The sequence below is a fragment of the Rhinoderma darwinii genome, chromosome 6, assembly GCF_050947455.1.
Source record: "Rhinoderma darwinii isolate aRhiDar2 chromosome 6, aRhiDar2.hap1, whole genome shotgun sequence".
NCBI classification, from domain to species: Eukaryota; Metazoa; Chordata; class Amphibia; order Anura; family Rhinodermatidae; genus Rhinoderma; species Rhinoderma darwinii.
The window spans coordinates 3,183,838-3,255,926 of NC_134692.1; the positions used below are offsets into that span (position 1 = coordinate 3,183,838).

Below are 72,089 nucleotides of genomic sequence, written 5' to 3' on the forward strand. Positions count from 1 at the left end.
TATGATAATTGTCGCGTCTTCCTAGACACTTCTCTTACTTGCGCCGCGTCATGATTGGCGAACTTTACATCAATATTTTGTGGCAACAAAAACGGAACACAAAGTTAATAAATCTGGCGCATTTTTTTACTCATAGCCACGCCTCTTTCTAGACAATTTTCAAAACCGTCGAGAAAGGTGAATAAAGTATCTAAAACACAATCAATTTGGCATCAAATAAACTATTTACGCCATGTACGCCACATTTTAGGCGCAAATTGAGCAAAAATTCTGGCGCCTCTTGCTCAGTACATCTCCCTCATTGTGAATAACTTACGATAGATCTGCGGTTCTCTAACATGCGGGACGCAGAACAACATTAACATTTTATTTGATCTGGAGGAATTGTGATAAAGCCTCGTACACAACCTGCAGTGTTCTGGGTGCTTTCTGTTGCAGAGAGGACGGCTGCAGCGGCGGCGGCATCTTCATCTCATCACTGAGTGAAAGCAAAGACCTCGGGGGCCCCAGCAATCTGTGTCTCACCAACCGCTGTGGAACTACACCTTCCAGCATGCCTTGCATCCTCCCAGCTGGAGAAGAACATATTGTCCGTGCCTGAACTATAATGTGCCCACCTCCTGACATAGACTCCTCATCCGCAGCTCAACGCAACGTTTATCAGATGATCAACGGGAAAAGTTCACAAATTATAAGTCCTAATTACTTGTTAACCCCTTAGTGACCACTAATACGCCTTTTCACATGATTCACTAATGGGCTTTAGGCTAGGCTGACGCCTTTTCACGTCAGCCTAGTCTAAGTCCTGCACGGGTCTCCCGTGCAGGCAGGAGCCGGGGCTCTGCTGTCTGATGACAGCTGAGCTCCTGCTCCAACGCCCGCGATCGAAGTTTACTTCGATCGCGGCCGTTTAACCCGTTAAATGCCGCCGTCAATAGCGACCGCGGCATTTAACTTTGTTTACAGAGGGAGTGCGCTCCCTCTGTCACCCATCGGCGGCCCGCGAATGAAATCGCGGGTCTCCGATGGGGTGTCATGGCAGCCGGGGGCCTGATAAAAGCCCCCAGGTCTGCCCTGGACATATTCCTGTAAGGACGCGCCGGAGGCACGTCCTAACAGATTGCCTGTCAGATTTACACTGACGGGCAATAATGCTCTGGTATACGAAGTATACCAGAGCATTATAGCAGCGATCGGAATATCGCACAGTAAAGTCCCCTAGTGGGACTAATAAAATAAGTCATCAAAGTGAAATAAAGATTATTAATAAAGTACAGTAAAAAAATAAATAAAACCATTTTTTTCCATAAAAAGTGGTTTTATTTAGTAAAAGTGTCAAAAAAAAAAAAGTACACATGTGGTATCGCCGCGACCGTAATGACTCCATTAATAAAGTTAATATGTAATTTAAACCGCAAAGTGAACACCGTAAAAAAAACGCAAAAAACCATGGCGAAATTGCAATTTTTTTCCATTGCCCCCCAAAAAAGTCATAATAAAAATGAATCAATAAGTCCCATGCACCCCAAAACAGTACCAATCAAAACTACGTCTTGTCCCGCAGAAAACAAGCCCAAAAAATCACTACATTGATGGAAAAATAAAAAAGTTACGGCTCTTGGAAAGCGACGAGGCAAAAACAAATAATTTTAGTTCAAAAGTGTTTTTATTGTGCAAAAGTCGTAAAACATAAAAAAAACCTCTACACATGTGGTATCGCCGTAATCGTACCGACCCATAGAATAAAGGTAACATGTTATTTACGTCGCATAGTGAACGGCGTCAATTTAAAAACGCACAGAACAATGGCGGAATTTCAGGTTTTTTTTATAATCCCCCCCAAAAAGGTTAATAAAAGTTAATATAAAAATTATATGTACCCAAAAATGGTGCCATTAAAAAGCACAACTAATCCCGCAAAAAACAAGTCCTCATACAGCTATGTAGACGAACAAATAAAAACGTTCTTTGAATGCGACTATAGAAAAACGAATAAAATAGCTTGGTCATTAAGGCCTAAAATGGGCTGGTCACTAAGGGGTTAAACAGAGAAATCAATAATAACAACCGCCATGACATTTCTACAGTAGCAATATCTATATAAAGACCTACCAGACCACTCATCTCCCAGGACAACTTCACCCAACATCCAGGTGTCACTCTCTCTATAGGCGGTGTATACCGGGTGTCACTCTCTCTCTATACGCGGTGTACACCGGGTGTCACTCTCTCTAAAGGCGGTGTATACCGGGTGACACTCCCTCTATAGGCGGTGTATACCGGGTGTCACTCTCTCTCTATAGGCGGTGTGTACCGGGTGTCACTCCCTCTATAGGAGGTGTGTACCGGGTGTCACTCCCTCTACAGGCGATGTATACCGGGTGTCACTCTCTCTACAGGCGGTGTATACCGGGTGACACTCTCTCTACAGGCGGTGTATACCGGGTGTCATTCTCTCTACAGGCGGTGTATACCGTGTGTCATTCTCTCTACAGGCGGTGTACACCGTGTGCCATTCTCTCTATAGGCGGTGTACACCGGGTGCCATTCTCTCTATACGCGGTGTACACCGAGTGTCATTCTCTCTATACGCGGTGTACACCGGGTGTCATTCTCTCTATAGGCGGTGTACACCGGGTGACACTCTCTCTATAGGCGGTGTACAGCGGGTGTCACTCTCTCTATAGGCGGTGTACAGCGGGTGTCACTCTCTCTATAGGCGGTGTACAGCGGGTGACACTCTCTCTATAGGCGGTGTATACCGGGTGACACTCTCTCTATAGGCGGTGTATACCGGGTGTCACTCTCTCTATAGGCGGTGTATACCGGGTGTCACTCTCTCTAAAGGCGGTGTATACCGGGTGTCACTCTCTCTACAGGCGGTGTATACCGGGTGTCATTCTCTCTACAGGCGGTGTATACCGGGTGTCATTCTCTCTACAGGCGGTGTATACCGGGTGTCATTCTCTCTATAGGCGGTGCACACTGGGTGCCATTCTCTCTATACGCGGTGCACACAGGGTGCCATTCTCTCTATACGCGGTGTACACCGAGTGCCATTCTCTCTATACGCGGTGTACACCGGGTGTCATTCTCTCTATAGGCATTGTATACCGGGTGTCATTCTCTCTATAGGCGGTGTATACCGGTTGTCACTCTCTCTATAGGCGGTGTATAGCGGGTGTCACTCTCTCTATAGGCGGTGTATACCGGGTGACATTCTCTCTATAGGCGGTGTATACCGGGTGTCACTCTCTCTATAGGCGGTGTATACCGGGTGTCACTCTCTCTATAGGCGGTGTATACCGGGTGTCACTCCCTCTATAGGCGGTGTATACCGGGTGTCACTCTCTCTGTAGGCGGTGTATACCGGGTGACACTCTCTCTACAGGCGGTGTATACCGGGTGTCATTCTCTCTACAGGCGGTGTATACCGGGTGTCACTCTCTCTATAGGCGGTGTATACCGGGTGTCATTCTCTCTATAGGCGGTGTACACCGGGTGCCATTCTCTCTATACGCGGTGCACACCGGGTGCCATTCTCTCTATAGGCGGTGTACAGCGGGTGTCACTCTCTCTATAAGCGGTGTACAGCGGGTGACACTCTCTCTATAGGCGGTGTATACCGGGTGACACTCTCTCTATAGGCGGTGTATACCGGGTGACACTCTCTCTATAGGCGGTGTATACCGGGTGACACTCTCTATAGGCGGTGTATACCGGGTGTCACTCTCTCTCTATAGGCGGTGTATACCGGGTGACATTCTCTCTATAGGCAGTGTATACCGGGTGTCACTCTCTCTATAGGCGGTGTATACCGGGTGTCACTCTCTCTATAGGCGGTGTATACCGGGTGTCACTCTCTCTCCATAGGCGGTGTATACCGGGTGACATTCTCTCTATAGGCGGTGTATACCGGGTGTCACTCTCTCTATAGGCGGTGTACACCGGGGGTCACTCTCTCTATAGGCGGTGTACAGCGGGTGTCATTCTCTCTATAGGCGGTGTACACCGGGTGTCATTCTCTCTATGGGCGGTGTATACCGGGTGTCACTCTCTCTATAGGCGGTGTATAGCGGGTGTCACTCTCTCTATAGGCGGTGTATACCGGGTGACATTCTCTCTATAGGCGGTGTATACCGGGTGTCACTCTCTCTATAGGCGGTGTATACCGGGTGTCACTCCCTCTATAGGCGGTGTATACCGGGTGTCACTCTCTCTATAGGCGGTGTATACCGGGTGACACTCTCTCTACAGGCGGTGTATACCGGGTGTCATTCTCTCTACAGGCGGTGTATACCGGGTGTCACTCTCTCTACAGGCGGTGTATACCGGGTGTCATTCTCTCTATAGGCAGTGTACACCGGGTGCCATTCTCTCTATACGCGGTGCACACCGGGTGCCATTCTCTCTATAGGCGGTGTACAGCGGGTGTCACTCTCTCTATAGGCGGTGTACAGCGGGTGACACTCTCTCTATAGGCGGTGTATACCGAGTGACACTCTCTCTATAGGCGGTGTATACCGGGTGACACTCTCTATAGGCGGTGTATACCGGGTGTCACTCCCTCTATAGGCGGTGTATACCGAGTGACACTCTCTCTATAGGCGGTGTATACCGGGTGACACTCTCTATAGGCGGTGTATACCGGGTGTCACTCCCTCTATAGGCGGTGTACACCGGGTGCCATTCTCTCTATACGCGGTGTACACCGGGTATCATTCTCTCTATACGCGGTGTACAGTGGGTGTCACTCTCTCTATAGGCGGTGTATACCGGGTGACACTCTCTCTATAGGCGGTGTATACCGGGTGACACTCTCTCTATAGGCGGTGTATACCGGGTGACACTCTCTCTATAGGCGGTGTATACCGGGGGTCACTCTCTCTATAGGCGGTGTACAGCGGGTGTCATTCTCTCTATAGGCGGTGTATACCGGGTGACACTCTCTCTATAGGCGGTGTATACCGGGTGACACTCTCTCTATAGGCGGTGCATACCGGGTGACACTCTCTCTATAGGCGGTGCATACCGGGTGACACTCTCTGTATAGGCGGTGTATACCGGGTGTCACTCTCTGTATAGGCGGTGTATACCGGGTGTCACTCTCTCTATAGGCGGTGTATACCGGGTGACACTCTCTCTATAGGCGGTGTATACCGGGTGACATTCTCTCTATAGGCGGTGTATACCGGGTGTCACTCTCTCTATAGGCGGTGTATACCGGGTGTCACTCTCTCTATAGGCGGTGTATACCGGGTGACACGCTCTCTATAGGCGGTGTATACCGGGTGACACTCTCTCTATTGGCGGTGTATACCGGGTGACACTCTCTCTATAGGCGGTGTATACCGGGTGACACTCTCTCTATAGGCGGTGTATACTGGGTGACATTCTCTCTATAGGCGGTGTATACCGGGTGACACTCTCTCTATTGGCGGTGTATACCGGGTGACACTCTCTCTATAGGCGGTGTATACCGGGTGACACTCTCTCTATAGGCGGTGTATACTGGGTGACATTCTCTCTATAGGCGGTGTATACCGGGTGACATTCTCTCTATAGGCGGTGTATACCGGTTGTCACTCTCTCTATAGGCGGTGTATACCGGGTGACACTCTCTCTATAGGCGGTGTACACCGGGTGCCATTCTCTCTATACGCGGTGCACACCGGGTGCCATTCTCTCTATAGGCGGTGTACAGCGGGTGTCACTCTCTCTATAGGCGGTGTACAGCGGGTGACACTCTCTCTATAGGCGGTGTATACCGAGTGACACTCTCTCTATAGGCGGTGTATACCGGGTGACACTCTCTATAGGCGGTGTACACCGGGGGTCACTCTCTCTATAGGCGGTGTACAGCGGGTGTCATTCTCTCTATAGGCGGTGTACACCGGGTGTCACTCTCTCTATAGGCGGTGTACACCGGGTGTCACTCTCTCTAAAGGCGGTGTATACCGGTGACACTCTCTCTATAGGCGGTGTATACCGGGTGTCACTCCCTCTATAGGCGGTGTGTACCGGGTGTCACTCCCTCTACAGGCGGTGTATACCGGGTGTCACTCTCTCTACAGGCGGTGTATACCGGGTGACACTCTCTCTACAGGCGGTGTATACCGGGTGTCATTCTCTCTACAGGCGGTGTATACCGTGTGTCATTCTCTCTACAGGCGGTGTACACCGTGTGCCATTCTCTCTATAGGCGGTGTACACCGGGTGCCATTCTCTCTATACGCGGTGTACACCGAGTGTCATTCTCTCTATAGGCGGTGTACACCGGGTGTCATTCTCTCTATAGGCGGTGTACACCGGGTGACACTCTCTCTATAGGCGGTGTACAGCGGGTGTCACTCTCTCTATAGGCGGTGTACAGCGGGTGTCACTCTCTCTATAGGCGGTGTACAGCCGGTGACACTCTCTCTATAGGCGGTGTATACCGGGTGACACTCTCTCTATAGGCGGTGTATACCGGGTGTCACTCTCTCTATAGGCGGTGTATACCGGGTGTCACTCTCTGTAGGCGGTGTATACCGGGTGTCACTCTCTCTGTAGGCGGTGTATACCGGGTGACACTCTCTCTACAGGCGGTGTATACCGGGTGTCATTCTCTCTACAGGCGGTGTATACCGGGTGTCACTCTCTCTATAGGCGGTGTATACCGGGTGTCATTCTCTCTATAGGCGGTGTACACCGGGTGTCATTCTCTCTATAGGCGGTGTACACCGGGTGCCATTCTCTCTATACGCGGTGCACACCGGGTGCCATTCTCTCTATAGGCGGTGTACAGCGGGTGTCACTCTCTCTATAAGCGGTGTACAGCGGGTGACACTCTCTCTATAGGCGGTGTATACCGGGTGACACTCTCTCTATAGGCGGTGTATACCGGGTGACACTCTCTCTATAGGCGGTGTATACCGGGTGACACTCTCTCTATAGGCGGTGTATACCGGGTGTCACTCTCTCTCTATAGGCGGTGTATACCGGGTGACATTCTCTCTATAGGCAGTGTATACCGGGTGTCACTCTCTCTATAGGCGGTGTATACCGGGTGTCACTCTCTCTATAGGCGGTGTATACCGGGTGTCACTCTCTCTCTATAGGCGGTGTATACCGGGTGTCACTCTCTCTCTATAGGCGGTGTATACCGGGTGACATTCTCTCTATAGGCGGTGTATACCGGGTGTCACTCTCTCTATAGGCGGTGTACACCGGGGGTCACTCTCTCTATAGGCGGTGTACAGCGGGTGTCATTCTCTCTATAGGCGGTGTACACCGGGTGTCATTCTCTCTATGGGCGGTGTATACCGGGTGTCACTCTCTCTATAGGCGGTGTATAGCGGGTGTCACTCTCTCTATAGGCGGTGTATACCGGGTGACATTCTCTCTATAGGCGGTGTATACCGGGTGTCACTCTCTCTATAGGCGGTGTATACCGGGTGTCACTCCCTCTATAGGCGGTGTATACCGGGTGTCACTCTCTCTATAGGCGGTGTATACCGGGTGACACTCTCTCTACAGGCGGTGTATACCGGGTGTCATTCTCTCTACAGGCGGTGTATACCGGGTGTCACTCTCTCTATAGGCGGTGTATACCGGGTGTCATTCTCTCTATAGGCGGTGTACACCGGGTGCCATTCTCTCTATACACGGTGCACACCGGGTGCCATTCTCTCTATAGGCGGTGTACAGCGGGTGTCACTCTCTCTATAGGCGGTGTACAGCGGGTGACACTCTCTCTATAGGCGGTGTATACCGAGTGACACTCTCTCTATAGGCGGTGTATACCGGGTGACACTCTCTATAGGCGGTGTATACCGGGTGTCACTCCCTCTATAGGCGGTGTACACCGGGTGCCATTCTCTCTATACGCGGTGTACACCGGGTATCATTCTCTCTATACGCGGTGTACAGCGGGTGTCACTCTCTCTATAGGCGGTGTATACCGGGTGACACTCTCTCTATACGCGGTGTACAGCGGGTGTCACTCTCTCTATAGGCGGTGTATACCGGGTGACACTCTCTCTATAGGCGGTGTATACCGGGTGACACTCTCTCTATAGGCGGTGTATACCGGGGGTCACTCTCTCTATAGGCGGTGTACAGCGGGTGTCATTCTCTCTATAGGCGGTGTATACCGGGTGACACTCTCTCTATAGGCGGTGTATACCGGGTGTCACTCTCTCTATAGGCGGTGTATACCGGGTGTCACTCTCTCTATAGGCGGTGTATACCGGGTGACACTCTCTCTATAGGCGGTGTATACCGGGTGTCACTCTCTCTATAGGCGGTGTACAGCGGGTGTCATTCTCTCTATAGGCGGTGTATACCGGGTGACACTCTCTCTATAGGCGGTGTATACCGGGGGTCACTCTCTGTATAGGCGGTGTATACCGGGTGTCACTCTCTCTATAGGCGGTGTATACCGGGTGACACTCTCTCTATAGGCGGTGTATACCGGGTGTCACTCTCTCTATAGGCGGTGTATACCGGGTGTCACTCTCTCTATAGGCGGTGTATACCGGGTGACACTCTCTCTATAGGCGGTGTATACCGGGTGTCACTCTCTGTATAGGCGGTGTATACCGGGTGACACTCTCTCTATAGGCGGTGTATACCGGGTGACACTCTCTCTATAGGCGGTGTATACCGGGTGACACTCTCTCTATAGGCGGTGTATACCGGGTGACACTCTCTCTATAGGCGGTGTATACCGGGTGACACTCTCTCTATAGGCGGTGTATACCGGGTGTCACTCTCTCTCTATAGGCGGTGCATACCGGGTGACACTCTCTCTATAGGCGGTGTACACCGGGTGACACTCTCTCTATAGGCGGTGTATACCGGGTGTCACTCGCTCTATAGGCGGTGCATACCGGGTGACATTCTCTCTATAGGCGGTGTATACCGGGTGACATTCTCTCTATAGGCGGTGTATACCGGGTGACACTCTCTCTATAGGAGGTGTATACCGGGTGTCACTCTCTGTATAGGCGGTGTATACTGGGTGACACTCTCTATAGTCATTATACTGTAGGAGACTCCCTGCTCCTGTGTATGACCGCTGTGTGCGGTGTAAGTCGCATATACGTCTATACATGAGTTCACATTTGCGGCAGTTATATAACAGCTCCTCTAGTCTTCCTACCATCTATATCGCGGCTCTCCCCGGTAACACAGCCGCCAGCACGGAGCTCCCGTCACTCCAATTCAGGCCTCTCTCTGCCTCATACGTGACGTGTCCATCGCGCTGCATGCCGGGAGCGGAGACGTTAGTTACCATGGAAACCGCTTCAGAGCGGCGCTTCCGGGGACTGGACACGTGATCCGTGTATTGACCATGTGCTCGGTTTTCCTATCTGCTTGTGGCGGAGCTAGAGCCGCTTTACGACAGTCGTTAATTCACCTAAACCCGACACAGAAGGGAAAGTAAAGCGTTATTCAAGGTAATTTGCTGTCAGTGAGTAGGGTAGAAGTCTCTGCGATCACGGACTCCGGCTCCGCCGCGATCACTGGCTTCGGGTCCGATTACAACAAGGTTCTTATAAAAATGGCATTTTGCATTATGGGATTGTGATTTTTTGAAACATGGAAATGGAACTATGATCAGGTACACCGTCTGTTAGGCCCTGTTCACACAGAGTTCTTTGATGAGTTTTTTTACGCGGAAACCGCGCCAAAAAACTCCTCAAACACCGCCCGAAAATGCCTCCCATTGATTTCAAGTTGAGTTGGACGAGTTTTTTTACCGCGAGTAAAAAAAACGCGTCGCGGTAAAAAGAAGTGTCATGACCCATCTTGAGGCGGTTTCCGCCTCCAAAACCCCATTTCTTTTTTTTTTTTTCAACATTGATTTTTATTGGTTTTAAACACAGATAAACATTGTTGTACATAATCATACAAACTGTACCATCAAGAAGATGATCAAAGAACAAAGTAATACCATCCAGAACAGCTGAGGAAGGCAAACTGAAAACATCATCAGGGAAGGGAAACAAGGAAAGATTTCGTAAAACATTCTTATATCCTTTATTGTGCTTCACCAATATTAACCACCTCCCCAATTATATTCACTGTAGTCAGTGTGGAAGCCCCCATTTATCTTCATCTGCCTCAACCTGGGAACATGTCAGTCCACCTTTGCCACTGAGCTTTAAACCTACTCATTCTGTTCTGACGGAGTGCAAATAATCTTTCATATACACAATGGGATGAGACCTTTTCTATTCAAAACCCCATTTCAATCAGTCAGAAAGAGGAAAAAAAAAAAAAACACCTCGACGAGTGTTTTGACGAGTTTTTGTCAAACCACTGTGCAAAAACCTTCTGGAGAAGTTTTTTCAGGAAGAATTTTCCTCCAGCAAAAAACTCAGTGCGAATACAGCCTTAGAGTCTACAGTAGGCGGAGATCCACCATAAAAATGCTGCTAGTCTAATACACACACATCTATTTCCAGCATTTATTCTTTTAATGTTGATGATTATGGGAACAGTTACTGAAAACCCAAAATTTAGTGTCTCAGAAATGAGAATATTGGGTAAAATTTGCAGATTGTCACTCTAATCAGCGAATCAAGACAGAACACCCGCACAGGTTTCCTAAGTCTTTAAAATGACGCATTGATAACCCCTCAGCAGTGCCACAGGCTGATCGCCTCCATGCCACGCTGCATTGATACCACCTCAGCAGTGCCACAGGCTGATGGCCCCCATGACACGCCGCATTGATACCACCTCAGCAGTGCCACAGGCTGATCACCTCCATGCCATGCAGCATTGATAACACCTCAGCAGTGCCACAGGCTGATCACCTCCATGCCACGCTGCATTGATAACCCCTCAGCAGTGCCACAGGCTGATCGCCTCCATGCCACGCAGCATTGATAACACCTCAGCAGTGCCACAGGCTGATCACCTCCATGCCACGCCGCATTGATAACACCTCAGCAGTGCCACAGGCTGATCACCTCCATGCCACTCCGCATTGATAACATCTCAGCAGTGCCACAGGCTGATCCCCTCCATGCCACGCCGCATTGATAACATCTCAGCAGTGCCACAGGCTGATCACCTCCATGCCACGCCGCATTGATAACACCTCAGCAGTGCCACAGGCTGATCACCTCCATGCCACGCCGCATTGATAACATCTCAGCAGTGCCACAGGCTGATCGCCTCCATGCCACGCCGCATTGATAACCCCTCAGCGGTGCCACAGGCTGATCGCCTCCATGCCACGCCGCATTGATAACACCTCAGCAGTGCCACAGGCTGATCACCTCCATACCACGCCGCATTGATAACCTCATCAGTGCCACAGACTGATCACCTCCATGCCACGCCGCATTGATCACACCTCAGCAGTGCCACAGGCTGATCGCCTCCATGCCACGTCGCATTGATGCAGTAATTCATGCAGAGTCGGAGCCCCGGCCAAGTATTGAGGGCAGATACTGGACAGACTTCTCAGTAGGACGACATTTCCGTATTAAAAATCATTTGTGAAATTGGGCTTATATAATATTCTCATTTTCGGAGATGGAATTTTGGGTTTTCAGTAACTGTTCCCATAATCATCAACATTAACAGAAAACACTGCTGGAAATAGACCCCTCTGTGTGATGAATCTATAGAATGTGAGAGGCACTTTTTTTTAATTAAATTACTGAAATAAATAAACTTTTTGATGATATTCTAATTCATTGAGAAGGACTAGTATACACAGTGGAGTCCCATTATTATGATCACCACTAATATCCAGAGTGACCGCCATGTGCAGCACAGACAGCAGTAGACGGGCGGGGAGTGATCAATAAGGTGCTGGTCTCCGGTATTGGGCGCCTCGCTGACTGCAGAACATCCCACATTTGCTGGCGGGTACGTGGGGGGATCCATAGAGCGAACAAGATGATCGAGGTCCACAGATGCTGAATTGGGTTCAGGTCTGGAGAATTAGGGGGCCGGGAAGTACTTGGAGGTCTTGGTCGGGGTCTTCCTGTCGGACAGTTCCAGCCGTGTGACACGTCGTTGTGTTGCTGGAAGATTCCACCTGCCCCAGGGAAGACAATCAGCATGTAGGGACGGGGGGGGGGACGGACGTGATCTGCAGCGATGGATTCACACCGAAATCGCTTCAGAGCTGTCCACATGGATGAGTGGCCCAGAGAACGCCATGAAAACATCCCCCGACCATAACGCTGCCGCCACCGGCTCCTGTTCTTCCAGCAATGGCTGCCGGGTGTTTGTTCTCTGATGTTTCTCTCCTGACGCGCCAACTGCCGATCATCCATCGGAGAAGACGACCTTCTGCCAATCATTGGTGGTCCAATTCCGATCCTGCCGCTCAAACTGAAGCCTTTTTCTCCGCTGCCCCTTTGTTACATAGGAGCGGTGACGTCCGTCGGCTTCGGAGCCCCATACGCAGTCGGTTTCACTGAACTGTTGTTTTAGACGCACGTCCGGTCGCCCCCTGAATGATTTTCACGGTGAGCTGCTCCATGTAGCGTGTCATTCAGCCCTCGCGCACCTTCGTAGCCGACGTTCACTTCTCACATCAATGGCGCGTGGTGCTCGGCAGTTTCCACGTCGGTTATTCCCAATGGCGCCATTTGTCCACTCACGATACCCTGTCACCACAGCAGCACGCGAACAGTTCACAAACTGCGCTGTGTGAGAAATACCGACACCCCGGACCGAGAGCCAATAATCATCCCTTATTACAACTCTGATAAATCGCCCGTTACCCATGACAACGAGTGTTATGAGATCAGACAGCCGACCGTACCCCTTATATACCCACCAAGCCCCCCACACATCACCGCCTTCATGGGCCACGCGCTGCCGACGTAGAGTAGGAGGTGGTCGTAATAATAATGGGACTCCAGCGTATGTGTGTGTAACATTATATATCTAGCCCTGATCACCAGGTCTCCGCATCCACCACCTCCCTCCCTCCCTCCCGCAGCAATTCCACCTTCAGACATTGGCGCTTCACTAATCTCCCCGTGCAGACCAGACACAAATGATTATCTGTAAAATTATTTTTTTTATTCAGAGATAAAAGAAAATCACAGATTAAACACAGATCGGGAATAATAAAACGATCAGAACATACGTGACGGTCAGAACTTTACAGAAAGAGAACCAAAATCTGCTGACAAATGAAGACGACGCGGCGTTATCCTCAGCGAGGGGGAATGTAAACAAAGTCTGCGCTCATCTTCTCTGCGTATCAAAAATATGGTGCATTTACTCATCATACAGTATGAAAACACGACGCAACACGTAGGAAACCGCGTCCAATTACACGTGAGCTCGTTACCCTCCCCCCTTGGCTTAGAGAAAATAATCTTTTTTGGCTTTTTCTTTACCTGTCCGTTTAAGTGTGAACATTCTACACAAGTCGTGAAACCGCTCGCACAATCGCTGTCGTGTGTGTATGATGGCTTGTCCCTGAGTGACGCGACCTCGGGCCTCCTCCCATCTTAACCCTTTAGAGTGAGTGGAAGCCGCGAGAAACGCTGAGTCTGAAGTACAGAAAAATCTATGAACACCAAAAAAATAAAATCTTAAACTTATCGGCTGCGCTGCGTAAAGTCTTCGGTTCGGGGCGTCTCACAGTAAATAAAAAGAATCAGATATAAAAAGTCCAGTCCCCTGGCCGCACGCTTACTCCATGGCCGGGACTACAGAAATACAGTCCGGAATGATAATTGGAGCTTGAACCCCTTAGTGACGTGAAACGCGTCTGTGGGATAAACAGATATTCGTAAAACGTGGCGTCTGTTCTCCAGGAGGCTATTACCCGAATATGGCGGCCGGTATATTCAACTAGAGCCACGGACCTTCACAGCGACGCACTGAGCTGCTCTACGGTGGCACCGGGAAGTTGATGCAGAAAAGTCGCTGGAATATCGTTACTGTAACACAATGATGGGAGCGCCACGGACTTCACGCGTTCTACAATGTGGTCATGAAGCCTCGGCACTAAAATCAGCGTCACAGCGATGTCCATGGATCCCAGCGGATAGATGGATTACACTGTAACGAATGTCAGCACAGCTACAACGTGGCCGAGTATGTGACTGCGGGGGACGCCAGTACAGAACAGAATCTCTTTTTTTTTTACATAATCATCACAGTATGGTGGGAATGTCCGAGCAGAACCCTCTAATCTCTGTAAAACATCATAATCATCTAACATTATTGGAAGAAAAATATTCTCTGCTGCTATAATGAATAGTTGTAGTCACACGCTGCAACTACACGAAAGGCGCCTCCAGACGAACACTCCAGCTCTTCCCTGTTGTGGCCCCTGCGCGCCCCCCCCCCCCCCACTGCCCTCTTGTAGACCCCCCGAGTGGAGCTGTCTGGATTGGAAAGGCTTCTAGTTCAGCTGCAGCCAACAAGGGGACAGCGGGGACCTCCAGAACCGCACCTCTCCGGTAAATTAAACTTTGGGGGGGACGTAGGGGCGGCCGTAACTCGAGGAAATCTTTTTCATTCCATCGTCCTTTCCCAGTTTTTACTTTTATATCTTATTGATGTGATCTAGAGGGCGGAGCTGAACCCACAAAATACTCCCACAGGCGGAGCTAAACCCATAAGCCTCTCCCCTGTGCACTCTCGGCCAGTCATTAGTCACATGACATTTCCCTGCAGTCTTGACAATGTGTTTGCATTAGTGGGTCTCACTTTTGGCCTGATTGAGGGGTTATTTCGTGTAATTGCTCCCGTTACTTCCATTATTACAGGAAATCGAATCCTATAAATAAGTATAGGGGGGGGGGGTATACAGGAAATGAAGTAGAAATATTATTACTTGGATGTTCGCGGTTGCTGCAAACATGCCCAATCATCCTCCGTCCCCGCCAGGGACAGGGCATGGGGTTCTATGGCAGTGGTAAGTAATCCTGGTGATCGGATTGTCAGTATCCAAATAATGGGGTGAGAACAGCGAGAGAGAAGTGGAAACCGATTCTTCTCACCTAGTTCCTTGCTGCAATGCCAGGGGCTGTGAGCGGGGCAGAGTACCCACAAAACTTAAAGGAGGTCTCCACCCAACACTCCCTGTTCCAAGCCGGTTCCTCTGTACAGAACTGATCCAGCGGAGACTCCTTTAATGCGTCACCTCAGCCCCATTCATTGCTAGAGATTCACAACCAGAAAGACAAAACATCAGGAAGACGGTGCCGGAGACTATGAACAAGCGGTGGATCCGTCTTCCTGCAGCGTTGTTACTGAGAGCTCTGAACGTCCCCTCAGCGGGGGCAGCTCAGAGCTCTGGAGGTTGTTGGATCCTAGGACAGTCCATTGGATCAGACCCACGTCTAGGTCCTGGAAGTCTGGAGAATAGTCCACCCGATAATGGTGGTCCTGGAAGCTGCGAGTACGACCAATGCGCTGCTGGACCCCGACTGGAGAACTGGGGTATGGTAGATTAAGAGAACTGAGGTCTTCATATAAAGGTTGGCGATTAGGTTAAGTAGGTCTGTGCGCTGTAGATCATATGTAAGAGGCTCTTGATGCCGTGCACTGGAGAATAGGTGTATGGGGTTTTATATAGTGCACTGCGGGATATGTAAGGGATATGGTGCACTAGAGATCAGGCCTACCTTATACAATGCACTGGGGACTTGGTGTGGGGTGATCTTCATAGAGATTTAGGTGGATACACAGTGCACTGCAGGATAGGGGCGAGGGGTGCAGGGCCGCCATCCAGTGCACCGGAGGTTAGGGGGGCAGGGCCGCCATCCAGTGCACCGGAGGTTAGGGGGGCAGGGCCGCCATCCAGTGCACCGGAGGTTAGGGGGGCAGGGCCGCCATTCAGTGCACCGGAGGTTAGGGGGGCAGGGCCGCCATCCAGTGCACCGGAGGTTAGGGGGTGCAGGGCCGCCATCCAGTGCACTGGAGATTAGGGGTACAGGGCCGCCATCCAGTGCACTGGAGATTAGGGGTACAGGGCCGCCATCCAGTGCACTGGAGATTAGGGTGCACAGGAGACTATGGGCACAGGGCCGTCATCCAGTGCTCCGGAGGTTAGGGGTGCGGGGCCGTCACCCAGTGCACCGGAGGTTAGGGGGAGGGTGATTCTATAGTGCACTGGGACAGATCCTCCTTGGCCCTGGAGGCTGGGAGCCATGCTGCAGGGCACTGGAGGGATTAGGATTACAGTTCTTCCTTCTTCTTCCCGAGTTTCACGTGGTCCTTTTCTCGCAGCGATCGTATGAACGAAATAAACGCAGACTCCTGATTGACAGATAAATAAACAGGCAATTAGTACGGCGTCCTCCCTGCCCCCAACACAGCCCCCCCCCCCCATCCCCGAAGAGAAAGACACTGACCGAGCGTTCCCCGTTGTATTTCTCTGCGAATTTCCCATAATTGTAGTAGACGTAGGTCGGGAATCCCTCCACTCCTTCCTGTTTACACAGATCCTGGTTCTTCTCTTTGGTGCAGTCAACAGCAGCATATCCAATCTAAAAACAAAGTAACGTGTCAGGGTCATGTGACTGCGGGAACCCCCCCCCCCCCCCCGACGTAGTAGCCAGAGGAGGGGATGATCTGCACATTCTCGCACTATAAACCAGGCAAATACCGGACACTCGGAGGGATTTCTCGGCCATAATGTGGTTGCATTTTAACGTTTGTATTAGGGCTGCAAGTCCTGCCCTGAGCGCGAGCACCGACCACAACGAGCAGCATTATAAATCCCTTTGTTGCCGTTAGTTCGGATCATTAGTCTCACGGCTTGGCCAGGACTTGCCGCCATAATAGAGACGCTAAAATACAAAACCGCATTACCGCTGCCTGCATGAAGTCTAAATCCCTCTAAATCTGCAAATCTTTCTGCATTACAATCACTACAAAAGACTGTACGTGTGAACCCGACCCTAAGATTCCTCCTGGACCTAGAGCATGTTCATCCTGAGCCTCCTGGTCCATGTATAGAATGACAGGATAACAGGTGTGACACCGGCAGAGAAGCGGGGGGACTCCGGCTCCGTGCACAGGTCACCGCTCTGAACGCTGGATCCCGTGGTTTGGCTTTTTCTGGCCCGTGCTGTAGCCTCCATGGGGGTCGGGGAGACGTGATATCATCTTTCACCTGCAGCTCCGGCCGTGGCACCGTGTGATGGCACCGAGATGCCCGGCAGAATCCTCCCATTGTTATTTTTGTTGCAGTGACCCATAGACATGACTATGGCCGCCGGAGCATCAGCTACGGACCAGGACGCGATGTCATGTGCCGCACGTTGCCGTGTAGCGCCGGACTAATCAGAGATATTCATACCGGTGTTTATTATTGGGGCAGATCTCAAAATTAATTTGTGGTTTAAAATGTAAGAAGTTGGAAATAAACAATTCCTGTAAGAACGTCGGCGGTTATATGGAGGCGGCCGAACGCGGGACACGTCGCAGGATAATTCTGCCTCGTAAAACAAAACCTGATCTCATTAAGGCGACTATCTGGGAAAGCGATATTCCCATCCGGTTATTTACTGAGGGAAATGAATTGTGAGATCAGAGGCGAGTCCCGTTTAGTCAGCGGAGAACAGACGCCGATATGAACACGTCTATAAATAATGGGATGTTTGCGTTTTATTTCCATTCGGTTCTTGTCAGACGAGGAAAATTGAAAAGTAAATTATTTCTGACTAATCTCCAAATACCAGAGACAAGCGGCGACATCACCGCCTGAACAAATGATTGTAAAATTATCTCGTCTGATGTGACTGGTAACGAATATTGAGAAGAAACATCGAAGCGTCACAGCAAAAATACCAGATCTAGTCCAGACCAGCGGCTCCGTGAAACCACAACTCCCAGCATGCCCTGAGCCGCAGGCTATTGTACGGTTCACCGCTGGGTCCACGGCCGCTTAGGGGGTTTCTGGTTTTACAAATATCATGAAATGAAAAGTTTTCTTATATCGTAGGAGACTCTGTGGGCAGGTTTTAGCATCAGGGGGCATGGCCATACTCTGACAAATGGGAGACGGCTAGAATACTGTGAATCGCCGCTAAGTGTGCCAGCGTTTTCCGGTATGGAGCAGTGACAGGAATAAAAGCAAAGCAGCGATGGCACAAGAGTCGCGGCTCCTTCAAACAGCCGTTCACCGGGCGCACTGAGAGTAAGACCCCTACCGATCAGATACTGATGGCCCATCGGGAGGACAGGCCATCAGGTTCTCTCTCTCCAGATAACTCCTATAAACAGTCATCTCTATACAGGAGCTCATGATGCAAGAGGTGAAGCAGCAGCAGCAGCCACCGTAACAGAGGTCAGGGGTACACTAAGCTACATCTACGATGCTGGGGGAGGGGAGCCCTGTCTGTGAAGTTTTTCTCCGACTGTGAGAGCGATCTCTGTGATGCTGATTGGAGGAGGCGGCAGAGAAACTGGGATATCCTACTGCGCCGCACCGCCGTCCAACTCAGCTAAGTGACTGCAGAGGAATAGAGAAACCCTGGCGTCTGGGACGGGCTATCCGCTCTAGGCGACCCGGTCTTAGGATGAGTAGCGCTGTCCTACGATGGGCATCTCACCCAATGAGTTGCTCCCGGTCCTATGATGGGTGCCCTGAATGTTGGGTACACATTGCGAGTGCTCATTGGAAACCAAGGGGGCAACATGGAGTCTTTACAAAGGAAAACAAAAGGCGAAGTGTCAGATTTACTGCCGTACGATCTCATGTTTGTGCCGAAACTTTACATAAAACACATTAAGGGTACTTTCAGAGTGTTTTGGTGATGTTTTTGACGCGGAAACCACGCCAAAAAACAACCGAGCAGGAAAAAAAAAAAGCGTCCTGCCCATTAAGGCGTTGGTCTCTGCCCTCCCAGTGACATCAATGGGAGGCAGAGAAAACGTTTTTCGGGGTCGAAAAACGCCGCAATAAAAGTGGGAAATAGAGTGCAGACAGGTCAAAATTTGCCTCAAAATTCCTGAAGGTATTGAGGCAGATTTTTCCGCCTGCAAAAAAACTGTGTGAACAGGGCCTAAGGCCTCATGCACACAAACGTGTTTTTGCAGCCGCAATTCACCTGCAAATCTGCTGTCCCATTCATTTCTATGATTTCTATATGGTTTCCACGGTCCGTGCATTGGCCGGGAGCCTGGACCGCAAAAAGATAGGACATGTTTTATTACGAGCTGCATTTTGTGGTCCGGGCTCATTGAAATGAATGCGTGCACTATCCGTGATTTGCAGGCGGCCAGCGGATGACACTCCGCAGCCGCACGAGCCGCAAATCACGAGCTGTGCACACCATTCCGGTCTTATGCACGAGGCCTAGGACGATCTATGATGGACTCCGCACTCACCTTCCGATCTTCTTTGAATTCTTCCGCTGCCGTAGTAAAATCAGGAATGGAGTTTTTGCAGTGAGGGCACCCTGAAAGGAGAGGAGACGGTTACACCGCAGAACACATAAGCCGCTTATAAAGTAAGATCAACCTGGTTTCTGTTTGCAGCATTTTCTAATTCTCGGGGTGCAGCCTGCAGTGTAAAGAATGGAGGTTTTTTTTTTTATACCAAATATTCTAATATAAAGATACACTATAATACATGGGTGTCAGTCAGCAGTGTTTACAATTACTGTAGAAATGTATACAGGACGTAGCTATGAGAACTAGAATTAAATCCTCTATTCTTTACACTGCAGGCCACATTCATAGAACGGGAGAATAGAGCAAAAAAGGATCAAGGTTTATATTACAAAGTGATTTATTTGTTTGGTTATATCTGACTTAAAGTGTAGCTAAACGTGACATGTCAGAAGTTTGGATTGGTGGGGGTCCGAGCGCCGAGACCCCCACCAATCGCTATATTGAAGCAGCTGAAGCGCTAGTGTGAGCGCTCAGCCGCTTTGTGTGGCTTTTTCCAGAAATAAATGTATCGGTGTACGGACTCTATGAAAGCCTGGGACATGTCAGACGTTTAGCTACACTTTACAGGGGGCGTCTCACCAAAGACAGCCCTGTTTTATAAGGACGGAGGCATCTCTACCCCCCCGGCGATCAGCTGTGCTCACAAGTGGAACCTGCGACTGGTCAATCATTTCCCCTGCAGCGGCCTCTGCAGGCGAGATGTTGCATTGCAGGGCAGTCATTTAAATGAATAATACAATGCAAGGATGAGCTGGGTCCGCCAGAGCGGGAGTCGATCCCACATAGAGGGCGACATATGGACATGTGGATAAGGGCGGCCTATATTATAAGCCATATATTAAAACGGTTAATGATATAAACAATATAAAACACAAACAACATACTTACATTCACTTCTTACATTTACTCAGCATGTCCAGTAAAATTCTGATAACCCAGCAGATTTGGGAGCACCGAGGAAATTGAACGACTGGAAGTTTGGATACATGAACATACTTGCCTCCATTGCTGCTGTTTAAGGCAGTCGCGTCATCATCCGCAGACCAGCGCCAGCGTCCTCATGCTGTGGATCTGTACTGGCCTGCAGCCGCGTCACTTACCCCCCACATGGGGACATCAGAGCAGGGTCTGGGGTCTTCAGGGCTGCAGCGCCGGACTATCAGGAAATTCTCGGGTAATCTATTATAGGACTATTCTTTGCCACATTCCGGATTAAAGGAAACTCCCTGCAATATGACAAGCTGCCCTGCAGTCGGGTCCTGTACCAATAACCCATCGCTTCAGGCGTCTTCCCTCCCTCCACAATCCACCTTCTCTCCGTCTCCCATAATCAGGTTTGCTTCATTGATCTGACGGCCGCGTTCCTGATCGCCTCTGACTGCTTATAAAACAAATTGTCCCGTCCCACAGACCGTGCGACGAGGGTAAGAGACATCCAGACGCTTCCAGGACTGTGGGACGTCACACGCCGGCCTGGGCCGCTCCACGAGCCGGTATACAGAAGCATCACGACAAATTAGGAGCTGCCACAATGAATCGCCAGCGCTGCAGCTTTCATGTCACAAACACTTAGTGTAATTACTCCGCTGAACAGCCACACGGTGGACGGACGGCGCGGACGCTAATTGGAGAGATATCAGGGAACAAAAGGAAAATCGGAGCCACGCAGTTATTTTAAATGAGGTTTAAGGAATGACATTGTTCAATAGAAGGCGGGCGATGCGAAGTTAATTAACTATTGTATGTGCAAGAAAGAAAGGACATGAATTAGTGGAGGAAAAACTCAGCAGTGAAAACAAATGAGATGAAACGCCACCGCTGACTAATGGAGAAGAGGCCGCCGCTCTGCCGACTATACGACAACGCGCCCTCCTCCACAAATCAGGGCGAGTCTCCTTCCTATAACAGCCGCCAACATCAACGTCCGGATATAAGGCGCACCACCGCATACTACCAATCATTAAGGCCCCACCTCCGTTCCGGCCAGGTACGCCCACAAAACCTGAAATGGGCCATATCTGCATAAGCCCCGCCCCTTTGAGGCCTGTTTTGCAGCATAATCCCGCAAATAAAACGGGAAATAGGAATTTAGCTTTTCATTTATACTTGACCTTAAATGCCGAGTAACACAATCCTAAGATTTACCGATTTTTTTATTTTTCTTCTCGTTTTCTCCATTCACTACAAGAGCAGCTTTCAAAATACTTTCTGGTCACCGTTAGAAACGGACATTAAGCTCCATCGCACTGTCAAATGTGACCTTACAACAAAGTTCCCATAATGAGCTGCTCTCTGGTAACAGGAAAGCTGCAGAATTGTAAATGCAGCTCTGGGTGCAGATTTTACGGTTGTTGTTTCATCGTTGCATCTTTCTGATGAAACGCCTCACCAAGATCTACTGGAAACACGATGACTTAGTCCTGCTTACACAGCTAATAAACTTGTTACACCGTATCAATGTAGACAAATACCATATTAGCAGCACCAATCTCACATGACTCTTACTACACTGATACATTGTAACAGACCCTCGGCTGTGTGAGTAGGAATAGATACGTACTTGTTTTCAGCCTACTGATGTAAACAATGAAAGTTTCTAAACAGCAAGCAGAGATCTTCCCAATTATGATAAAGTATAATAGGAAGTTGCAAAACTTTCCACATATCTTATTTACATCAGACTGTACGAGCCCTTTAAATATTAGATTAGTATTTGGGCAGGATCCATCACTTTGATCATTCACTAGATCAGATCACAAAAACCGCAGGCGCCGTCTGACAACATCAAGGGTTAACCTGCTTCTCAGACTTCATTCAGGACACTGCGGCGGATTGTTACAAATCCCATAATCCCCTGTATCAGGGATCAGACGCGTTTTGAGGCCGCACTTACAACCCCATAGAGGAAGCAACACAGATGCCTTCACATGAAACAGAAATATATCCAGAAAGTTGCACTGATCTCGCAACCTGCCCAGCGCCCCCTGCTGGAGGGAACATGCGTGGAGGGAAATATAAAGAACAGAGACCAAAAGAGGGGGGGGGGGGCTGGAGATGGACAGAAATATAAATGACACCACAGAGAAGAAGCTGCAGGAAATCCAGAAGCAAATCCTCCTGCAGGACCTTCCTCACCAAGATACATGCTTGTTGTCAGTGAATAGGGACATTTTTCTTAATATTCAGAGGCTGATATCTGTTCTTGACCTCTATTAGTGCAGATAACTCTCTCGCTCATACATTTTACCTGTAATGATACACTATAACAAACCCTCAGACCAGGGGAGAGATTTGTGCTGCTGATGTATGTAATCCAATAGAGGATTGTCTAGCCGGATACATTGCAACGAACCCAGCACTATCTGAGCAGAATCAGCTCAGGAGGAGTTTTACAGTCTCTGAATGGAAACAAAAAGGTCTTCATTCACTGACAGCAGCCAGAGATCTTCAAAATGGTAAGGAACTGAAACAGAAAATCTACTAGAAAGTTGCAGGACTTCGGAGTACAGGAGACGGTTTCACGTAGACTCTGCACATTAACAGGTTAACATAATAATTACAACCCAGCTCAGAATTGGTTACAAAAGACGCAACTTGATTATAAAAGCTGGCGGAGAGCGGCGTTTACAGGAGGCACGGCGGGGGCGAGATGCTGCACGGTCGCCTCCAGATCTGCGCACTCGTCATGTTCTGCGCTTCGCTTGCGGTAGATAATCTCCTTATGTGAAAGCCTCTGGCGGATGTGAATGGATTTGGGATTCTATTTGTTCAGCTCTTATCGTGCCAAATGCAAATCCACAAAGAAATAAAACAAAGTCTACATGATACGGCGAGACGTGAACGGCTGTAATACCGGCAAGTCCCCCTGCGCCACGGCGACTTACACAGAATCAAGGCGAAGAGGACAGGACAGAGGATAACGCCGATGGGGGAGGGGGGGACCTTTAAACATCCCACAGCGAATGACAAGTAAATTAACCAGAAACAGAGGGACAAAGAAATCAATATCACAGAAGTCCAGGAGCAGCAGCGACATCTGGGATCAGGAGCTGGACAACTCTGCGGCCGCTTCTCTCTGGGAATCTATGGGGGGTCTCAGCTCACAAACCCCAAGGCTATCCCCTGACAAGTCCAGAGATAAATTAAGGTGGAGTTCCCCTTTAAAAGGATCTTTTATTCTTATGTCAATGGATAATAAAAATGTCTACAACTTCCTAATAGACCTTGTGAATAGATATCACTGCTTGCCATCAGTGAATTGTTTAAATACACAGGTAGAAAACTCCCACATACCGAATATTTATTACAGCCGGGGCTTTGTTACAATTGTATCCAGTCTAAACAACCCTTTTGTGAGATAAACAGCCTGGACTCCAGACTGTTACATTTTACCTGCACTGATACATTGTAACAAACAAAATCAGGATAGTTTAGAGGTTAGTGCTGCTGCTTTATTTACCTCACAGAGAATTGCTTAGACTGATTAAAGGTGTATTCCCTCCACATACAAAGGACATGCCATAAATGTGTGACCGAAGCGGCTCCCAGCTGGGACCTATACCCATCTCAAAAATGGCGGTCATCCCACCCCCATCTATGGTGAGGCGGCCGCCGCATCCAGTTAGTGTGCGCTGATCTCTCCACTGATTCCTACGGGAATTACGGAAAAAGCTAAACAAGGCCCCCTCCCCATTCATTCTCCACTAAATACAGCGGGCGCCTCTTTAGACGGGACAGGCGTCATGTGACCCCCCCCCCCATCAGACATTTATGGCATAATCCGTGGATACGCCATAAATGTCTATGGTGGGAATAACCCTGCCCCTTAACTTTCCTACAGAACCTCACGCTGGGTGCACTACATGTAACAACTCGCACGCGCGGCTGGAGATTTATACGATTTCTGCAAAGTGAGAAGTTACCTCATTGCAATATCCATTAGTCTGTGTAAATAAGAGCGCACAAGGTGACATCAGAATGGAACATAGGACTATAAATCATCATTGCAGCGGAGGAGCTCGCTGGAGGGATCGTAAAACTTAATAGGATCTCACTAGATATGGGACGGTATCAGAGAACATATTGTGAGTAATAGGCCTGCGGGTGAAGTGTCCTTGTACAGTCACCAGCAGGATCATCCAGTCTCATCAGGGGATCAAGTTTGGGTTTCATTTTACATCTAAATAGAATTTACATAACTCAAATATCTTGTACTGATCCAGAGTTACATTGCATTTTATACTCCAGTCACACCCAGAGCTGCAGCCTACAAAACAGTCCACTGATCCGGAGGCCTGGCTCCAGCAGTACAGCCCCCCCTATGGTTACAGTAAGTTCTGGGGCTACACTGCTGGTGACCGACTATAATAGAACTTCCCCGCTAATACAGCATGAGATATTTTTTGTCTCATGCCGGACTATCAGGGATTTCTGGACTATTGGGTGTCCAGTTAAGATCTGCATATAGTGAAATTCCTTTAACTGTAAATTTCGGTCGACTTAAATTAGGTTTACATTTTAAAACTTTCTTATAGACAACTCAGCAGTGGCCTGAGACATGGCCGCTGGGTGATTTGGGCGTTGTGGGGATCCAGCGTTGCGGTTTTCATTTGCATCTTGGGTTCTAAAGTATTTACATTTAAGATGTAGTATAAAAAGTTCTGCAGATATCGAATATACTTTGTGTGTAAATTATTTACTTTATCACTTTCTCTCCTTGCTGTAAGTGAATGGAAACCTTCAATGTTTACATTCTGCGGCGGAAAACCTGTATAGATGTATTACTTCTCACAATGTTACAGTGTATCCAATCCTCTGTGAGGCAAACACAGCAGCATGACAAATATCTCCCCTGTTGTGAATGGTTGCAATGTGTCAGTACAGGTAAAATATTGATACAGTCCGGGCTCACATAGGATTGTCTGGAATGGATACAATTGTAACACACACTCCGCTTTGAAAAGTATTATGTCTGGACAGGGTTTCAGCCCATGGATATAAACAATTAGTGTTCACTGACAGCAAGCAGAGATCATCAAAATGGTAAGGAATGGAAACACAAAGTATATAAGACAGGAGAACTCTTGTAAGGGGAAAAGCCGGTGACTAACAGGGAGAGGAGTTTATTATTATGTGAACGCAAAAACCTTTTGGAGCTTATGATGGCTGATAACAGAGGACAACAGCTGTATTATATGAATGTGACATTTTCCTAGATGTCGTCTTCTATTGGAGCAGTTTATATTTTAATACTTACAAGGTGCGTAGAACATGACGAGCGCATGCTTCTTCTTCTTTAGGCTTTCTTTGAAGTCGTCCCCCAGGAGGTGGAGCACGCTCGATGGCTTGTCTTCCCATACCGGTTCTGGAGGAGGCGGGGCCTCGGGGCTGCGACAAACACAACTCTACATCATTTACGGTGTCACATTGAATCTACATACGGCAGACGGTAACCGGCAGCAACTCGTACTTCTGCATAAACTCCAGGATCTTCTGCTCGGTGCGCAGGTGAGGCACGGTGTACTTCTCCTCGCCATCCTCAAAATACTTCATGGTCGGGAACCCTGAGACGTGGAACCTCTCAGCCAGAGATCTGTGCACCGTGGCGTCCACCGCCGCTAAGACACCGGCACCCTAAAGGAGGAGAGGAGCGGTCAGCGCTAACAGCGGGGGAAGTATCAACACTTACTGATCATTGTTCATGACGACACGAGGTAATAGGTCCCCAATAATAAACAAGAAGAAATGTGTACCCCTGAAATCAGTCCCAATACAATGGCACTTGGTGCGCAGGACAAGGACACGCCGACACTCGGGGCGCAGGACAGGCCGACACTCGGGGCTTGTGAAGGATGAACTATAGGGTACTACGTACACAGTAGACCAAGTAACCAATCCCCAGGTGGGCGATTTATGAGTTACCACCCCCGTGCGGCTATCCTGTAGGACAAGGTGATGTGCGAGCGCTCCGGAGCAGATAATGAGCCTGGATCTTATAAATCATTAAAACCTTTGATTAGAATCTAAGTGATTAATGCAGAAATGTTTCTTGCCAGAATGACCCCCGATCCTCCATTCTGCTGCGCTCGCCTCCCTGTTTTCTCTAAATATGACAAGTTTAATTAATCCTAATGGTAAACACTTCTAATAAACACGACTCTCAGGCTGTTCCTGGAATATTCTCAGCACTGGAGATTTGGCAAAGAGAGGGAATTAGTAATCAGCCGGCACTCGTCTCCAACTCCTTGAGGATCTCTGCAAGACGACGCGTTTTATTCTCATTAATTGGGAGCATTAGAATTCTATCAGTAAAACAATCCATAAATTAGGAAATCTACAATGCTATCAATAATATGGAGCATTTAACTAATTCACACCCCTTGATTCCACGTTACAGATTACAAACCAAATTCATCGCCATAAAAAACAAAATGTGTACATGCATTACATTACTTATCCTGTACTGATCCTGAGTTACATCCTGTATTATACTCCAGAGCTGCACTCACTATTCTGCTGGTGGAGTCACTGTGTACATGCATTACATTACTTATCCTGTACTGATCCTGAGTTATATCCTGTATTATACTCCAGAGCTGCACTCACTATTCTGCTGGTGGAGTCACTGTGTACATGCATTACATTACTTATACTGTACTGATCCTGAGTTACATCCTGTATTATACTCCAGAGCTGCACTCACTATTCTGCTGGTGGAGTCACTGTGTACATACATTACATTACTTATCCTGTAGTGATCCTGAGTTACATCCTGTATTATACTCCAGAGCTGCACTCACTATTCTGCTGGTGGAGTCACTGTGTACATACATTACATTACTTATCCTGTACTGATCCTGAGTTACATCCTGTATTATACTCCAGAGCTGCACTCACTATTCTGCTGGTGGAGTCACTGTGTACATACATTACATTACTTATCCTGTACGGATCCTGAGTTACATCCTGTATTATACTCCAGAGCTGCACTCACTATTCTGCTGGTGGAGTCACTGTGTACATACATTACATTACTTATCCTGTACTGATCCTGAGTTACATCCTGTATTATACTCCAGAGCTGCACTCACTATTCTGCTGGTGGAGTCACTGTGTACATACATTACATTACTTATCCTGTACTGATCCGGAGTTACATCCTGTATTATACTCCAGAGCTGCACTCCCTATTCTGCTGGTGGAGTCACTGTGTACATACATTACATTACTTATCGTGTACTGATCCTGAGTTACATCCTGTATTATACTCCAGAGCTGCACTCCCTATTCTGCTGGTGGAGTCACTGTGTACATACATTACTTATCCTGTACTGATCCTGAGTTATATCCTGTATTATACTCCAGAGCTGCACTCACTATTCTGCTGGTGGAGTCACTGTGTACATACATTACATTACTTATCCTGTAGTGATCCTGAGTTACATCCTGTATTATACTCCAGAGCTGCACTCACTATTCTGCTGGTGGAGTCACTGTGTACATACATTACATTACTTATCCTGTACTGATCCTGAGTTACATCCTGTATTATACTCCAGAGCTGCACTCACTATTCTGCTGGTGGAGTCACTGTGTACATACATTACATTACTTATCGTGTACTGATCCGGAGTTACATCCTGTATTATACTCCAGAGCTGCACTCCCTATTCTGCTGGTGGAGTCACTGTGTACATACATTACATTACTTATCCTGTACTGATCCTGAGTTACATCCTGTATTATACTCCAGAGCTGCACTCCCTATTCTGCTGGTGGAGTCACTGTGTACATACATTACTTATCCTGTACTGATCCTGAGTTACATCCTGTATTATACTCCAGTGCTGCACTCACTATTCTGCTGGTGGAGTCACTGTGTACATACATTACATTACTTATCCTGTACTGATCCTGAGTTACATCCTGTATTATACTCCAGAGCTGCACTCACTATTCTGCTGGTGGAGTCACTGTGTACATACATTACTTATCCTGTATAATACTTCAGAGCTCTTCAGTATCACTCATGCAACTAGCAATGCTTGTATATGGAGATTGTATGGCTGTGTGCTGGATTTTATGCACCTGTTTGCCATGGGTGTGGCTAAACACCTGTACTCCCAAAAAAATAAGGATGTACTTTTAGCCACTATTTCACCTTTTCTGGCATAGACTGTATACAAATTGCACTTAAAGAGGCTCTGTCACCAGATTTTGCAACCCCTATCTGCTATTGCAGGTGATCGGCGCTGCAATGTAGATTACAGTAACGTTTTTATTTTTAAAAAACGAGCATTTTTGGCCAAGTTATGAACATTTTTGTAGTTATGCAAATGAGGCTTGCAAAAGTCTAAGTGGGCGTGTATTATGTGCGTACATCGGGGCCTTTTTTTTAATACTTTTACTAGCTGGGCGTTCTGATGAGAAGTATCATCCACTTCTCTTCAGAACGCCCAGCTTCTGCCAGATCACGCTGTGACGTCACTCACAGGTCCTGCATCGTGTCAGACGAGCGAGGACACATCAGCACCAGAGGCTACAGTTGATTCTGCAGCAGCATCGGCGTTAGCAGGAAAAGTCGATGTAGCTACTTACCTGCAAACGCTGATGCTGCTGCAGAATCAACTGTAGCCTCTGGTGCCGACACGATGCAAGACCTGTGAGTGACGTCACAGCGTGATCTGCCAGAAGCTGGGCGTTCTGAAGAGAAGTGGATGATACTTCTCATCAGAACGCCCAGCTAGTAAAAGTATTAAAAAAAACGCCCCGATGTACGCACATAATACACGCCCCGATGTACGCACATAATACACGCCCCGATGTACGCACATAATACACGCCCCGATGTACGCACATAATACACGCCCACTTGGACTTTTACTTTTAAACACACCCACTTGGACTTTTGCAAGCCTCATTTGCATAACTACAAAAATGGTCATAACTTGGCCAAAAATGCTCGTTTTTTAAAAATAAAAACATTACTGTAATCTACATTGCAGCGCCGATCACAGGCAATAGCAGATAGGGCTGCAAAATCTGGTGACAGAGCCTCTTTAAATCACATGAATCACAGTCTCTGCAGCTCTGACGGGAGGGTGTGTGGCTCAGCACTCGCAACATTGTATCATCTCCAGTTACATTATAACAAAATTAAATGTAACAATGATTTAAAGAGACAGACACCAGTAAAGTCTGGCTACAAACATGAATAGACCAAGCAAATGAATTCCTTACACTTTCCTCGCGCAGAACTTCTGCCGCATTCTCATAATCCGGCTTCATTTTTTTGCAATGTCCGCACCCTACAGGAAAGAAAGAAAAAAAATGATTAACATTACAATCTTGGATCTCACTCAATATCCTGGTTATAGATAATCTCCCCCAAGATACATCAGAATGACTCAAGGGCTTATTACTGGTCTATTGCTTTGGTTCAATTGAAGTTGACGCTGGGAACAATCGCTGCAACATCCGGTTCTAATCGTGGCGTCAATCACATCCCTCCTGAGGTGAGAAATGGACGCAGCGGACAGGAGGGTGTGGACGCACTGACAAACGGATTATAAACACGAGGAGTCGGAGTGCTAGTGACAGTCTCAAGTAGGTCACGATCTCCGGCTGTGACAGTCGCTGAATGTGCCGCTTCATCACACACAATGTAGGACAGGCTGGGAGCGCAGGGCTATAAGGACCCTCCCCACCCCCAGGAATGGCGCAATCATTCTCCCATACCACCCCGCACCGTTATGCAGGACGCAGAGCTCCAGTATATTCCTCAGCATCGAACATAATTAGGAGTTTTATAAAGCCACCTCAGGGGTTGGATATGAATCGTGGCGCACGCAGAGTTAAAGAAGAGCAGCAGCACAATTATTCTTCCTCGGCAGCGACGGCATCTTAATCCCGCAGCACGAGTGACGACTGCTTCACTAATGTCATTTCAGTCTTTTTCTCTACACAGAAACAGATCTAAGCAGCGCAGCAGCCTCACACAGAGTGAACACACTTCAAGGGCTCGTCCAATGTAATGTACATGAAGCCCCATCATTATATAATAAAAAGTTCTGAAACTTTTTAGTAGACGGTTTTAGTTCCTCACCATTTTAAAGATCTATGCTTGCTGTCATCCAGAACCTAAAAATCTGTCCTGACTTAATACTTCTCACAGCTGAGCTTTTGTTACAATTGCATCCAGTCTAGACAATCCTTTGTGAGCACAGACACCAGACAAGTACAATGCATCAGTGCAGGTAAAATGTAACAAACTATCAGGACAGGAAAGAGATTTGTACTGCTGATGTGTTTACCCCACATATGTGAACTCAAATATTCTTATAATGCATGGCATTACTTATCCTGTACTGATCCGGAGTTATATCCTGTATTATACTCCAGAGCTGCACTCACTATTCTGCTGGTGGAGTCACTGTGTATATACATTACATTACTTATCCTGTACTGATCCTGAGTTATATCCTGTATTATACTCCAGAGCTGCACTCACTATTCTGCTGGTGGAGTCACTGTGTACATACATTACATTACTTATCCTGTACTGATCCTGAGTTATATCCTGTATTATACTCCAGAGCTGCACTCACTATTCTGCTGGTGGAGTCACTGTGTATATACATTACATTACTTATCCTGCACTGATCCTGAGTTACATCCTGTATTATACTCCAGAGCTGCACTCACTATTCTGCTGGTGGAGTCACTGTGTATATACATTACTTATCCTGTACTGATCCTGAGTTATATCCTTTATTATACTCCAGAGCTGCACTCACTATTCTGCTGGTGGAGTCACTATATACATACATTACATTACTTATCCTGTACTGATCCTGAGTTACATCCTGTATTATACTCCAGAGCTGCACTCACTATTCTGCTGGTGGAGTCATTGTGTACATACATTACTTATCCTGTACTGATCCGGAGTTATATCCTGCATTATACTCCAGAGCTGCACTCACTATTCTGCTGGTGGAGTCATTGTGTACATACATTACATTACTTATCCTGTACTGATCCTGAGTTACATCCTGTATTATACTCCAGAGCTGCACTCACTATTCTGCTGGTGGAGTCACTGTGTATATACATTACTTATCCTGTACTGATCCTGAGTTATATCCTATATTATACTCCAGAGCTGCACTCACTATTCTGCTGGTGGAGTCACTGTGTATATACATTACTTATCCTGTACTGATCCTGAGTTACATCCTGTATTATACTCCAGAGCTGCACTCACTATTCTGCTGGAGGAGTCAATGTGTACATACATTACATTACTGATCCTGAGTTATATCCTGTATTATACACCAGAGCTGCACTCACTATTCTGCTGGTGGAGTCACTGTGTATATACATTACATTACTTATTCTGTACTGATCCTGAGTTACATCCTGTATTATACCCCAGAGCTGCACTCACTATTCTGCTGGTGGAGTCACTGTGTACATACATTACATTACTTATCCTGTACTGATCCTGAGTTACATCCTGTATTATACTCCAGAGCCGCACTCACTATTCTGCTGGTGGAGTCACTGTGTACATACATTATATTACTTATCCTGTACTGATCCTGAGTTACATCCTGTATTATACTCCAGAGCCGCACTCACTATTCTGCTGGTGGAGTCACTGTGTATATACATTACTTATCCTGTACTGATCCTGAGTTATATCCTATATTATACTCCGGAGCTGCACTCACTATTCTGCCGGTGGAGTCTGTGTACCTACATTACTTATCCTGTACAGATCGTGATTTATATCCTGTATTATACTCCAGAGCTGCACTCACTATTCTGCTATTATATATGTCTTAATAGAGGGCATATGAAGAGGTGAGGTGTTGTCCCCCTTAAAGCGGCTTTGAGGTGCAGGGTCACTTTAAGAATTTCCCAGCAAGTAAAGCGTTTCATAAAAAGCACAAATAATTTTATTTCCCTTCGGCCCCAAATTGCAGTTGGTTTCATTATGGAGCATTTTGCATGATGGAGCTGCAATCATTTCACAAACTGTTCTTCATTCAGCGGCAAAAAAATAAAATAGGAGAAGAAAAGAGCCGGAAATTCTGAAAAATAGGTTTTATACAGAAAGAGCCAATGTAGGCAGCCCTGGCTGCAAATTGTAAGTTATTGCTGCACGTTATACTGGGAGTCGGAATCAGCCAGCGCCTCTATTCTCACCAGATGATTGCCCGACAAAGGGACATGACCGCTACACAACGGGATATGGAAGCCACGTCTGTCTCCTTAGAACTTTTGGGTCTGCCATGAGATTTAAGGCTAAGAAACGGCAGACACCACTGGGGTAAAGGAGTAGGAACATACTAGTGTTGGAGATCTTCGGTCTAGCATTGGGGTAAAAAATTATTTTTATTCTGCCCTGCGCCGTTTCCTAATGGGTTTTTATTTTCTGATTGTATATATTTTTTCTCTTTCCTATACATGATTATAGGGTAAGCCATCTTACCTGAGCGGTTATGAACAGCATTTAGAGATATGCTTTACAGCAGACCCATTGACTTCTATGGTAGAATGTAGTGGGCATGCTCTGGGACATGTGCAGAGATAATTGGGCCGGAAGTGGGAGGAGGGGAGCGGTGTACATTACCAATTGTCAATGGTGGATCCTGTGTTATCTATATATAGGTGTTACCGGTCAGTGTAATCCTGCCTGTGATGATAATGATATGATGATGAGAAGCGATCTCTACAGAACAGGAAGAATAAGTCTAGTATGAGGTTCATTAGTCAGTGTGAAAACTGCAAGTTATTAGGTATATTTTTTAATATAGATAATAGCAGAAAAAAAGCAAAAAAAAAAACACCAAAAATTCTCAAAATATATTATTTTTAATTATATTTGATTTACGACTCTTATTAGGAAGATTTATATTTATGGGAACTGTATGTATGTATGTATGTATATATATATAAAAATTTGGGAGGCAAATTGCAAACATTTCCCACTCCACTAAAGCTGCATACCCAGGCAGACCTGCCATTCAGGAGTCTGGGAAAGCTGGATAGTAACTGATGCACAAAAGGAAATGAAAATGACTTACACGGGGCATAGAACATCACTAGCACAGACGGGTGATCCTGGACAAACTGCTCAAAGTCAGCATCAGTCAGGTGATGGACGTCGCTTTCCTTCTCCGACCACGGTACCTCTGGCTCTTCAGGTGCTGGAGGCTGAGGGCTGCAATAATGAGACCAGCACTGCATGGGTTAATCCAGATGAGACCGGCATCACTGGGTGGTATCACATGACCAGATTTCCTGGCCGTTACCAGCACTGATCAACGATCTAGCGCATTGATTTACCATCGCTGAGCTCCATTCACATGGGACAATAGTCTGAAAGTCTTTGTATCTTGTCGGCACCGATTACACATGAAGATGTGCTGTGGACAAGCGACCATTTTTTGGGCCGCATAAAAGATGCCATCAGCCGACAAGCTGATCGCCTGCTTGTTCATCGACTGATCGTTGCCCTGTTATCCGAGTAATGATCGGGAGCGGGTGTTCATACGAGCGCTCATGCGCCCGGTCATTCGCCCGTGTAAATTGGCCTTAAGACTACAAGAGTCCTGCAATTTCCCCAGTCCTGTCAAAAACGGAGAACTTTGTAGCGTGACTATTTTCTCCCTTATTTCGATTAGTGTTGCGGTTTGTTTGTGGAGGATTACAGCACTGGACTTAATAGGATGCAGCCCTACGGCTTTATCATCTGACAACTACTACTCCCAGCAGACCCCATGCACATCATTCTACTCACTTTTTCAGCCAGTCTACAATGTCTTTGGCAGTTGTTCCAAACTTCTCAAAATTGAACTTGTACTTTCCCTTCCTAAAGAAAAGAAGAATAAATTATGAGCTAAAGCCGCGCAGGTGCTGTCGGTGACCAGACCCCAGGAATACTCACTCAAAATACAGAACTGTGGGGTAACCCTTCACGCTGTATTCTTCCTTTAGTCTCTCAAATTCAGGAGGGAAAACGTTCAACCCAGCTAAGACCTGCAGGAAAGAAGATGAAGGGGCTCAGACGTCTAATCTATACACAATAATAAAGAGGCATCAAAATCAACATTTAAAGGGCCGGTGTCCAGTCGTCAGTATAAGAAAATAACCATATAAAGCTTAATCATTGTATGTTTAAAAATTCTGCAACTTTCTAAAAGACAGTTTTATTCTTTACCGTTTTCAAGATCTATGCTTACTGTCAGTGAATAGAAACTTTCAGGTTTACATTCTAAATTTGAAAACCCGTCCTAACCTGGTTCTGGCCACATAGCAGTGGGTTAGTTACAATGTATCAGTGTAAGTCATCCTCTACGAGCTAAAAACAGCAGCAACTAAAATGTATCTTCTGTCCTGGGCACAGTAGACAACACACCCATCTGCTATGCAGGAGTTTTCAACTTTTGGATGTAAACTAGAATGCGCTTATTCACTGACAACAAATAGAGATCTTGACTAAATGAGCTTGGACAAGAAAATCACTTTTGGCTGAGCCGTCCGCTGTAACATAGGCCCTTTTTAGGCCACCAATTTTGCTGTATTCTGGAGCCACAGACAGCAGCCCCCCCTATAATTGTTTTCACTTCCAGCCTCTGCGTGAACCCCCCCGTAAAATAATCGGATTACTCACGGCAGGGATGGCGATATTATAAATGAATTCTGATGTGGATGAAGCCTGGCTGGCAGCGACGGTTCACACTGGCGCCTCAGCACTTGTCAGAGGACATCAGTGTTGGGTGAGGTGGCCAGGAGCTGGTACAAATCTGGTTATACGCTGCCCCCGGGCACGGTCCTCACAGGACATGGGGGTGTTATCAGTAATAATATATTAGTTCCCTCCGTGCGAGCTGAACATTTTCCTGCTATTAGTAGGAGATCCAGTTTCTGTGACGTCACTAGTCTGTACCAGAGATTACTCACATAGGTGCCCTTCAGCTCGGTGGCCGCCTGTTGGTACGCTGGCATCAACCTCTTACACACACCGCACCCTGAAGATGAGAGATGAGGAACATTAAGATGGAAGGCGACTATCAAGGAGCACTGCGCAGGGGGAGGAGACTAATGAAGATGATGGCGAGGTAGGATGGGTACATAATACTGGAGCACGCTGAAATGGGAACCAACTGCGAACAGGAAGGAAGGGCAGAGAGAGCGCGTCAGAGGAAGGAAGGAAGGAAGGAAGGAAGAGCAGAGAGAGCGCGTCAGAGGAAGGAAGGAAGGAAGAGCAGAGAGAGCGCGTCAGAGGAAGGAAGGAAGGAAGAGCAGAGAGAGCGCGCGTCGAAGGAAGGAAGAGCAGAGAGAGCGCGTCAGAGGAAGGAAGGAAGAGCAGAGTGAGCGCGCGTCAGAGGAAGGAAGGAAGGAAGGGCAGAGAGAGCGCGCGTCAGAGGAAGGAAGGAAGGAAGGAAGAGCAGAGAGCGCGTCAGAGGAAGGAAGGAAGAGCAGAGAGAGCGCGTCAGAGGAAGGAAGGAAGAGCAGAGAGAGCGCGTCAAAGGAAGGAAGAGCAGAGAGAGCGCGTCAGAGGAAGGAAGGAAGAGCAGAGAGAGCGCGTCAGAGGAAGGAAGGAAGGAAGAGCAGAGAGAGCGCGTCAGAGGAAGGAAGGAAGGAAGGAAGGAAGGAAGGAAGGAAGAGCAGAGAGAGCGCGTCAGAGGAAGGAAGGAAGGAAGGAAGGAAGAGCAGAGAGAGCGCGTCAGAGGAAGGAAGAGCAGAGAGAGCGCGTCAGAGGAAGGAAGGAAGGAAGAGCAGAGAGAGCGCGTCAGAGGAAGGAAGGAAGAGCAGAGAGAGCGCGTCAGAGGAAGGAAGGAAGGAAGGAAGAGCAGAGAGAGCGCGTCAGAGGAAGGAAGGAAGGAAGGAAGGAAGGAAGGAAGAGCAGAGAGAGCGCGTCAGAGGAAGGAAGGAAGGAAGAGCAGAGAGAGCGCGTCAGAGGAAGGAAGGAAGGAAGGAAGAGCAGAGAGAGCGCGTCAGAGGAAGGAAGGAAGGAAGGAAGGAAGGAAGGAAGAGCAGAGAGAGCGCGTCAGAGGAAGGAAGGAAGGAAGAGCAGAGAGAGCGCGTCAGAGGAAGGAAGGAAGGAAGAGCAGAGAGAGCGCGTCAGAGGAAGGAAGGAAGGAAGGAAGGAAGAGCAGAGAGAGCGCGTCAGAGGAAGGAAGGAAGGAAGGAAGGAAGGAAGAGCAGAGAGAGCGCGTCAGAGGAAGGAAGGAAGGAAGAGCAGAGAGAGCGCGTCAGAGGAAGGAAGGAAGGAAGGAAGGAAGGAAGAGCAGAGAGAGCGCGTCAGAGGAAGGAAGGAAGGAAGGAAGGAAGGAAGAGCAGAGAGAGCGCGTCAGAGGAAGGAAGGAAGGAAGGAAGGAAGGAAGAGCAGAGAGAGCGCGTCAGAGGAAGGAAGGAAGGAAGGAAGGAAGAGCAGAGAGAGCGCGTCAGAGGAAGGAAGGAAGGAAGGAAGAGCAGAGAGAGCGCGTCAGAGGAAGGAAGGAAGGAAGGAAGAGCAGAGAGAGCGCGTCAGAGGAAGGAAGGAAGGAAGGAAGGAAGGAAGAGCAGAGAGAGCGCGTCAGAGGAAGGAAGGAAGGAAGGAAGGAAGGAAGGAAGGAAGGAAGAGCAGAGAGAGCGCGTCAGAGGAAGGAAGGAAGGAAGGAAGGAAGAGCAGAGAGAGCGCGTCAGAGGAAGGAAGGAAGGAAGGAAGGAAGGAAGAGCAGAGAGAGCGCGTCAGAGGAAGGAAGGAAGGAAGGAAGGAAGGAAGGAAGGAAGGAAGGAAGGAAGAGCAGAGAGAGCGCGTCAGAGGAAGGAAGGAAGGAAGGAAGGAAGAGCAGAGAGAGCGCGTCAGAGGAAGGAAGGAAGGAAGGAAGGAAGGAAGAGCAGAGAGAGCGCGTCAGAGGAAGGAAGGAAGGAAGGAAGGAAGGAAGGAAGGAAGGAAGGAAGAGCAGAGAGAGCGCGTCAGAGGAAGGAAGGAAGGAAGGAAGGAAGAGCAGAGAGAGCGCGTCAGAGGAAGGAAGGAAGGAAGGAAGGAAGGAAGAGCAGAGAGAGCGCGTCAGAGGAAGGAAGGAAGGAAGGAAGGAAGGAAGAGCAGAGAGAGCGCGTCAGAGGAAGGAAGGAAGGAAGAGCAGAGAGAGCGCGTCAGAGGAAGGAAGGAAGGAAGGAAGGAAGGAAGAGCAGAGAGAGCGCGTCAGAGGAAGGAAGGAAGGAAGGAAGGAAGAGCAGAGAGAGCGCGTCAGAGGAAGGAAGGAAGGAAGGAAGGAAGAGCAGAGAGAGCGCGTCAGAGGAAGGAAGGAAGGAAGGAAGGAAGAGCAGAGAGAGCGCGTCAGAGGAAGGAAGGAAGGAAGGAAGAGCAGAGAGAGCGCGTCAGAGGAAGGAAGGAAGGAAGGAAGAGCAGAGAGAGCGCGTCAGAGGAAGGAAGGAAGGAAGGAAGAGCAGAGAGAGCGCGTCAGAGGAAGGAAGGAAGGAAGGAAGAGCAGAGAGAGCGCGTCAGAGGAAGGAAGGAAGGAAGGAAGGAAGGAAGAGCAGAGAGAGCGCGTCAGAGGAAGGAAGGAAGGAAGAGCAGAGAGAGCGCGTCAGAGGAAGGAAGGAAGGAAGAGCAGAGAGAGCGCGTCAGAGGAAGGAAGGAAGGAAGAGCAGAGAGAGCGCGTCAGAGGAAGGAAGGAAGGAAGAGCAGAGAGAGCGCGTCAGAGGAAGGAAGGAAGAGCAGAGAGAGCGCGTCAGAGGAAGGAAGGAAGAGCAGAGAGAGCGCGTCAGAGGAAGGAAGGAAGAGCAGAGAGAGCGCGTCAGAGGAAGGAAGGAAGAGCAGAGAGAGCGCGTCAGAGGAAGGAAGGAAGAGCAGAGAGAGCGCGTCAGAGGAAGGAAGGAAGAGCAGAGAGAGCGCGTCAGAGGAAGGAAGAGCAGAGAGAGCGCGTCAGAGGAAGGAAGAGCAGAGAGCGTCAGAGGAGACAGCGGAAGCGTAAAGAGGTGGAGTGCACAACAAAAGGTTGAGAAGATGAGAAGTTCAGGGTGAGGCAGAGTGAACAGTTGAAGAACAGAGGGGTGAAGGATGTTTATTGCATGGAGTCATTTAATGGTGATGGCGGAGTGTAGTGCAGCGAGGAGGCCCGGATCACGGAGATGCACAGCGGGTGTCGGGGGCAGAGACATCTAAGGTAGAGAGGACGAGACAGGAGCCAGCGATGAGGGAAGCTCAGGAGTTGTGAAACAATTGGAGAACAGTATTTGTCAGGCTGAATCCTTCACACATGATGAGCTGCACAATAGTCCTGGCAGAGACGCTCCGCAGCGCAACGTACGAGGAATCCTCAGACACTGATTAACCTAAACATGTTCTCACGAGAAGTCAACGATTTAACCCCCGACTCCTGCCCCTGGAGGGACGTGGCGCGGCTCTGCACGCATTCACCGGACGGCGGCGGCAGCGCAGCGACACACAGCAGAGAAGTCACTTACATGGGGCGTAAAACATCATGAGCAGAGGGCGATCTTCCTTCTTCAGAAGCTTCCGGAAATCTTTTTCACTATCGACATGGACAATGTCTTTGGCGTCAGGATTCTCCTCCCACAGCGGCGCCCCTTCTGGATCTTTAAGGAACGCCACCATAGACTGAAGGATGGGGAAAAATAAGGTCACAGGTAGAAAATGGTGGAAAGACGAGGAGAGAAGTGCGGATCCTGCCGCTGATTCACAAACATTGGGGCAAATCCTCAATGCCAGAAATACACTGAAAATAGGGTGTACGGGTGAACCTGACATGGTGGGTGACAACCAACATCCCCTCCAGGGCAGTGCCCACCGGGGTTGTCCTTCAGCTTCTCTCCCATGTGAAGCCGAGTTATGGGCGGTGTATGACTGATTAACTATGTAAGATTTGCCATTCTGGAGCCTGGGAAAGTTGTGTACCACTCCTAAGAACTGTAACGGAAGCCGCATGGTTTTCAATCCTTAGAGATTTGAGGTAAAACGTGACTATAGGACAAATCCCACAGGGCATTTACCTTGTATGTGGTCGGCCTGTTGTACTCCGTGTGGAACGTTCCATCCCTGCAAGAGAAATGGAAAGTCTCATCCGAATCCTATTAAAGGGACACTACGCCTGTAGTGTATCAACCCGACATTTGTTTTGTAGTTAAAGGAAGTTCCCGGTTATCAGCCACTTCAGCCCAAGCAGAGACTAGTCTGTGAGGGTCAGAAATCCACTTCTTATCTCATCAGTGCTCAGGATGCTGCTCTCCCTCATACTTTACACTGCAGCTTCACTTGTTTTGATTGGCTGCTGTGTAGGAGCATAAGCTCAGCAGGTGGTCCGTACATGGAAAGATGATTACAGAAAAAACAGGAGAATATAAACTACAAGTAACTAAACCAAATAATCTCATCAGGAAACATAGGAGGGGAGGAGCCTAAATAAAGGGGAGGGGCATCTTTAAGATGAAGTATAATTTACTGACTTGTAGTGCAGCAGCTCCACGCCTCCCGTCTTCGCACTGGGTTCCACCTTCATCTTCTTACATAGTTTCCTGCTCTCCGAGTCACTGGAAAGTTTGAGAAGAAATAGGTAAATGCACATGACAAGATCTCAAAATATTTTAGGATTATAGACACCAGTCACATCCAGAGCTGCAATCAGGTTTTTATGGTTTTTACAACTCCACATAATGCTGAATAATTCTAATCCTTTACTTATATTAGGTATTAGACTCCAGTTACATCCAGAGCTGCATACACAATTCTGATGGCTTCCGGTCATCTCTCAGGCTGCAGGGCTTCATATTGTCATTCTGCTCCAGAATCTTTACAGTGCATGCTTTGCTGTAGGGCATTGTGAGAGATGTAGTGTTTAAACCAAGAAATGTTTACTAGTCTGAAGCAGCAGAAAAACTCACTTTTTCAGAACGTAATTAAGCAGAGTAATCTTGGAGCCAACTAAGCAGTGAAGCAGTAGGTAGAGATGGGAGTATTATGAGATACTGCCACAAAATTCACGAGAGTTAACACCAGCAGGATTGTGAACGCAGCTCTGGATGTGACCGGAGTATAGGATACAATGTAACTACCCGAGACCTAAGACGAGCAGCATGAAGGTTACGGTGCCGAGATGGATACAGGTGAATATTTCCCCCATTACTTACAGCCTGACGAAGGCGCCGACCCAGGAAGACATGAGCGGCCTTAAAATTTTATTCCCAAACTGATTACACAGATGAAAGTTATCGGAGCGTTACAAAGTCTTTACAGCTCGGAGGTAAAAGCATTAAAACGGTCTCCATCACGTGGATTTAAGTGCCGCGCGCCGCAGACGCCATTATCATAACCAAGGGACCGTAAATCCAGGAGACGTCACAAGAGCCAGCGCAAGCGAGAAACGGAGCAACCGCTGCACAGAAGAGATAAATGACACGGCTCCCCCTAGGGCGGCCAGTATGGACGGAGGCAAGGGTTCCTAATGCATGCTGGGGGTTGTAGTTTGAGACTAGCCTGGACGTTAGTGATAAACGCCACAAAGACCCACAATCAAACAAATGAGCCAGCATCGTACCCGCAGTCAATCCATGATACAGTCGCTCTGCCCCGCACATCCTGCGCCACATCCGACAGAAGTTTCAGCGGACGCTCAGCCGCCTGGGCTACAAAACACAAAACAAACAGCGTCAACAAATATCTGGAACATTATAAATAAAGTTTGATGAGAGCACTGAAGCTGCATGCTGTAAAGTGAGTGCTCCCTGTGGTGACTGTTACTGTCCGGTTTCCTGCCGTTCTCATGTCCTTGACAACTATTTTCCCACTTCAGGAAATAGTTGTAAGACCCCACACCCCTTACAGTAGTTTTTTTTCCCCACTTTCAACCTCAGTGTCAGATTTTCCCGGCACAAATGACAAATGTAAATCCAAAGCGTGATGTCCGAGCCTTAGACAATGGCAGCTTGAAATGATGCATCATGGGAGAAAAGGAAATAAAAAATAAGTGTTTTATACATTTCCACTCTGATCATCATTGGTCTCCTACCAGGGTGTAAATAGATTATACATTTCCACTACCTGCAGTCACCACTGGGGGGAGCTGAATGAAGACAGACTTATTATGGAGTTCAATGTATAAAATAGTATGCAGTGAGCTCCCCCTAGTGGTGGCTGCAGGGAGACAAAATTTACGTACTCATGACTATGCAGGGGATTTGGAGCTTTGTATCAGAAAACGGCGCTCTGACGCCTATAAAGCTGCGTTATGGAAATAACCAAACACGGAGCGTTGGACCTGTTCAAATGAAAAGTTCACTTCAAATTTTCATTTGGGACAAGGGTTAATTATCTGTAGGTTTTGGACGACCTGACACTTTGGAGGAGTATTTTCACGCCAGTGTTGCAGCTTCAGCCGATCCCCGATACCCCCTGACAACCTCCCGACCACCACACCCCCCGGCGACCACCACACCCCCTGACAACCTCCCGACCACCCCACCCCCTGACAACCGCCCGACCACCCCACCCACTGACAACCGCCCGACCACCCCACCCCCTGACAACCGCCCGACCACCCCACCCCCTGACAACCGCCCGACCACCCCACCCCCTGACAACCGCCCGACCACCCCACCCCCTGACAACCGCCCGACCACCCCACCCCCTGACAACCGCCCGACCACCCCACCCCCTGACAACCTCCCGACCACCCCACCCCCTGACAACCTCCCGACCACCCCACCCCCTGACAACCTCCCGACCACCACACCCCCTGACAACCTCCCGACCACCACACCCCCTGACAACCTCCCGACCACCACACCCCCTGACTGCGCAGTCGGCAGCAGACTCCTCACCTGACTTGGAGTACAGTACCAGTACGTTATTTCGCGTACGCAGCAGCTTCTTGAAGTCTTTGTGGTCACTGATTTTTTCTATGAGTGGAGAGATTTTTAGTGCCAGGACGACGGACGGGAGGACGATCTGAAAGAACAGAAAAACATGACGCTGAAACTGTACATAGGGCCCGCGCACAACCTCCAGGATCACGCGACCGCCGTGTTCTCTAAAACCCCAGCTTTCCACGGACCCTGAGTGACATGCAAATCTGCATTATTATAACCTCATGTTCCTTCTCTAATACTGTAAGGGTGTCAGTCTTCACTGCATTTCTAACATTCTATTCATGAACCAGGGAGCGCAGGATGAACAAAGCTATAAATATATCTCAAATAGGGGAGAATCCAAGGAAGACAAAGAGATTATAAGAGGAGTCCATGCTGCATATATAGCGCTCCGTGCTGTAATAACCGTGTTAGTGCACGCCGTCAAATCAACGCAACATTGGCCGGCGATGAATGAGTTGTGTGTGCCGAGAGGTGACAGCGAGGTCCCTGCCATCACCCCGGATATAATGTAGAGAGGGGCTGCCAGCGCTCCACGTATGTGTATATCACACCCGGCACAGGACACGTGCAGTTACAGGAGGATTGGCTCATGAACCGAGGCGCAGAAAAACGTAATCATTAACCCCTGAAAGACAATTCTTCATTACCTGCACAGCAAATTCTCAACATATATTGCGCATGTTTCCCCAGCCTGAAAAGGCTGATAACAGGGAGCAATAGCTTGTCTGCCTGCCCTGCGGTCTCCCTCGGTTGTGGCTCTGCTGTTTTTTGACAAGGGAAGCGGCACAAATGATGGGAGAATCTCCGGCAACGACATCACTCAACTTTTATAAAAATACCGAATGTTCGTCAAATCTGAAAATCTCAAACCCCTCCCCCGCACGGATGGCGTCAGATTCCTACACGTGTATAATAGTAGCACAAGACGACCGGATCTCAGGAGAGAATTTCTGGGTGTTGTCTGTCAAGAGGCAAAGTACACGACACGAATAGAGGTGCCAAAGACGAGCGGCGCCGCCACATGGAAGAGAAAACCAGGGGCAAACACGCCACAGGTGAAGCCACCGCCTTAAAGGGCCAGCCCAGCATTATGTACATGAAATGTTCTGCTACTTTCTACTATACTGTGTGTTCCAATTCCTCAGCATTTCCAAGATCTCTGCTTGCCGACAGTGAGAACATTCTTGCTTAAAACCTGTACAGATCTAATACTTTTCACAGTCTCCGTTTGTTACAGTGTATCAGTGCAGGTAAAGGTAAGGTCCGAAGTAGCTTCGGCCACCTGTGGGTAAAAACCACCCTGCATACCGTGGGCCAGGTTTTTTTAAATGTGTTTGCACAATTTTGCAGGTGAACAGCAATTTTACCCACAAAACTACAAGGCCGTTAATTAAATTAATCTTAATGGCTGAGTGGTTTTGTGGGTAAAACGGCCGTTGTGCGCTACGTGGGACCGTACCCCAAGAGCCATCAGCCTGCAGTCAGGACAGGAGACAGATTTGTGCTACTGCTATGTTCAGCTCACAGAGGATTGTCTTCACTGATACACTTTAACAAAACTTCAGCCGTGTGACCAGGATATGCCTGTGTAAGTCTCTTAGCATCTGGATGGTCCCAACAAATATTTGAATAGAACTGACAGCAAGAAGTGATCTTGAAATAGAGAAAAAAAGTTTGCTAGAAGATTGCAGTACATTATACAATGATGAAGCTTTATTTGCAGGAGAGCCACGGGGGAGGGGGACTATAGCAATGCTCCCGACTGTTAACTAGACTGCGGTGAGAAGAGTCGCAGGGGAGGGGGCTGAGCTACATTAGAGTCAGGGGCCCCCACATTGTTGGGGGCCCCTGCTGGTTGTGTCCGCTCCGCTCGGACCCTTAGACAAGTTTCTGGCTGCGGTTTCTCGTAATTCCTGTTTCAGGTGGAATCCAAGATCAATATTTGTTCTCAGCGAGATACACTGAGTAAATGGACCGGAGCCAGAAACCTGATTATCCTGCTCCAAATCCGGGCTCGCACCTGCAGCCGCCCAGCTGGGTCACCTCCTGCCAGCGCCCGCCGGGGTCTGTGCACACTCTATGCGAGATCCATGTATGGGGGAGACGATCACAGCAGTCACTGCAGCCCCCCACATTATAGAACCAGACCCCCAGCAGTGCACCTGATACTGGAGGGGTCTCAGGACAACAAGGAATAAAGTGTGGGGGGCGTTCAAGACAATAGCCCCAGAACAAACATCCGAGGCCGGATCAGTGGCAGATAGAAGAGAATTACATACACAGCAATCCTACATCTCACAGACCCTCTGCTCGGACTAAGAGTGGGGGTGCAATGGGAGACCCCAGTATTCTATAAGCCAGAGAGGAGAGCTGCAGGATAGAGGTCTACAGGACGCCACGTGGCCAGACAAACAGACCACCCATCATTTCACAGGGACACATGTAACATTGTATAGAGCACCAGGGTCCCCCACCCAAGGAGACTCAACAGCTGCCCCCCCCAAACAGCAACATATCTTATACTGTATATAAGTGACGCAGCAGTCCCCACACAGACACCCCTCGCTACCCGGGCAGTGCCCCCAGAGCCCACCTCCATGACATCTCTTATATTCACAGGGACTTCTATCACCTGCGGAGTCTACTCTATATCTAAAAGGTGCCCGTACACAGTACATGAGCATGGCCAAGATGTATGGGGGCGCCCGGACTCTCCCGAAACAAGGATCGGGCACGTTGGATTTCAATGTTCTTAATTCTAAGACAATAATTGGGGGACAGAGGGGTCCGGAGGGGGGGGGGGGGGGGAGACAGTGGGGTCTGGCAGCGGCTAATTCCCCTGCATGTGTAGGGTGAAAATCGTGAAGATTCGCAGCCTGTTTGTCTGAAAGCGATCTGGGGTGTACGGCCAGGGTAATGGCAGACGGATCGGGTGACAGTTTGGGGAGACCCCATCTCTACACATCAGTCTGCGGCATCACGAGCCTCTCCGATAACCTGCATCAGAGCGCCCGGGACCTGGCAGCCGTCCCACACAATCCCGGTAATAATCTGATATCACGTAACCAGAGGAGCGACTGATGTGACGGACAAAGACGCCTCAGTGTGGGGTTATAGATCTGAAGATGCCCATTCATGGGTCAAAATCCCAAATATTTCCACAGAGCACAAGTTACATGATCTCTAATCCTCCAGTTATCAGACACTGAAGAGGAGAACGTCTGGTAACAATAGCGGGCACCACTGCCAACTGCGCCACAGTGACGCAAATCCAGACCAAGGCCAGCCATGGGGAGCGACAGCTGAAGCCTCGGCCGCCCGCGGTCACAGTCAGGAACACCATGCTCTATGCAAAATGAATAACGAAAACGTAAGCGTTCTCACACTGCGGTTTTGGTGCAAACTTGTGGCAAATTGACACTTTTTGCAAAATCACAGAGACATTTAGCAGCGATTTCATGGTAATCACATCAAGAAAATGCCACAAAACCACAGCTTGAAGACCCGGCCTACTAGTTTTTGTGTTTCAGTTCCTCATTATTTTCAAGATCTCTGCTTGCGGTTAGTAAATGGAAACTGTCTTGTTTATATCCACGATTGTATCTAATCAAGACAATCCTGTGTGAACTTCACAATCCAGATTCCAGATTGTTACAATGTATCAGTGCAGGTGAAATGTAACAAAGTATCAGGACAGAAGGGAGATTTGTGCTGAAGAAAATTCTCTAGACAAACACTGTAACAAAGGCTCAGCTATGAGAAGAATTCAGTCAGGAGCGGCTTTCATCCGCTCGATGTAAACAAGCATGTTCGTATTCACTGACAGCAAGAAGATCTTGAAAATGACAAAACACAAAGTCTATTTGAATTTAGAAACAAATGATTAGACTTTCATTACATAAAATGGGGGGGGGGTCCTATTCTGGGGTTGGTCACGTGTTCAGTATAATAACATGCAATGTCCCAAAGTGACCCCCATGCCAGTTATAATAGATCAGGTCATAGCCAGGAGACACATCCAGGATGTGACTGGAGTATAAAACATGACGTAACAGTAGAACTGTGACTGAAGCTCTGGATGTGACTGGAGTATAAAACATGACGTAACAGTAGAACTGTGACTGAAGCTCTGGATGTGACTGGAGAATAAGACATGACGTAACAGTAGAACTGTGACTGCAGCTCTGGATGTGACTGGAGCATAAGACATGCTAGAACAGCAGTCCTATAAGACCTTACTTTATATATTTCTTCTCCCTAGGTTCCGTTTCTGGTTTTGGTTTAAAAAAAATACATACAAATCTGCAGGAAATCTGCACTGTGGGAACAAGGCCTAATACATGCTGTAAACAGTAGAATTGTGACTGCAGCTCTGGATGTGACTGGAGGATAAAGGTTTCCAGTTCAGTCACTGAACATTATATGTGTCTTATATCTGGATGTGACCTGCGCTGTGCAGACGACTCTACAAACAGAAGGATCCTGTACAGACACACGAGCATTTCCTCCAAGACTTCAACAGCTGCAGGGCCTGGAACTTCCTGAGCATGTCGGAGAGCTCCTGTGTGGTGGCAGGGAGGGGGGAGGGGTCGGTGCCATCTCACTGTGGTTTCACATTGATGATAAAGCCTCCACCATATGACAACCCATCCGAAGCTGCTGGACGAGAGGATGAGTTTGGAAACGAGCCGTTTCCTGCTGCAGCCGGGAAGATGCCGGAGAAATCCCAGGAAAAAAAACAGAATCCGCCCTGAAGATCAGGAAATTCCCTGATGTGATAACGGAGCGAAGACTCCCCGCGGCCCCAGCGTCTGACCATGCCGGTCAAGGATGATCCGATCTCATATCACTCCCGCCTGTAGAGGGCGCTGCTCATGACACACACCTGAGGATACCTAGACAGACAGTAAGGCTAGGTTCACACGCGACAGGTTTACTGCAGACATGTCTGCGACTGTTCTACACATGTAAATGGAGTTGAAAAAAATCCCTGCACCTGCTGCAGGCACAGTGCCATTCACACGCACGGCCGAGACGCCATCCGATAAACGAGCAACGGGAGCGATCCATCCGATAAACGAGCGGCGGGAGCGATCCATCCGATAAACGAGCGGCGGGAGCGATCCATCCGATAAACGAGCGGCGGGAGCGATCCATCCGATAAACGAGCGGCGGGAGCGATCCATCCGATAAACGAGCGGCGGGAGCGATCCATCCGATAAACGAGCGGCGGGAGCGATCCATCCGATAAACGAGCGGCGGGAGCGATCCATCCGATAAATGAGCAACGGGAGCGATCCATCCGATAAACGAGCGGCGATAGCGAGGAACTCAGATTCCCTGCAGAAGAATACAGACGGCTGCAGGACCCCATAACCTGAAGATGAGGAGCGCCCTCTAGAGGGAGGGGTTTTCTAACAAATATCTATATCTCGATATGTCTGCCATTGTATCGGTAAATGTACGTTTTTTCCAGTGTTGAATAGCGAGGTCGCCAGCGCTTCTCAACACTGTAAAGAAACAGTATAAAGGACGTGACGCTGTGAAACGTATAACATGGACGCTCTGGACGTGACCGACATTTGGCGTATGGAGACGTCGCAGAAAATGTATCGTTCAGGCGCAGCCCATAAACGCGATGTGAAAAAAGCCGGATGTAGCAGAGTTTTTATCTGCTGAGGATTTTGTCGCAGGTTTGTCGTGGACTTCACTCTATACATTGCAAAGGGTAAAATCGGTGGTGAAAATCCGTGGCGTCAGCGATTTCTGCGCGGTGAAGAGAATCCCACCTACCCGCGTCGGCCTGTAAATTGCAGCAGATTTTCCTAAACCTTCATTATTATATAGTGAAGTGTTTTTCAACTTTCTAATTGACTTTTTGGGTAACTCCATCACCATTTTAAAGATCTCTGCTTACTGTCAGTGAATGGGACCAGTCCGGTTTACATTCATAGGCTGAACTTCTGATCTAATACTTCTCACGGCTGAGGGTTTGTTACAGTTGTATTCAGTCTAGACAATCATCTGTTAGATAAACATCCTGGACTCCAGACTGATCCATTTCACCTGCACTGATACATTGTAACAAACTATCGGGACAGGGGAGAGATTTGTACTGCTGATGGGTTTACCTCACAGAGGATTATATAGACAGGATACATTGTAACAAACCCTCAGCTGTGAGAAGCATTAGTTCAGTTCAGCCTCTGGATGTAAAGAAAAATTTTAAAAAATTCAGCCAGATAGCAAGCAGAGATCTTGAAGATGGAGAGGAAGTGTAACACAAACGTTTCATTATTCCAAGATTTACATTTTAATATTGGAATGGACTCGTTTGACTCCGCTGAGAAATTTGGGGGAACATTTTAATCACTCTCAAGGGTCAGAATACAATTTTTTGGTCGATCAGCTGCCAGCGAATAATCTACAGCCATTTGTAAATACTTTTTTGGGTGAAGCTTTCCAGGTAAACGTCAGGTAAGTCAACTTTGATGGACGATGTCATGGCGGTGGCGGCGTGACCCGGTAGGGAGGTGCTTTCGTTCAGGGCTCATGTCTATGATTTATTTTGTGTGCAGATGATCGCACCCCTGCCCCTCCCCGTCCTGGGTATGATGCTGGTAACATATGGCGAGCAGTAAGGCTGGGTTCACACGGCAGCGTCCGTTACGGTGGAAATTACGGTGCTGTATTCAGGAGAAAACAGCTCCGTAATTTCAGCCGTAAAGGCATGTGCAGGCGTCTTTCGCTGCGTCCATTACGGACGTAAATGGAGCTGTTTTTCCATGGAAAACGGCTCCATTTACGCCTGAAGAATTGACAGGCACTTCTTTGACGCGGGCGTCTTGTTTACGCCCCGCCTTTTGACAGCGGGGCGTAAAAAAAATGACCGTCGGAACAGAACATCGGAAGACCCATTCTAATGAATGGGCAGATGTTTGCCGACGCTATCGAGCCGCATTTTCGGACGTAAATAAGCTGTGTGAACATACCCTAAGGGTATGATGCTGGTAACATATGGCGAGCAGTAAGGCCTCATGCACACGACCGTGGTGTTTTTCTGGTCCACAAATTCCAGGACCGTGTTCCGTGGAATGTCATCCGCAGTTCATCCGTATGTAATCCGCAAAAATGCGGATGAAAAAAAAAAAAAAAAAAAAAAAGGACTTTTAAACAGGATGCCAAAAGCTTGGTCAAACCCCCTTTAGAAGGTCACATGATCCGCAAATCCGCAAACTGCGGATGACACACGGCGGTGTATCCGCAATTTCCACGGGCCCATTGACTTCTATTGGCATGTCCGCACCGCATTTGCGGCCCATAATAAGACATGTCCGGAGTTTCTGCGGCACGGATGTGCGGACATGCGGAGAGCCGTGAAAACACGGATAGTGAGTATGGGCCCATAGAAATGAATGGGTCCGCAATTAACCCGTGGATTTGCGGTTGAATTGCGGACGCAAAAACACGGTCGTGTGCATGAGGCCTAAGGGTGTGATGCTGCAGGGGACCTCTCGCCGGGGGCCGCATAAATCGCCTCTCCCCGGGGGCCGCACGGTCCCCTCTCCCCGGGGGCCGCACAGTCACCCCGCGTCCAGTGCACAAACAGGATTTTCTTGTTAGTCCTGAGTGAACTGGAAAATCAGCCCCAGCAACAACTCAGGGTCAGGCGGGCGGCGGAGGGGCGACCTGAGGTGATAGGGTTGCACTGAGAGGAGGATACATTGTTACACTACAGGGGGACCCCACATATACTGGGGTGCAGAGTTACCCTACACATGTGAGGGGTGTCACTGTCAGAGAGAATATAATCCTGGGGTGTCACTGTACATGTTGGGGTGAATCCATCAACCTGACACTAGAAGCCTCTGAAGACACAAAACACGGGGTAGTCACTATACCGGGGTCTCTGTGGAGTTACGCGCAGTCTATAAATATATTAGGGTCTCTATATACTGGGTCAGGGGTCTCCTGGGTCTCTCTGTGGAGTTACATGCAGTCTGTATAGATTAGGGTCTCTATATACCGGGTCAGGGGTCTCCTGGGTCTCTCTGTGGAGTTGGGCTGCAGTCTGTATAGATTAGGGTCTCTATATACCGGGTCAGGGGTCTCCTGGGTCTCTCTGTGGAGTTACATGCAGTCTGTATATATTAGGGTCTCTATATACCGGGTCAGGGGTCTCTCTGTGGAGGTGGGCTGCAGTCTATATATATTAGGGTCTCTATATACTGGGTCAGGGGTCTCCTGAGTCTCTCTGTGGAGTTACGTGCTGTCTGTATAGATTAGAGGCTCTATATACCGGGTCAGGGGTCTCTCTGTGGAGGTGGGCTGCAGTCTGTATATATTGGGGTCTCTATATACCGGGTCAGGGGTCTCCTGGGTCACTCTGTGGAGTTGGGGTGCAGGCTATATAGATTAGGGTCTCTATATACCGGGTCAGGGGTCTCTGTGGAGTTGGGATGCAGTCTGTATATACTGGGGTCTCTATATACCGGGTCAGGGGTCTCCTGGGTCACTCTGTGGAGTTGGGCTGCAGTCTGTATAGATTAGGGTCACTATATACCGGGTCAGGGGTCTCCTGGGTCTCTCTGTGGAGTTACATGCAGTCTGTATAGATTAGGGTCTCTATATACCGGGTCAGGGGTCTCCTGGGTCACTCTGTGGAGTTGGGGTGCAGGCTATATAGATTAGTGTCTCTATATACCGGGTCAGGGGTCTCTCTGTGGAGGTGGGCTGCAGTCTGTATATATTAGGGTCTCTATATACCGGGTCAGGGGTCTCTCTGTGGAGTTGGGGTGCAGTCTGTATAGATTAGGGTCTCTATATACCGGGTCAGGGGTCTCCTGGGTCTCTCTGTGGAGTTACGTGCAGTCTGTATAGATTAGGGTCTCTATATACCGGGTCAGGGGTTTCCTGGGTCTCTCTGTGGAGTTACGTGCAGTCTGTATAGATTAGTGTCTCTATATACCGGGTCAGGGGTCTCTCTGTGGAGTTACGTGCAGTCTGTATAGATTAGGGTCTCTATATACAGGGTCAGGGGTCTCTCTGTGGAGGTGGGCTGCAGTCTGTATATATTAGGGTCTCTATATACCGGGTCAAGGGTCACTCTGTGGAGTTGGGGTGCAGGCTATATAGATTAGTGTCTCTATATACCGGGTCAGGGGTCTCTCTGTGGAGGTGGGCTGCAGTCTGTATATATTAGGGTCTCTATATACCGGGCAGGGGTCTCTCTGTGGAGTTACGTGCAGTCTGTATAGATTAGGGGCTCTATATACTGGGTCAGGGGTCTCCTGGGTCTCTCTGTGGAGTTACGTGCAGTCTGTATAGATTAGGGTCTCTATATACCGGGTCAGGGGTCTCTCTGTGGAGTTGGGGTGCAGTCTGTATAGATTAGGGTCTCTATATACCGGGTCAGGGGTCTCTCTGTGGAGTTGGGGTGCAGTCTGTATAGATTAGGGGCTCTATATACTGGGTCAGGGGTCTCCTGGGTCTCTCTGTGGAGTTACATGCAGTCTGTATAGATTAGGGTCTCTATATACCGGGTCAGGGGTCTCTCTGTGGAATTGGGGTGCAGTCTATATATATTAGGGTCTCTATATACCGGGTCAGGGGTCTCCTGGGTCTCTCTGTGGAGTTACGTGCAGTCTGTATAGATTAGGGTCTCTATATACAGGGTCAGGGGTCTCCTGGGTCACTCTGTGGAGTTGGGGTGCAGTCTGTATAGATTAGGGTCTCTATCTATATACCGGGTCAGGGGTCACTCTGTGGAGTTACGTGCAGGGCAGGCTATATAGTAGTTGGGGCGCAGTCCGTATATGAGATCCTTGTTTACAAGTTTTAGGATTCTTGTGCCCTCAGACATGATGTCTCCTCAGCCCCCCGCGGTGTATGTGTCCCCCGGGGGCCCCTCGTTACTCACCAGGACGTGGAGCAGCATTCTCTTCTTCCCCCAGCAGAGCCCGGCAGGAGCCATCACACGGCTGCCACGTCTGGCCGCGCAGGCGCACACGGCACGAGCGGGGCATGCCGGGAAGTGTAGTTTATCCGTCTGCTGACTGCACCCGCGGACAGGTGGTGAGGTAAATATCTGTGTGGAACTATAACTCCCAGCGTGCTCCGACGGCTAATATACACCAACTAGCTGTCAGGACATGCTGAGAGTAGTAATCCCTCCGAAGTGTGTGACAAGGCCAGGTTAATGGTCTTACAGGAGGATGTGGAACTACAAGAACCAGAGAGTCCTGACAGGCCGGACGCCATGATGTTTCTTTCATCCGAGATCAGCGGCATCATGTCCTGATTATGTGGCACGGAATAATTTCTCTTGGTGACACGGATCTTAGTTTCTCTCGATTCGTGCCGCACCGTTACCGCAATACAAAAATTGAGTAAATTCCTCGCGGAAATCGATGGGACCGGACGCGGTCTCAGAAAATGTTCCTAGACCGGCTGCGGTGGAAAACCGCAATGTTGCGCCACGTGTAGAAGTCAAAACCGCGAAATCGGCGACGCGTGGAACATTCTGCGATTCCCCACAATAAAGTAAATGACCGAAGTAAACGCCATAACACGTAACAATTATCGCCCAATGTGAACGCACAAAATGCTAAACGATTAAAATACCAACTATGATAACCCGGCGCTTATCTAATCATCACGCGTAAACGGACGTCCTGCGACTTACAGGACCGCGTTACTGGGACCGCAGGACGTTCAGGCCACCTTCGCCCCCCGCGCCGTCTTCTGCTTGTAACGATTTTAGGAATGTGATAAATGTGTTCTCGGGGTGCATTATATCGCTGTGGGGGTTGGGTCACGTATTATTACAGGATATTCGCCATTGATACCGCGGTCGCTGTTATTTCTTGCTCACAGGACGACTGATTATACAGATACTCTGACTCTCCTCCGGTCCAGCGCCCCCTGTGTCTGCAGGCTGGAGGAGGTACTGCAGCTATTGACAACGTTGTGAGGTATTTCGTCTTTTTCCGTATTATTTTCTTGTAGTAGAGCGCGTCGTATGGCGTTGTGTAGATCCGTTCTTCGTACATCGCGACGCCCGCTGAGAGGTCACATCTTCATGATCGTATCATCCGTTTCTGCAGAATCCGCCACATAATCTCAGTGTGGGATAACACGACCATGTCAGTGAACCGATCATACTGCCAGATTGTCGCACCCATCGTCGCCCTCCTTGTGCCCCTCACCCACGGGCACGGTGGACTGAATTATTCTGTGGTGCGATTTTCCCGCCTAGGGGTACAATTATTCACCGCTGTTTTATAAAGATTACGGTAGTAAACATCTCGTGCTTCGGCGCCATTCTTTAAGCTCAGGCGCGGTCGCCACTCAGGGCGTTATGCTCAGAGGAGACGTGTAGGGTGGGACGCAACTGACCCCACGAAATCCCAGCGCTGGCATCATCAGAATGGCGGTTGTAGTTTTGCTCTTTTTTTCTAGTGCTCCCTCATGTGTGACCCCCGGACCCAGAGATCTGACCCCGGACCCGGAGATCTGACCCCGGAGATCTGACCCCGGACCCGGAGATCTGACCCCGGACCCGGAGATCTGACCCCGGACCCAGAGATCTGACCCGGAGATCTGACACCGGACCTGGAGATCTGACCCCGGACCCAGAGATCTGACCCCGGACATGGAGATCTGACCCCGGACATGGAGATCTGACCCCGGACACGGAGATCTGACCCCGGACCCCGAGTTCTGACCCCGGACCCAGAGTTCTGACCCCGCACCTGGAGTTCTGTTCCTGAATTTTCAGTCACAGATATTTCTGCAACAAAATCTGCTGCTTGTGACTGCACCTTAAGGGTCAGTTTACACTGAGATTTTGTGACAAGTTTTCTGGTGCGGAAACCTCTCCGCAAAACTCGCCAAAGAACAGCCGAAAATGCCTCCCATTGATTTCAGTTTACCGCTCGCGGGAGAAAGAAGGGACATGCCCTATCTTCGCGCGATTACGCCTCTGACCGCCCATTGACAATGGGAGGCACAGAAAGCATATTTTGCGGCGTTTAATGCCCGCGGCGCTCAATATCCGCGGGCGAAAAACGCAGCGAAAATCGGTGTGCTGGCAGAGGAAAATCTGCCTCAAACTTTCAAATAGAATTTTGAGGCAGATTTTCCGCCTGCACAAAACTCTGTGTGAACCCGGCCTTAGGCCTTGTTCACACTGTCCAGGTTTGTTGCAGATTTTGCCTGTATTTTTTAAGCCAAACCAGAATTGAGTCCAGGAGAGGAGACGCTTTAAGCCTTCCATTATATATTACTTCTGTTTAGGTTCCGTTTCTTGTTTTGGTTTAAGAAAATACATGTAAAATCTGCACTGTGTGAACAAGACTTTAGGCTACATGCAGACGGTATGGAATTTGACGCGGAAAATCTGCATCAAACCCGCAGATAAATCCAGGTAATTCCGCAGGTAAATCGATTCTTAAACCGGGTTCCCGCCTAGCGTAAACGCTGCGGAATTTCCGCAACGGAATTGTGTGCGGAAATTCTGTGGCATTTACAGTAGCAGCAAAGTGGATGAGATTTCGGAAAAAAACCGCAACGTAAACGTTAATAAATTGACCTGCGGTGCGTAATTTAATGGCAACTTATGCTGCGTTTTTGTTGATTTTCTGTTGCGGGTTTTCCCCAATGAATTCAAAGCCAAGTATTGCGACTTTTGCAGCGTAATCGCAGCAATTATGCTGCAAAATATCGCAACTCCAGAAAAAAAAGTCATACTTACCCAGAATGCACTCCTCCTCCCTGCAGTCCGGCCTCTTGGGATGACGTTTCATCCCATGTGACCGCTGCAGCCAATCACAAGCTGCAGCGGTCACATGGCCTGCAACATCATCGTAGGTGTCCAGAGTACATGCAGAACACATGCCAGTTTGGACTTTTTTAAGAGCTGCTTTCCGCAGCGCAAATTCTGTCCGAAAAACTGCACCACAACGTGCGCCTTAATATCATGTTTGGCCAAAAAATCTGCAACAAATACGCGATGTGTGAATCCAGCCTAACAATCTCTGGCCTTCTCTGTCGTGTCTTTGGTTTCTTTCAGTCGTCAGATTATTGAGCCCCTGGCTGTATACAGCTCGTGAGTGACCCTCACCCAAGTGGGAGAGAAAAGACCCCCCCCCCCCCCCCGATCAGTGTCACCTACTGGATCTTATAGAGCAGACTTGTTATAGTGACATCATACACTGATCGGAAGGACGTACCATAAAGCTGCCTTCACATTGCACCTTGTGTTTTTGTTGCATTTTTTAATGTTTCAGCTATGATCTGAATTTACTGGTCAGAAGATCACAGCAAAACATGAACACTGAAAAATATGTGTGCCTTTTAGAAGCGATGCTTTTGGCAATGTTAACATTATGCTACCTGCACCCACCACTAGGGGGAGCGCACTACATACAGATCTATACAACTCCCATAGGGTTACATGATAATATTCTGCTGCCTGCAGTCACCACTAGGGGGAGCTCACTACATACAGATATATACAGCTCCCATAGAGTTGCATGATAACATTCTGCTGTCTGCAGCCACCACTAGGGGGAGCTAGATATATACAGCTCCCATAGAGTTACATGATAACATTCTACTGCCTGCAGCTGCCACTAGGGGGAGATCACTATATACAGCTATATATAGCTCCCAAAGAGTTACATGATAATATTCTGCTGCCTGCAGCCACCACTAGGGGGAGCTCACTACATACAGATATATACAGCTCCAATAGAGTTACATGATAACATTCTTCTACCTACAGTCGCCACTAGGGGGAGATCACTATATACAGCTATATACAGCACCCATAGAGTTACATGATAATATTCTGCTGCCTGCAGCCACCACTAGAGGGAGCTCATTACATACAGATATATACAGCTCCCATAGAGTTACATGATATCATTCTGCTGCCTGCAGCCACCACTAGGGGGAGCTCATTAGATACAGATATATACAGCTCCTATAGAGTTACATGATAACATTCTGCTGCCTGCAGCCACCACTAGGGGGAGCGAGATATATACAGCTCCCATAGAGTTACATGATAACATTCTGCTGCCTTCAGTCACCACTAGGGGGAGATCACTATATACAGCTATATATAGCTCCCAAAGAGTTACATGATAATATTCTGCCTGCAGTCACCACTAGGGGGAGCTCATTATATACAGATATATACAGCTCCCATAGAGTTACATGATAACATTCTACTGCCTGCAGTCACCACTAGGGGGAGATCACTATATACAGCTATATATAGCTCCCAAAGAGTTACATGATAATATTCTGCCTGCAGTCACCACTAGGGGGAGCTCATTATATACCGATATATACAGCTCCCATAGAGTTACATGATAACATTCTACTGCCTGCAGTCACCACTAGGGGGAGCTCACTACAGACAGATATATATAGCTCCCATAGTGTTACATGATAACATTCTACTGCCTGCAGCCACCACTAGGGGGAGCTCACTACATACAGGTATATACAGCTCCCATAGAGCTACATGATAACAGTCTTCCTGCAGCCACCAGTAGGGGGAGCTAGATATATACAGCTCCCATAGAGTTACAAGATAACATTCTGCTACCTGCAGTCACAACTAGGGGGAGATCACCATATACAGCTACACTACCGTTCAAAAGTTTAGGGTCACTTAGAAATTTCCTTATTTTTGAAAGAAAAGCACAGTTTTTTTCAATGAAGATAACATTAAATTAATCAGAAATCCACTCTATACATTGTTAATGTGGTAAATGACTATTCTAGCTGCAAACATCTGGTTGTTAATGCAATATCTACATAGGTGTATAGAGGCCCATTTCCAGCAACCATCACTCCAGTGTTCTAATGGTACATTGTGTTTGCTAACTGTGTTAGAAGGCGAATGGATGATTAGAAAACACTTGAAAACCCTTGTGCAATTATGTTAGCACCGCTGTAAACAGTTTTGCTGTTTAGAGGAGCTATAAAACTGACCTTCCTTTGAGCTCAAAATGGCTAGAAAAAGAGAGCTTTCATGTTAAACTCGACAGTCTATTCTTGTTCTTAGAAATGAAGGCTATTCCATGCGAGAAATTGGCAAGAAACTGAAGATTTCCTACAACGGTGTGTACTACTCCCTTCAGAGGACGGCACACACAGGCTCTAACCAGAGTAGAAAGAGAAGTGGGAGGCCCCGCTGCACAACTGAGCAACAAGACAAGTACATTAGAGTCTCTAGTTTGAGAAATAGACGCCTCACAGGTCCTCAACTGGCAGCTTCATTAAATAGTACCCGCAAAACGCCAGTGTCAACGTCTACAGCGAAGAGGCGACTCCGGGATGCCGGCCTTCAGGGCAGAGTGGCAAAGAAAAAGCCATATCTGAGACTGGCTAATAAAAGGAAAAGATTAATATGGGCAAAAGCTCAGACATTGGACAGAGGAAGATTGGAAAAAAGTGTTATGGACGGACGAATGGAAGTTTGAGGTGTTTGGATCACACAGAAGAACATTTGTGAGACGCAGAACAACTGAAAAGATGCAGAAAGAGCGCCTGACGCCATCTGTCAAGCATGGTGGAGGTCATGTGATGGTCTGGGGTAAAGGGGGAGATTTGTACAAGGTAAAAGGGATTTTGAATAATGAAGGCGATCACTCCGCAACGCCATGCCATACCCTGTGGACAGCGCTTGATTGGAGCCAATTTCATCCTACAACAGGACAATGACCCAAAGCACCTCCAAATGATGCAAGAACTATTTAGGGAAGAAGCCGGCAGCTGGTATTCTATCTGTAATGGAGTGGCCAGCGCAGTCACCAGATCTCAACCCCATAGAGCTGTTGTGGGAGGAGCTTGGCCGTATGGTACGCAAGAAGTGCCCATCAAGCCGATCCAACTTGTGGGAGGGGCTTCTGGAAGCATGGGGGGAAATGTCTCCCGATGACCTCAGCAAATTAACAGCTCGAATGCCAAAGGTCTGCAATGCTGGAATTGCTGCAAATGGAGCGACGAAAGCAAAGTCTGAAGGAGAAAATTATTATTTCTAACCTTGTCAATGTCTTGACTGTATTTTCTAGTCATTTTGCAAGTCATTTGATAAATATAAGTGTGAGTTTTCATGGAAAACACAAAATTGTCTGGGTGACCCCAAACTTTTGAACGGTAGTGTATATACAGCACCCATAGAGTTACATGATAACATTCTGCTGCCTGCAGTCACCACTAGAGGAAGCTCACTACATACAGATATATACAGCTCCCATAGAGTTACATGATAACATTCTGCTGCCTGCAGCCACCACTAGGAGGAACTCACTACATACAGATATATACAGCTCCCATAGAGTTACATGATAACATTCTGCTGCCTGCAGTCACCACTAGGAGGAGCTCACTACATACAAATATATACAGCTCCCATAGAGCTACATGATAACATTCTGCTGCCTGCAGCCACCACTAGGGGGAGCTCACTACATACAGATATATACAGCTCCCATAGAGTTACATGATAACATTCTGCTGCCTGCAGTCACCACTAGGAGGAGCTCACTACATACAGATATATACAGCTCCCATAGAGTTACATGATAACATTCTGCTGCCTGCAGCCACCACTAGGGGGAGCTCACTACATACAGGTATATACAGCCCCCATAGAGACACATGATAACATTCTGCTGCCTTCAGCCACCACTAGGGGGAGCTCACTACATACAGGTATATACAGCCCCCATAGAGACACATGATAACATTCTGCTGCCTTCAGCCACCACTAAGGGGAGCTCACTACATACAGGTATATACAGCCCCCATAGAGACACATGATAACATTCTGCTGCCTGCAGCCACCACTAGGGAGAGATATAGTATGAGATTATTCAACACATAAAGTTTTGGTCCTATTCATATCTAAAAAAATGGTGATTAAGGGTAGATATTCACTTAAAGTGGTTTCATGAATTCTGAGATAATATCGGGGCGTCCTCTGTTCAGGATCCTCATCTCTTGATCAGAGTGGAGAGCGGTTACATAGAGCGTCTCTCCCTCTGGAGGACCCGTCCTGTCCTGTATTACACAAACAACACATTGATATGAATGGACACTGTGTAATTCTTAATTTCCCCTGTGGCGGCGCTTCAGGGAAATTGAACACTTAGGCCTTATGCACACGACCGTAATTGCGAATAAAAATACTGATCCATTCATTTCTATGGCCCACGGACACCTTCCCGTATATTTACGGGTAAGTGTCCTGGCTTTAAAAATGTCCCGCAAAAAATAGGACGTGTCCTATTTTTTTCATTTGCGGACCGTGCTCCTATACTTTATAATGGGAGCATGGCCCGCAAATGCGAGTAACAGTCCGCGGCCATCCGTGCCCGTAATCACGCACCGCGCACATGGCTGTGGCCGTATGCAGTGGACCTTACTTCCAAGTTTCCCCACAGATGACATCTGATCAATGGGGGTCCTAGCAGGGGAACACTTTGTGATCAGCTTATTGTCAAGGGACCCTTTTAACAAGTCGGGATTGTGCAAAGCGGAGAACCCCTTTAAAGAGGCTCTGTCACCACATTATAATTGCCCTGTCTCCTATATAAGGAGATCAGCGCTGTAATGTAGGTGACAGTAATGCTTTTTATTTAGAAAAACGCTCTATTTTAAACCACTTTATGAGCGATTTTTAGCTTTATGCTAATTCGTTTCCTAATGCCCAAGTGGGCGTGTTTTACTATTGACCAAGTGGGCGTGTTTTACTATTGACCAAGTGGGCGTGTTTTACTATTGACCAAGTGGGCGTGTTTTTACTTTAGACCAAGTGGGCGTTGTACAGAGGAGTGTATGACGCTGTCCAATCAGTGACCAATTAGCGTCATACACTTCTCTCCATTCATTTACACTGCACTAGCAATATAGTTGTATCACTATCTGCAGCCACACACACACTAACATTACTCATGTGTCATGTCAGTGAATAGACATTACCTCCAGCCAGGACGGGATTTGTATTCAGAATCCTGACACGTCTGTAGCGTCTCTGTGAGATTTACAGCAAGGCAAGTGTAATCTCGTTTACATCGTAATCAAGCAAGATTACGCTTGCCTTGCTGTAAATCTCACGGAGACGCTACAGACGTGTCAGGATTCTGAATAAACGTCCCGTCCTGGCTGGAGGTGATGTATATTCACTGTCAGGACACTGCAGTAATGTTATACTGTGTTTATGTGGCTGCACACAGTGATATAACTATATCGCTAGTGCTGTATAAATGAATGGAGAGAAGTGTATGACGCTGATTGGTCACTGATTGGTCAGCGTCATACACTCCTCTGTACAACGCTCACTTGGTCAATAGTAAAACACGCCCACTTGGGCAATAAGAAACTAATTAGCATAAAGCTCAAAATCGCTCATAAAGTGGTATAAATAGATCGTTTTTCTAAATAAAAAGCTTTACTGTCACCTACATTACAGCGCCGATCACATTATATAGGAGACAGGGCACTTATAATGTGGGGACAGAGACGCTTTAAGTAGCTTGGTGCAATTGCAAACATTTTATACCTTCCAGGGAAAGTGTGTTGCTGAGCTGTGTATCTGATCCCATCATGTGTGATACTGTCTGCTGAGCTGTGTATCTAATCCTATCATGTGTGATACTGTCTGCTGAGCTGTGTATCTAATCCTATCATGTGTGATACTGTCTGCTGAGCCGCTGTATCTAATCCTGTCATGTGTGATACTGTCTGCTGAGCTGTGTATCTAATCCTATCATGTGTGATACTGTCTGCTGAGCCGCTGTATCTAATCCTGTCATGTGTGATACTGTCTGCTGAGCTGTGTATCTAATCCCATCATGTGTGATACTGTGTGCTGAGCTGTGTATCTAATCCTATCATGTGTGATACTGTCTGCTGAGCTGTGTATCTAATCCTATCATGTGTGATACTGTCTACTGAGCTGTGTATCTAATCCTATCATGTGTGATACTGTCTGCTGAGCTGTTTATCTAATCCTATCATGTGTGATACTGTCTGCTGAGCTGTGTATCTAATCCTATCATGTGTGATACTGTCTGCTGAACTGTGTATCTAATCCTATCATGTGTGATACGGTCTGCTGAGCTGTGTATCTAATCCTATCATGTGTAATACTGTCTGCTGAGCTGTGTATCTAATCCTATCATGTGTGATACTGTCTGCTGAACTGTGTATCTAATCCTATCATGTGTGATACTGTCTGCTGAACTGTGTATCTAATCCTATCATGTGTGATACGGTCTGCTGAGCTGTGTATCTAATCCTATCATGTGTAATACTGTCTGCTGAGCTGTGTATCTAATCCTATCCTGTGTGATACTTTGTCAGTCATGAGATATATAAGGGCCTGGGAGACGAGTGGTTAATGAGCTGCGGCTATGGATGATGTATTGCAGGGTAAGCCATCGCTTGGATCCCGCTATCTGTCATGTGTCAATTATTAATTTCACTTTCCTCTTCTATCGTCCAGATAAAACCTGCAGCGGGAGCAGCGGATAATGGATTCCGATCACGCCTGTAAGCCCCGTTATCGCTCCGGTTGGATTATACCTTTATTTTCATGAAATCTTGTTTTGTCCAAATCAGCAAAGTGTAAAAATGAAAGAAGCGGCAATTTGTTTATGAAATTCTCCTTGGACTCAGATTCAAGGTTAAGTACCGCACAGTAATGGAGCCAAATCATCTCGCTCTAATGTACGACCCCCCCCCCCCCCCCCACCATTATCAATACCACCCCCCCCCCCTCTCTCACTAAGCAATATCACAGAGAGAGCCACAATGCGGGCACAATGTATGACCCCCCCCCCTGCGCCCGCATTATCAATACAACCCCCCCCCCACTAATATCACAGAGGCTCACGGCAGGCATAATGCGTGACACCCCCCCCCCCCCCACCACCACCACCACATTACGATATAGTAAACCTTCCTGGAGTTATACTGTACTTTATATACTGTATATATCAGATATTGATCCGATATCTTCTTGATAAATGGGGGTCTCACCGCTGGGACTTGCACCTATCTCTTGAATAGGGATCCCCCATCCCTGTCACGCCTAGCGAGGCCCCCTCCTCCGAGAAGATAATCAGTGCAGAGGTGGACAGGAATTCAGGAATAAGCCGAGCTCGCTGTACTGCGCAGTTTCCGTAACTCCCATAGAAGTGAATGCAGCAAATCTATGTATGATCATAGCAGACATTATATTATATATGATCATAGCAGACATTATATTACATATGATCATAGCAGACATTATATTACATATGATCATAGCAGACATTATATTACATATGATCATAGCAGACATTATATTACATATGATCATAGCAGACATTATATTACATATGATCATAGCAGACATTATATTACATATGATCATAGCAGACATTATATTATATATGATCATAGCAGACATTATATTACATATGATCATAGCAGACATTATATTATATATGATCATAGCAGACATTATATTACATATGATCATAGCAGACATTATATTATATATGATCATAGCAGACATTATATTACATATGATCATAGCAGACATTATATTATATATGATCATAGCAGACATTATATTACATATGATCATAGCAGACATTATATTACATATGATCATAGCAGACATTATATTATATATGATCATAGCAGACATTATATTACATATGATCATAGCAGACATTATATTACATATGATCATAGCAGACATTATATTATATATGATCATAGCAGACATTATATTATATATGATCATAGCAGACATTATATTATATATGATCATAGCAGACATTATATTACATATGATCATAGCAGACATTATATTACATATGATCATAGCAGACATTATATTATATATGATCATAGCAGACATTATATTATATATGATCATAGCCGACATTATATTACATATGATCATAGCAGACATTATATTATATATGATCATAGCAGACATTATATTACATATGATCATAGCAGACATTATATTACATATGATCATAGCAGACATTATATTATATATGATCATAGCCGACATTATATTACATATGATCATAGCAGACATTATATTATATATGATCATAGCCGACATTATATTACATATGATCATAGCAGACATTATATTACATACGATCATAGCAGACATTATATTACATATGATCATAGCCGACATTATATTACATATTATCATAGCCGACATTATATTACATATGATCATAGCAGACATTATATTACATATTATCATAGCCGACATTATATTACATATGATCATAGCCGACATTATATTATATATGATCATAGCAGACATTATATTACATATGATCATAGCAGACATTATATTATATACGATCATAGCAGACATTATATTATATATGATCATAGCAGACATTATATTACATATGATCATAGCAGACATTATATTACATATGATCATAGCAGACATTATATTACATACGATCATAGCAGACATTATATTATATATGATCATAGCAGACATTATATTACATATGATCATAGCAGACATTATATTATATATGATCATAGCAGACATTATATTACATATGATCATAGCAGACATTATATTACATATGATCATAGCAGACATTATATTATATACGATCATAGCAGACATTATATTACATATGATCATAGCAGACATTATATTACATATGATCATAGCAGACATTATATTACATATGATCATAGCAGACATTATATTACATATGATCATAGCAGACATTATATTACATATGATCATAGCAGACATTATATTACATATGATCATAGCCGACATTATATTACATATGATCATAGCAGACATTATATTACATATGATCATAGCAGACATATTACATATGATCATAGCAGACATTATATTACATATGATCATAGCAGACATTATATTATATATGATCATAGCAGACATTATATTACATATGATCATAGCCGACATTATATTATATACGATCATAGCAGACATTATATTATATATGATCATAGCAGACATTATATTATATATGATCATAGCCGACATTATATTACATATGATCATAGCAGACATTATATTACATACGATCATAGCAGACATTATATTATATATGATCATAGCAGACATTATATTATATATGATCATAGCCGACATTATATTACATATGATCATAGCAGACATTATATTACATATGATCATAGCAGACATTATATTACATATGATCATAGCAGACATTATATTACATATGATCATAGCAGACATTATATTACATATGATCATAGCAGACATTATATTACATATGATCATAGCCGACATTATATTATATACGATCATAGCAGACATTATATTATATATGATCATAGCAGACATTATATTATATATGATCATAGCCGACATTATATTACATATGATCATAGCAGACATTATATTACATACGATCATAGCAGACATTATATTATATATGATCATAGCAGACATTATATTATATATGATCATAGCCGACATTATATTACATATGATCATAGCAGACATTATATTACATATGATCATAGCAGACATTATATTACATATGATCATAGCAGACATTATATTACATATGATCATAGCAGACATTATATTACATATGATCATAGCAGACATTATATTACATATGATCATAGCAGACATTATATTACATATGATCATAGCAGACATTATATTACATATGATCATAGCAGACATTATATTACATATGATCATAGCAGACATTATATTACATATGATCATAGCAGACATTATATTATATACGATCATAGCAGACATTATATTACATATGATCATAGCAGACATTATATTATATATGATCATAGCCGACATTATATTACATATGATCATAGCAGACATTATATTACATATGATCATAGCAGACATTATATTACATACGATCATAGCAGACATTATATTATATATGATCATAGCAGACATTATATTACATATGATCATAGCTGACATTATATTACATATGATCATAGCAGACATTATATTATATATGATCATAGCAGACATTATATTACATATGATCATAGCCGACATTATATTACATATGATCATAGCAGACATTATATTATATATGATCATAGCAGACATTATATTACATATGATCATAGCAGACATTATATTATATATGATCATAGCCGACATTATATTACATATGATCATAGCAGACATTATATTATATATGATCATAGCAGACATTATATTACATATGATCATAGCAGACATTATATTATATATGATCATAGCAGACATTATATTACATATGATCATAGCAGACATTATATTACATATGATCATAGCAGACATTATATTACATATGATCATAGCAGACATTATATTACATATGATCATAGCTGACATTATATTATATACGATCATAGCAGACATTATATTATATATGATCATAGCAGACATTATATTACATATGATCATAGCAGACATTATATTACATATGATCATAGCAGACATTATATTATATATGATCATAGCAGACATTATATTACATATGATCATAGCAGACATTATATTACATATGATCATAGCAGACATTATATTACATATGATCATAGCAGACATTATATTACATATGATCATAGCAGACATTATATTATATATGATCATAGCAGACATTGTATTATATACGATCATAGCAGACATTATATTACATATGATCATAGCAGACATTATATTATATATGATCATAGCAGACATTATATTACATATGATCATAGCAGACATTATATTACATATGATCATAGCAGACATTATATTATATATGATCATAGCAGACATTATATTATATATGATCATAGCAGACATTATATTACATATGATCATAGCAGACATTATATTATATATGATCATAGCAGACATTATATTACATATGATCATAGCAGACATTATATTATATATGATCATAGCCGACATTATATTACATATGATCATAGCTGACATTATATTACATATGATCATAGCAGACATTATATTATATATGATCATAGCAGACATTATATTATATATGATCATAGCAGACATATTACATATGATCATAGCAGACATTATATTATATACGATCATAGCAGACATTATATTACATATGATCATAGCAGACATTATATTATATATGATCATAGCCGACATTATATTACATATGATCATAGCAGACATTATATTACATATGATCATAGCAGACATTATATTACATATGATCATAGCAGACATTATATTATATATGATCATAGCAGACATTATATTATATATGATCATAGCAGACATTATATTACATACGATCATAGCAGACATTATATTACATATGATCATAGCAGACATTATATTACATACGATCATAGCAGACATTATATTATATATGATCATAGCTGACATTATATTATATATGATCATAGCAGACATTATATTACATATGATCATAGCAGACATTATATTACATACGATCATAGCAGACATTATATTACATATGATCATAGCAGACATTATATTATATATGATCATAGCCGACATTATATTACATATGATCATAGCAGACATTATATTACATATGATCATAGCAGACATTATATTACATATGATCATAGCAGACATTATATTATATATGATCATAGCAGACATTATATTACATATGATCATAGCAGACATTATATTATATATGATCATAGCAGACATTATATTACATATGATCATAGCCGACATTATATTATATATGATCATAGCAGACATTATATTACATATGATCATAGCAGACATTATATTACATACGATCATAGCAGACATTATATTATATATGATCATAGCTGACATTATATTATATATGATCATAGCAGACATTATATTACATATGATCATAGCAGACATTATATTACATACGATCATAGCAGACATTATATTACATACGATCATAGCAGACATTATATTATATATGATCATAGCCGACATTATATTATATATGATCATAGCAGACATTATATTACATATGATCATAGCAGACATTATATTACATACGATCATAGCAGACATTATATTACATATGATCATAGCTGACATTATATTATATATGATCATAGCAGACATTATATTATATATGATCATAGCAGACATTATATTATATATGATCATAGCAGACATTATATTACATACGATCATAGCAGACATTATATTATATACGATCATAGCAGACATTATATTACATATGATCATAGCAGACATTATATTACATACGATCATAGCAGACATTATATTACATACGATCATAGCAGACATTATATTACATATGATCATAGCAGACATATTATATATGATCATAGCCGACATTATATTACATATGATCATAGCAGACATTATATTACATATGATCATAGCCGACATTATATTACATATGATCATAGCAGACATATTATATATGATCATAGCCGACATTATATTACATATGATCATAGCAGACATTATATTACATATGATCATAGCAGACATTATATTATATATGATCATAGCAGACATTATATTACATATGATCATAGCCGACATTATATTACATATGATCATAGCAGACATATTATATATGATCATAGCCGACATTATATTACATATTATCATAGCCGACATTATATTATATATGATCATAGCAGACATTATATTACATATGATCATAGCCGACATTATATTACATATGATCATAGCAGACATTATATTACATATTATCATAGCCGACATTATATTACATATGATCATAGCCGACATTATATTACATATGATCATAGCAGACATTATATTACATATGATCATAGCAGACATTATATTACATATGATCATAGCAGACATTATATTACATATGATCATAGCAGACATTATATTACATATTATCATAGCCGACATTATATTACATATGATCATAGCCGACATTATATTATATATGATCATAGCAGACATTATATTACATATGATCATAGCAGACATTATATTACATATGATCATAGCAGACATTATATTACATATGATCATAGCAGACATTATATTACATATTATCATAGCCGACATTATATTACATATGATCATAGCCGACATTATATTATATATGATCATAGCCGACATTATATTACATATGATCATAGCAGACATTATATTACATATGATCATAGCAGACATTATATTACATATGATCATAGCAGACATTATATTACATATGATCATAGCAGACATTATATTACATATGATCATAGCAGACATTATATTATATATGATCATAGCAGACATTATATTACATATGATCATAGCAGACATTATATTACATATGATCATAGCAGACATTATATTACATATGATCATAGCAGACATTATATTACATATGATCATAGCTGACATTATATTATATACGATCATAGCAGACATTATATTATATATGATCATAGCAGACATTATATTACATATGATCATAGCAGACATTATATTACATATGATCATAGCAGACATTATATTATATATGATCATAGCAGACATTATATTACATATGATCATAGCAGACATTATATTACATATGATCATAGCAGACATTATATTATATATGATCATAGCAGACATTGTATTATATACGATCATAGCAGACATTATATTACATATGATCATAGCAGACATTATATTATATATGATCATAGCAGACATTATATTACATATGATCATAGCAGACATTATATTACATATGATCATAGCAGACATTATATTATATATGATCATAGCAGACATTATATTATATATGATCATAGCAGACATTATATTACATATGATCATAGCAGACATTATATTATATATGATCATAGCAGACATTATATTACATATGATCATAGCAGACATTATATTATATATGATCATAGCCGACATTATATTACATATGATCATAGCTGACATTATATTACATATGATCATAGCAGACATTATATTATATATGATCATAGCAGACATTATATTATATATGATCATAGCAGACATATTACATATGATCATAGCAGACATTATATTATATACGATCATAGCAGACATTATATTACATATGATCATAGCAGACATTATATTATATATGATCATAGCCGACATTATATTACATATGATCATAGCAGACATTATATTACATATGATCATAGCAGACATTATATTACATATGATCATAGCAGACATTATATTATATATGATCATAGCAGACATTATATATGATCATAGCAGACATTATATTACATATGATCATAGCAGACATTATATTACATACGATCATAGCAGACATTATATTACATATGATCATAGCAGACATTATATTACATACGATCATAGCAGACATTATATTATATATGATCATAGCTGACATTATATTATATATGATCATAGCAGACATTATATTACATATGATCATAGCAGACATTATATTACATACGATCATAGCAGACATTATATTACATATGATCATAGCAGACATTATATTATATATGATCATAGCCGACATTATATTACATATGATCATAGCAGACATTATATTACATATGATCATAGCAGACATTATATTACATATGATCATAGCAGACATTATATTATATATGATCATAGCAGACATTATATTACATATGATCATAGCCGACATTATATTATATATGATCATAGCAGACATTATATTACATATGATCATAGCAGACATTATATTATATATGATCATAGCAGACATTATATTACATACGATCATAGCAGACATTATATTATATATGATCATAGCCGACATTATATTACATATGATCATAGCAGACATTATATTACATATGATCATAGCAGACATTATATTACATATGATCATAGCAGACATTATATTATATATGATCATAGCAGACATTATATTACATATGATCATAGCCGACATTATATTATATATGATCATAGCAGACATTATATTACATATGATCATAGCAGACATTATATTACATACGATCATAGCAGACATTATATTATATATGATCATAGCCGACATTATATTATATATGATCATAGCAGACATTATATTACATATGATCATAGCAGACATTATATTACATATGATCATAGCAGACATTATATTACATACGATCATAGCAGACATTATATTATATATGATCATAGCTGACATTATATTATATATGATCATAGCAGACATTATATTACATATGATCATAGCAGACATTATATTACATACGATCATAGCAGACATTATATTACATACGATCATAGCAGACATTATATTATATATGATCATAGCCGACATTATATTATATATGATCATAGCAGACATTATATTACATATGATCATAGCAGACATTATATTACATACGATCATAGCAGACATTATATTACATATGATCATAGCTGACATTATATTATATATGATCATAGCAGACATTATATTATATATGATCATAGCAGACATTATATTACATACGATCATAGCAGACATTATATTATATACGATCATAGCAGACATTATATTACATATGATCATAGCAGACATTATATTACATATGATCATAGCAGACATTATATTATATATGATCATAGCAGACATTATATTACATACGATCATAGCAGACATTATATTATATACGATCATAGCAGACATTATATTATATATGATCATAGCAGACATTATATTATATATGATCATAGCAGACATTATATTATATATGATCATAGCAGACATTATATTACATACGATCATAGCAGACATTATATTACATACGATCATAGCAGACATTATATTACATATGATCATAGCAGACATATTATATATGATCATAGCCGACATTATATTACATATGATCATAGCAGACATTATATTACATATGATCATAGCCGACATTATATTACATATGATCATAGCAGACATATTATATATGATCATAGCCGACATTATATTACATATGATCATAGCAGACATTATATTACATATGATCATAGCAGACATTATATTATATATGATCATAGCAGACATTATATTACATATGATCATAGCCGACATTATATTACATATGATCATAGCAGACATATTATATATGATCATAGCCGACATTATATTACATATTATCATAGCCGACATTATATTATATATGATCATAGCAGACATTATATTACATATGATCATAGCCGACATTATATTACATATGATCATAGCAGACATTATATTACATATTATCATAGCCGACATTATATTACATATGATCATAGCCGACATTATATTACATATGATCATAGCAGACATTATATTACATATTATCATAGCCGACATTATATTACATATGATCATAGCAGACATTATATTATATATGATCATAGCAGACATTATATTACATATGATCATAGCAGACATTATATTACATATGATCATAGCAGACATTATATTACATATGATCATAGCAGACATTATATTACATATTATCATAGCCGACATTATATTACATATGATCATAGCCGACATTATATTATATATGATCATAGCAGACATTATATTACATATGATCATAGCAGACATTATATTACATATGATCATAGCAGACATTATATTACATATGATCATAGCAGACATTATATTACATATTATCATAGCCGACATTATATTACATATGATCATAGCCGACATTATATTATATATGATCATAGCCGACATTATATTACATATGATCATAGCAGACATTATATTACATATGATCATAGCCGACAT

At 45.1% G+C, this 72,089-nt stretch overlaps 2 protein-coding genes across 2 annotated transcripts in view; both read right to left on the reverse strand.

The window, feature by feature from the left end:
- The window catches only part of SEC22A (SEC22 homolog A, vesicle trafficking protein), a 58,297-nt gene extending 49,012 nt beyond the window's left edge, over positions 1–9,285 (reverse strand). Inside the window, exon 1 of the mRNA XM_075829032.1 lies at positions 9,146–9,285. The gene's annotated coding sequence lies outside the window, so the exon portion shown is untranslated. The remainder of the gene's footprint in view (positions 1–9,145) is intronic.
- Positions 9,286–13,022: 3,737 nt separating this feature from the next.
- On the reverse strand, positions 13,023–52,279 carry PDIA5 (protein disulfide isomerase family A member 5). Its single transcript, XM_075829031.1, has 16 exons — positions 52,196–52,279; positions 42,226–42,352; positions 40,944–41,031; positions 39,856–39,939; positions 39,403–39,448; positions 38,857–39,010; positions 35,362–35,429; positions 34,346–34,437; positions 34,199–34,270; positions 33,483–33,619; positions 29,629–29,696; positions 25,859–26,022; positions 25,646–25,776; positions 19,324–19,394; positions 16,341–16,475; positions 13,023–16,245 (listed from the first exon to the last, which is right to left on the reverse strand). Exons 1-16 carry the CDS (start codon positions 52,247–52,249, stop codon positions 16,165–16,167), a joined length of 1,572 nt encoding a protein of 523 aa, XP_075685146.1. The 5' UTR covers positions 52,250–52,279; the 3' UTR covers positions 13,023–16,164.
- Positions 52,280–72,089: the final 19,810 nt, after the last annotated feature.

Excerpts from the sequence above, each read along its gene's own strand:
- PDIA5 (XM_075829031.1), bottom strand. The coding sequence starts at position 52,249 with ATGGCTCCTGCCGGGCTCTGCTGGGGGAAGAAGAGAATGCTGCTCCAC. Across the intron at positions 39,011-39,402 it reads ACAGGCCGACCACATACAAG|TCTATGGTGGCGTTCCTTAA; the intron begins GTAAATGCCCTG and ends CCCATCCTTCAG. Across the intron at positions 16,246-16,340 it reads AATACAACGGGGAACGCTCG|GAGTCTGCGTTTATTTCGTT; the intron begins GTCAGTGTCTTT and ends TCTGTCAATCAG.